This window comes from Apium graveolens, chromosome 5 (assembly GCF_009905375.1).
Source record: "Apium graveolens cultivar Ventura chromosome 5, ASM990537v1, whole genome shotgun sequence".
Taxonomy (NCBI): domain Eukaryota; kingdom Viridiplantae; phylum Streptophyta; class Magnoliopsida; order Apiales; family Apiaceae; genus Apium; species Apium graveolens.
The window spans coordinates 227641530-227713618 of NC_133651.1; the positions used below are offsets into that span (position 1 = coordinate 227641530).

Sequence of the window (72089 nt, forward strand, 5' to 3'; positions counted from 1 at the left end):
AAAAGAAGCCAAATCTAAAATACTTTCATGTATTTGGATGTAAGTGTTTTGTTCTTAAGACTCATCCTGAACAGCTGTCAAAATTTGATCTAAAAGCTGATGAAGGAATTTTTGTTGGATATCCACTTTCCACAAAAGCCTCCAGAGTCTACAATTTAAGAACAAGGGTTGTCATGGAATCTATCAATGTGTCTTTTGATGATAAGAAGATTACTGGACTTGAAGATTTCAATGATCATGATCAGCTGAGATTTGAAAATAAAGATTTAAATTCTGATTCTGTAAATTCTGATGACTTAAAATCTGATCCTGTAAGTTCTGATGGGTTAAATTCCGATGTCATTGAAACTGTGGTAACTACTCCAAGGGAAAATGCACCTGCCCAGGGGGAGCAAGCTGAAGATCCTACCACAACTCAAGGTTCACAAGAAGCATCAGAACCTGTCACTGGCTCTTCAAGTTTTGATTCATCAATTTCTGATGAGCCAAATTCTGATAATTCTGGAAACTCTGATACTTCAAATCATGAAGGATCCAACTCAAATTCTGAAGTTTCAGAGAGCATAACTACTGGGGGAGCATCAGAAAATGCTGATGGAGACAACATGGATCATGGGGGAGGATCCAGATCTAGAAATCAACTTCCATCTGCAAGGAAGTGGACCAAATCACATACACCTGACTTAATAATTGGAGATCCTGAAACAGGTGTCAGAACTAGAACTGCAACATCAAATGAATGTCTCTATCATTCTTTTCTATCTCAGACTGAACCAAAGAAAGTGGAAGAAGCTCTTCAAGATGCTGATTGGGTACAAGCAATGCATGAATGAATAAATTTGAAAGAAATAAAGTCTGGACCTAGTGCCAAGACCAAAGAACAGATCTGTTGTTGGCAAAAATGGGTGTTCAGAAACAAAACTGACAGTGATGGCATAGTTACAAGGAACAAAGCAAGGCTGGTTACTAAGGGTTACTCTTAACATGAGGGTATTGATTATGATGAAACTTTTGTACCAGTTGCTAGATTGGAAGCCATAAGAATATTTTTGGCTTATGCTGCTCACAAAAAGTTTAAAGTCTTTCAAATGGATGTAAAAAGTGCTTTTCTAAATGGAGAATTGGAAGAAGAGGTGTATGTTGAACAACCTCCAGGTTTTGTAGATTCAAAATTTCCAAATCATGTCTACAAGCTTGATAAAGCACTTTATGGCCTTAAGCAAGCTCCAAGAGCATGGTATGATACTTTAGCTCAATTCCTTCTGAAAAGTAGATTTCACAGAGGTACAATTGATAAAACACTGTTCTACCTCAACCATGTAAAGGACTTACTTTTGGTACAGATATATGTTAATAATATCATATTTGGTTCTACTAATGCCAAACTCTGTGAAAGGTTTACAAAGCTAATGTAGTCAAGATATCAAATGAGTATGATGGGAGAACTTAGTTATTTTCTGGGACTTCAAGTCAAGCAAAATGAAGAAGGTACTTTTATCTGTCAATCTAAGTACACCAGAAATTTACTGAAGAAATTTGGAACGCAAGATTGTTCAATTACATCCACTCCCATGGCCACTACAACCAAGTTAGATAAAGATACTGGTTCATCAGTAGATATTACTAACTACAGAGGTATGATTGGCTCTTTACTCTATTTAACTGCTAGTAGACCTGATATCATGTATGCTACCTATCTTTGTGCAAGATTTCAGACTGATCCAAGAGAACCTCATCTAATAGCTGTAAAAAGAATTTTCAAGTACCTCAAGGGTATAGCTGATCTAGGATTGTGGTATCCTACAGAATCAGATTTTAAGCTAATAGGTTACTCAGATGCAGATTTTGCAGGATGCAAAATAGACAGAAAAAGCACAAGTGGAAACTGCCAATTTCTTGGAGGCATATTGGTTTCTTGGTTTAGCAAGAAACAGAAATCAATTTCCACATCAACTATAGAAGCAGAATATATTGATGCAGGAAGCTGTTGTGCACAGATTCTTTGGATGAAGAATCAGTTACTGGATTATGGGTTAGAATTTTCTAAAATACCTATTTACTGTAATAATCAAAGTGCTATTTCTATGACAAGTAATCCAGTTCAACACTCAATGACAAAGCACATCAGCATTAGGTACCATTTCATAAGGGAACATGTGATGGAAGGTACAGTGGAAATGCATTTTATTCCAACAGATCAACAACTAACAGATATCTTCACAAAACCATTATGTGAAGCTACTTTTACAAGACTGGTAAATGAACTTGGAATGGTTTCAAGTTCTTTCTCTAAATCTACTTAGTTTTGTTCTCATGCATCAGACTTTATGATCAGTGTTTAAAGATTGTCCTGTCTTCATGAAATTTGTGCTTAAATTGTAATTCATTAAATGCTGATTGTTATCTGATGTGGATCTATATACTCTGATAGTAATTTGAAAGTTCTGTGACTATTCAATCCAATGAGGATTACTGTGCTAGATGTTGACCTAGTAGTCTTTAACATACTAGAAATCCCATGTTTGAATTAGTTATTTATGTGGAAACTCATTAACACAAGCAAATTCTGATTTTGAGCTTAGTCAAATTTACTTTGTGTATCTTATTATTAAGTCACAAAGTAGATTCTTGCTTCTTATCTGTCAAATTCTGATGTCAGTAAATCTTAAGGATAAACTAAATGCTGATAAGACTCACTTATCTGAAGAAAAGAAAAGAAAATTAAAGTCAGGTACTCCATTGAGATCTAGAGTAAAAATGTGGAAGGGAAGACCCAAGTGCATTGCTGGTATTAAGTAATATGCATTGGAAAAGCAAATAAATTTTTCTTGGTGACTTTTCACATTCTCTGATTACTAGAGAAATACTCTGATAATAGCATAAATTCTGATAAGCAGTTGTGACTCACTTACACTGAGAAGCCACTGTGAAAAAGAATTCTAAAAGATGCATAAAATGAGCACAAACAGTTGAGGTGGACTCATGCACAAATTTATCCTATAGTAGACTTCTTTATTAATGACATATTTTAAGCACTTTTTTTAGTTATGCCTTATTTCTAAGATATACTGAAGTATATCAGACTTTAATCTTTATCTGATATTTTGCTAAATGCACACACTATCACTCCATATTAATGATGAAAATTACTGTGGTAATTAAGTTGTTTTTGATAAACAGTTAAGTGTCATTTGCATAAATTCTGAGGATAAGTTCTGATGGAAGTTCTTATGATTAACCTCTGAAGAAACAAGTCAGTCTTTGTATGAAGAATCACAGATACAAATGTTTACTTTTTGAGTACAGAAGCCATGTTCTGATAACCGATAAAATCTGATAATAGTCAAGTTCTGATATTAAATCCTGATGGAATCTCTGATGCTTACGTGGCATTATTTTTACTTGACTTATTTGTGGTAAATACTGAAACGGTCATATTTAATCAGAATATATTTAGGTGAGATAAAAGAGTCATAATCATTTGGGTTAGTGGTAAATGTGTTTGTCTTGAAAAACTGCATGTGCACAGTAATTGTTACTTATTTCTCGTGCCCATTAACTCCTGCTTTAACTTTTTTACTGACTGTTATTATTACACATCGGTCTAGGGAGACGAGGCATCATTACTCTACACTTAATCATTAATCCGTCCTCTAGTCCCTTGATATTCCATGGGTTATTTAACTGACATTTCATCTCAGACAAATCATCTTCTATTCTCACACAAAATCATTCTCTCTCTTTTGATTCTCACCATTTTCTTCCTTCATAAAAATGGTTCTTGTAAACATGTTTATGAACTATGAAAACTTTAATGTTGAGTTCAGCTGTGGTGACTGGGAACAGGAATGACATGTCTCTACCATTCCTGATGAAAAATGGAACTTGGTTCCACAGGAGGTTCAGAAAAACCTCTTGTTCTTTTAGATGAACTATCAACTCCATCTTGATCGCTTGGAAGAAGAACGGAGAGAGGCTCTTCTTCAGCAAGAACGGATCATCCGTCTTGCAGTGATGTTTGTCAGCAGCAGGAGGAACTAATTGATAGCTTTCCTTCTTAGACCAAGGTTGTTGATGTTCACCATCTTAGACTAGGATTATCTTGTAATCATTTGCATGTAATCTACAAATTTCATAAGATGTACTCTTTGAATATTTTAATGAAATTTCTTTTGATTGCAAGATTTCGTCTTTGTTTATCTCGTATTATGTGAATGTGAATGTTCTTATTGCAACCTGTTAATCTTTACTTCATCTACTTGAACTGTATTTCTTGATGAATGTTTTGATTAAAATTGAGGTTACTAATAATTTGTGCTGATTTGACAAACAAATGTTGAATTTGAATCGACATATTCTGACCTACACTTGAAAAGGTAGAAGCAATTGAGAAAACTCAAGAGAATCAACATGCCCAAATCTCTGAGGTTCTGGAAAATCAAGCTTCTCAACAGGCTCAATTGAATGATTTTCAATCTTCAGTGGAACTTCTTCTCTCACTCCTATTATCAGATGATGCCAAAAAGGGGAAGAAGATAGTTAAGTCCAAATGCTCAAATGATCAATTACTGAAGAAGAAAGATGATAAAGCTGATGACCACAGAAATACTAGCATGGGTAGAGGTTAAGTTCAAAGTAAAGGGCAGAGCAACAAGGTTTCTTCAAGAAAACTAAGTACCGATGCAAGAAAATCTTCTACACAAAAGAAAACAAGTTCTGAAGCTGCTCAAACTCAAAATCTGATAGCAAGTACTCAAACTCAAAATCTGATATCAAGTTCTGATGAGAAAAGTCTGACAAAGCCTGATGTTCTGATACAAGGCGGAAGTCAAGATTCTCAAAAGTTCATGTAAACTCTGAAGCTCAAGGGAAAGCAGACTACAGTCTACTAGAAGGATCCCAAGATTCAGACACTTGATAAGGAAATTGCTAGAAGATTATTTCTGAAGCACAATCCATGAATGGATTTAGAAAATCTCAAGAAGGAAGAAGCTAGATTTAAAGCTGAGAAGAAAAATCTAAAGCCAAAAGCTTCTGTTGCAAAGAAACCTCCAAGGCCTAAGGAAAAAGATATTGTGATCAAGGAGAAGTCAGATACTGAGGCATCAAAGCCTAAGACTAGATCACAAACTGAGATTGATCCCAAAGATAAAGGGAAAGGAAAAGTTGATAAACCAATCAAGCCACAGGAGATGAAAATTCCTCAAATCCTGATAAAACTTGTGTGCAAAATGGTTCAAGTTATTGATGATATTCTTGCTGAAGATGCAGATGTTCAAACTCTGAAAAGAAAGAAGATTTCTGAAGAATTAAAGACAGCCTCTGACAAAGCTCAAGTTGTTCAGAGTGAAGAACTGCAAGTTATAACATAAACAACAAGTTTTGATAAAGTCATCAAGTCAACCTCTGACATTGCTCAAGTTGATTTAAATAAAATGGAAGTAGCTGATAAAAAGAAACTTCTATGGAAAAATGTCAAACCATCAGATCCAAAGAAAAGCCAATTACTGTCTACTTTCATGACTATTGGGTTAAATGCTAGAGAACCAAGAGACAGGGCTGGACTAGGTTCCGATGAAGCTAAGATCATGACATGACATGAAGTTGCTACTAGAGATCCATTTCTATTGACTGACAGACCTCTTGAAGCTGTTATCTTGATTAAGTTATATCTGTTCAAGTGGTACTGGATGCTCATAACAAGCACAATGTTAAGGAAAATCTGATTCTATTTCTTGAAGATGGAAGGGCATATCAAATGTCAGAATCAGATGTGCTGAACAAATCATTGAAAGAACTTCAATTCTTTCATTACCTTTTAGAGGTAAATTCTGATATTATCAGGAGATGGTCAAATTTCATATTGAAGATCAACTGAGATAAAGCAAGAATTTCTGGTTCAAGAGTTACATAATTCATTCCTAGTATTGTTGAAAATGATGGAAGTGAAATTCCAATGAAGAAGAATTCTGCTAAGCTTGAAGAGATACTGAAAGAGAAATGTCTGTGCTACAATGAAGATTCTTCTCATCCAAGGGTAATAAGACTGAATGATGGTTTAGAAAGAAACCATATCTCTGCTTTAAGGACTGCAATCTACTAGATTAGAAGTCAGAATGAAGAGATGAAGCAAGTAAAGACTATAATAGCTCAGGTCCTGAGGATTAAAGAAGAAAAGCTGATATCAAGCTTTGTCAAGAATCATTATGGATTCAGATTGACTCAGTGAGATTGGTAAAAGCTATAAGGACTATAAGTTATAGTTAGTTATCTAGTTAAACTCTTATTGCATTTGTACTTAAATGTTTTTGACATCATCAAATCTATTAACTTGTATATTTTGCATAATTTACAAGTTGGGGGAGATTGTTTGTAACACCCCCAAATCCGGGGTCGGGGATCCGGGTTGTCATGAGTTCCATTTCCCTTAATAACACCCACTCTTAATAAATAATCAACTACTCTGTACTGTGACCCCACAATAAACACACACACCACAAGTTATAGTCTCAGAGATGAATATACAAAAATAATCACAAGTCGTTTTATTCCACAATTATATGCCAATACACCTTAAACAGGTTTCTGAATAAATTTACATTTCTTTGCCATTATTACAATTCATAAATATACATAATCTGATACATCAAAAGTTGAAAGCCTAGCCTATTGGTAGTTCCTACCTCAGCTACAGCGACATCAATGCCTATAGGAAGCTGCGGAACGTTTCCTATCCGCTCGCGAATTGGGAGCTTGGTCCTGTTCATCTTCTCTATCTGATGTTGTGTGATGAAAGAAGAAAGCAAGGGTGAGCAGCAAGCCCACCAAAATAATATGTATAATGATTAACAATATATGAGCCTTCTCATAGTACTCATGAAGGTCTTGGTCAAAAGAAATAAACCAAGATGATATCTTAATGCGACCAAGACGCAAAATATTCAGTATATATATATATATATACTTTTCAAAATATTGGAAGTCCTCTTCCATGCATAATACACACAGAGTTCCAGTGTATAACTGTATAAAAATATCGTTGCAAGGTGATCTCATATATCTAACCTTGTCTCAACATTTTTCTGAAAATCTTTGTCATGCATAAGATAATCATTTACTAGATATAAGTTTAAAAGATGAAGTTACAAGATACTCCAATATACTTATATCTTTTCCAAATACTACTTGAACTACCACCATTCAAGTTATAATTAGTTTCCAAAGTTCATCACATAGATGAGACTACAAGACCAGATTTGAATAGATTAAATCTTTAAAATATCATCAAAATAAAATGAAGTTACGAGATGCTTCATTTGATGCAAACATCATTTTGAAAACTTGACCCTGCCAACACTCAACAATCGCCCAACCGTAGCCTTTCTATCGAAGTGCTCTGGGTAGTGTTGCAGAAATATCCAATTGGATGATGAACTCATTACGGGAGTTTGCCGCGCCAGGAAGACCACTTACGATGATCAGTCGTAGTAGTGTAACCCCACCATTTTCTACATGTAGAGGAGAACCTGTCGGATTTACTTGTCAACCGAACACTGAACTCCTAAGGAATGGACCGCCTTAGCGGAACTTCCAGGCCATTTGGGCCAATATAATAAGGCTGGGCCGGCGCCACTCGACCACTTACGCCACTCCTAGTTCAGATGAAATCCATGACTCTGAAACGTAAAGCTCGTTCCCCCTTTCCCCAAGTAGAAACTTGTTGATACGGCTCCACCAAGAAGTCGTATCTAGTTGGAAAGGAGAACTCACCGATATTTCCCAGGCGATGCCTGTTAATGGATTAACTTGTTCCAAGAATTTTACCTCCCGAGTGTTGGGTAAGTAATCGATTCATTTAACAAAACAGCAACCTTGTTGCGAATATAAAACACACCACAGAGCCGGATCCCTCAGGTTTTGAGCGAGTATTTAAATCCCCTTCGAAAGGAGGATCTTAAATATAAAAATGAGTTTTGGGATCCGCTCTAACTTTTAAAAATTATTTTGAAGACTCGCAAAACATTTTTAAGAATGTTTGGAGTGATGCTGATTTAACAAAATAAATCAGTCCCAATATATTAGAAAATATCTGAATATTATTATTTAAATAATATTTCCATAAAGAATAATCTTTATAAAAATAATTGAAGTAGAAGTTTTGAAACTTATACTTGAAATGAATATTAAATATCCAAATATATACCTATATGAAAGTACTATCTTTATTTGAATAATCAAAAGTGAGTTTGATTATCGACACCTTATTCTTTAATAAAATAAAGAATATATCTCAGCAAATAATCGGAGTCACAGATCCTCAAATGAATATTCAAATAATATTCAATAAATAAATTAAGCTGAGTCATAAGCCCTCGAATGAATATTCGAAATAATATTCAATAAATAAATAAGCTGAGTCATAAGCCCTCGAATGAATATTCGAAATAATATTCATTAAATAATAAGCTGAGTCATAATACCTCGAATGAATATTATAAATAATATTTATTAAATAAAATAAAGGAGTCATACATCCTCAAATGAATATCCAAGTCATATTCAATAAATAATATAAAGGAGTCATAAGTCCTCGAATGAATATTCAAGATAATATTCATTAATAAAATAAAGTTATCGAATAAACCTTATTCGATTAATAGTTTTGAAAACTATAACCATATATATATATAAATATATATATATATAAAATCTACTCGGGATCCTCGACTCCCGATTTTAGAAAATATTTTCACCTTTGGGTCCCTATACTAAGGGTATATGCAAATTACCGCTATTCTCTAGCATAGGTATTATCAACTGAACCAACAGATATATATGGCAAGAATAGGAAACAGGCATGCATATATATACCATATCAGCATGCTTCAATATATCGTAAAATTTGCTAATTAACCAACATGCATCTATCACAAGATAATGCATATACATATATACATCACAACAACAGTATAACGGATAGAAAACTTGCCTGAGCGACTTGGGGTGAAAAAAAAACTCGGAACGAGTCTGGTAACCTATAAACAACAAGTAAGTTGTAATTAAACCAAATTCACTTGTAAATCTATACTTTAACTAACTTAGACTCTAACGCTTGTTTTGCGCTTACTGATTTGCTTAAGTCACTCGGGTACCCTCGGCTCCACCATTTTTAATAATTTAACCTTTACGAGTTTTAAGGCGATTCCTTCGCGAGTGTCTTACCAACTGCCTAACACACTTACCATAAATGTTTCATACATTAATTAACCCTTTTTGGTCTTTAACCTATGTTTCAAAGTAAAGCGAGGGGAAAAGTTTCGTTCGCGAAACGCCGTTACTTGAAACGGTCGTTTCTCCTAAACCGTACATCGGAATCAAACGAACTACATATCAAAACGAAGCTCGTAACATGAACTATCTAAACATGGAAATGGTCAAAATCTAGCAGGGTGTTCTCGGGTCCAAATGTTATGAACAAAAGCAGTCTAAAGTAAATCGGACATTACGACGGCTATGTTTACGCGATTACCAATGTTTAAACTACTCCAATTAACCACCAACCAACTCATAACCATCAATACAACAAAACTTTACCTAAACCATACCACATCAGTCCATAATCTCCAAGGTTTTCAACTCAAACAACCACAATCAAGACCTATGAACTATAATCAAGTTTCAATTACCAAAACACTTCCAAATCAAACCAAACTACTAATAATCACAATCCATGCTTCTCATTTCACAAAACCAACCATTAAGCTTACTAACAAATAAAGTAAAGGCTAGGGTTTGAAGTTTATACCTTCCTTGGGAGGTGTTAAGTTGCTAGGAAGCCTTAGGGAGCCTCCTACAAGCTTGATCTTTCCAAAGAAATCAAGAACACAAAGTTAGGCTTTGAAGTTTCTAAAAGTCCGATTTAAAGAACTGTAAAAATGAGGATCTTACCATGATTATTTGGACGAGACTTGTGAACAAGAGTTGTAGGCCATCTCAATACCTTTCCAATGAGCTATAGAACACAATATTTGAGTGAGAAATGAAGGAGATACAGCAGTTTTAGTGTGCTGGTTCTGTTTTGGCCGAGAGCATGAAGAACAATGCCTTGGTTTCTTTTTGATTTTGATGAAAAATGATTTGCTTGGCTTGGTTGGTTTGATTTTTGTGTTTGTTTTAGTAAATTACCTAGTTGCCCTTGATTTTGTGTGGTTAAAAAGCCACCACATCTCCTTCCTTCCCATGTCATGCTTGTGTCATCCTCATTATGTCATCCTCCCCTCCTTGTCCTCTTCTCATTGGTTGGGTGATATCATCCTCTCTAATCCCTTTGATTAACTTCCTAATTATTTGCCTAATGACCGCTGATCTGTTATACAGTTCGCTTAACTTTCGTTTTCGTTTATCGTTTGAGGGATCATACCCGGGATCTTATTACTTAGGTTCCCTTAACCTTTCTCAATACATTATATTCCTTTTTATGATCCTCTATTATAATCCTTTAATTTAAATCCTTTTATCCTGTTACCTTATACTCAATTCTTTCCGTATCTATTGGATTTCCGGGAAAAATCAAAGTGTTCGGATTTGGATTCTGACGATCTTTACATACACTTATATCCCATATAAAGTACTAATAAAATCTCAGAATATCCATATCAGAACCCCTACATAGTGTGGCATGAAAAGTTTTCTCATTCAGCTAAAACACTATTCACAAGGGTTACAAAAAGTTCAAAATTTTGGGAGTTATTACAGTCTCCCCTCCTTAAAAGGATTCCGTCCCGGAATCAGATAGAAAACAGTTGGGGATGCTTTTCTAGTATTGTGCCTTCTAACTCTCTAGTCAATTTCCCACATTATGGTTCTACCACCAAACTCTGACTAGTTTGATAACCCTTCTCCTAAGCACTTGTCCCTTTTCGATCTATAACCCTTTCTGGTTGCTCCCTATAGGTTATGTCTGGTCGCATGCCTATGCGCTCATATGCCCCTATTTATCTGGCATCCGAATTACATTTTCTTAACATTGATACGTGGAACACATTATGAACTTGCTACATATTCGGGGGTAGGGCTAGCTCATATGCTATCTTCCCAATATGTCTTAATATATCCAAGGGTCCAACAATTCGTGGACTTAGCTTCCCTTTCTTTCCGAACCTCTTCCTTCCTTTCCAAGGGAATACCTATAACAATACTAGGTCCCCCACTTCCTATTCCTTGTCCTTTCGTGTCAAATCAACATACTTCATGTTCCCATCTTGGGCTACTACCAGCCGTCCTCTGATTAAAATCTATTATATCCTTGATCCTTTGGACTACTGCGGGTCCGAACATCTTACGCTCTACAACTTCATCCTAACATAAGGGAGATCGACATTGTCTTCCCTCAAGGATCTCATAAGGCGATATCTCAATACTGACATGTGATCTATTATCGTAAGAAAACTCAATCCGTGTTAAGTGATCATTCCAAATTCTTTCAAGTCTATCGCATGGAATTTTATCACAGCTTTTAGCACTATAGCTTTGGCGTCTCAATACCCATTCTTTTCCAGTTCGTAATCGCTACTACCTTCCATTCCTAATATTATACTGGTTATACTTTTGCTCGTTAGCGTTCTATAACCTTTTAATAACCACGTCAACCTTAGTATCACGAATGTATTTCCATTCCGAATACTACCACAACTTTATTACTCATTTTTCAGCTGTTTCTATTTCCCAAAGTTTGATCAATCATATAGAAGTAAATGAATTTGTTGAGAGATCACTATGATCATGAACACTTGTTATATCGCTTAGTTAGTACAGAAGGTGGCCAGCCTTTAGTACTTGATAAGCAATTTAAACAATAGATGGTATCCTACTAGGCTTCTATCACACAGATAGATAGTCATTCGGCAATACCTCCCCTTTCTGGAAGGGTTGTTCTTCTCAGCTTACATGAAATGAAAAGAAGAGAAAAGAATGAATTGAAGAGAATTGTATATATGAAAAATATACTGCCACAAAATATCTGGCTTGGAACCTACCTCTGAACTATAGAGGTTTGTCATAGGAGAACAAAACATATATGTATTTATATCAGCATCAAGTATTATAGCATCGTATTTCCCATGCCTAAATATTTCTATTCCGTCCATCATTCTATGGACCCATGCTCTTCCTCGAGCTTATACACAATCACCTTTGAAACTCCCTCGATATCGAAAATCGAATCTGGGATCTCATTCTAGACATCATCGTTACTAGAATTCTATGCTTGCACCGTAACCTTCCTCGTATAATAATATGACTCTCTATTGATAAGAAAGAATAAATATTCAATAGGTAGATACTCTACTTAATTAGTCTATCAATGTTCTATCAATGATAACTTATACACTACCATGACCCGATTAGTGGTACTCAATCTCAACACCCATTCCAATACAACTCTCACGGTTGTAATCAACTCATTACTCGCGGAATCATTACTGCATTACTATGGTCCACCACTGACCTACTGTCGTCATTCACCTTTCCATAAAATCTTAATATCTAACCATACGAAGTCCATACATGTCGTATCAAATCCTTCTAAGGAGGTAACATAATCACCATTCATGATTCATGAAGAACACTCCTGATCCTGACATACATACATGACATGAAGCAGATAAAAGTGCAGAAGAGTTTCAATCAAAGCAACGATAGCAGGTTAATACCATTCTTAATCATACGCCCTAAATAGAAGACTTAACTCAAGGGTTCATCTAGTCCTTTTTGAAACATGGTCCTGGCTTATCTCAAGATAGGACCTTCTAAGATAGATAGCCCGTTCATGGCGATTACACGAATTAAACCTTTACCAACTACTATTACGGTTGGGTATTGCACAGTCATCAGGAGGAATGTCAATCTTCCAAACCATAATACAACCTTCACAGTTTTAACCATCATCACTGTATTCTTTTGGCACAAGCGCCTATAATTATCCTCTTACCTTTAAAGTGTCGGCCACCTCTTTCGCCTTTCCTGATAGTAAAATTTCCTTACAGTCAATGTCATTTTAACCACCTCCAAATAAATTTTCTACCTTATTTCAATCACAGCTTATGTGAAAATGCTTTCCTTAAAATCTGATGAGTAAAAAAAAAAATCACCATTTTTTTTCCATAAGTTATTGCCTCAGTCTTTAGAGGTTAATCACTGTCATGACTGACTCTCAATCATAATTAGAACATCTTTTATCTTAAGTCCTAATTGCCCTGAACAATTTCGACCATTACTGGTTCGATCCATACTTTCTCGTGGTTTAACACGTGCCCCACTTGGCAACATTATAATTATGTCATATTTCCTTTATCAACATTTTTATTCTTGAGAATTTCGAATATTTCCTTTCTCCTTGTAAAACCTCTAAGGTTATCCTTTAATCGTTCCTCCTGTATTCCCTATATACAGGGCATATCAAAATACCACTTACTAATACTAGAACCATTGTCTATATACTTCTGAAGAATTTCTCCACTGATCCTTAAAGGTTATTATTACCTTAATCCTTTCCAATTCATATTGTCAAAACTCATACTATCCCTATTAAGGGTGAAATTCCAACCTTTATGCATTCCCCGAGGATTCATTTTAAGTTACCGATGTTCTATCCTTAATTCCACCTTTAAAAGGTACATGCATCCTTCCATGGATAAATCAAGTAATATATCCCTGATAAGGGTATCTTATTCAATCATTCCCACCTCGATAGTATATGCCTAATTTCACAATAACATCTGTATTCAAAATGAGGTCAATCAATATGGCCTCCAAAAGATAAGAACGGTTATCCGCTTTTCTTGCCTGATTCAGTAATGATAATAGGGATGTTCTAGAAGATGTTTGTCGTGTTCAACGTGAACCTTTTAGTTCTAACTACTCATTTACCTCTTTTATTTATCTCAACAGTCATCTCAATGTTGGGATATCTTTCATACCTGGCGTCTCCCTTTCTGGGTATCAAGCCACCGGTCTTACACTTCACATTCTTGAAGGTCACTTCCTTCATCCAATTTTCCTAATTTCTTACTTCCTTGTCTCCTCAGTCTATCCGCGTCTCATTGTTTATCCTTCGAACTATCTCAATGTTTCCTCGAATCCTCCCAACTTAAAGGGGATAAAATATATGCATCTCTTATGCCTTCAACCGTCAACTTTAACTCATGGTGAATCACCCTCATCCTGACGATCATATACTTTTCTATTTCTATTAATATGAGTCTTTAGGGTTTCCTCATACCCAACTCCCTTATCATTCCTCAAACTCTGTTGCCTTTATATTCCTTTCCACTTCAATTCCTTTTTATTTTCCTTTCTCTTATCATTATTTCATGAACCAACACAACATAAGCATTGATTTCAAATATCCCGTCATTCTGGATTCGCGTCTTCAGAACGAATCTTAACAACTTTTACAGCTTAGATTCATAATTCATCATACTCGTCTGCCTTTGTTCTGGCTCTAAGGCTTTTACACTATCTCCATAACCTTGGGAAGTACTTTCCTGAAAACAATTGACTGAACTTAAATCAGTTTATTATAATCTCTTGCTCCGTGCCTTCCTTGGCCTTTCACCAGCGGGTGGTCTCTCTCTTAGGAGGGTAAGTGACAAAAACAGTCTTTTGTGATTCGTCAATCATTCAGAATCTCAAATGATTCCTCTATTTCCTTTAGCCAGGCTCTTGCCTCGACTGGGTCAACCTGTTCCTTGGAACTCTGAGAGCTTAGAGACTTACAGGTCCTGAAAGAATTTCCTATCGCATTGTTTCCTCAAGGTGGTGGTTGGGGATAATAGTCTAAGTTCTGTCTAGACGAGGCCATGAATTGCCGTATAGGAGTACCGTCTCGGGTCTCCTTTCCTTACTCGACTTTCTGTTTCCTTAGTATGAAATGTTTCATCCTACTCCCCATAATTGGGGTCATCTTTTAATTTAAAATCCTCATTTTCCACTCCATTATGTCATGGGTTCCTTCTATCTTGATGGTGACCTCCCTGACTATCACGTTCAGGGTTTGCTCTAAATCTTATTCCTCAAACTATGGCTCTCATCTAAGTTCTCATCCTTACGCTCTTGAACTTTCGGAACCCAAATTCTATAGGAATACCTCATTATTCCCTTATCATCTTTCTCGGTATTAATCTCATATTTATTTGTTGGCTCTCTGCCTTCATTCATCACCTTTCTCTGGCACCGTATGCTCTTTTCCAATAATTCGGTCTCTATTGCAATCTCAAACAGCTTTTCGGTACCTGCTCCGGTTACCTTCACTACTATTTCCAAAATCTCTTATAAACTCTCCCAAAGACATTATCATCTTGAGTCTCTCCTTTTTACTAAGGGCATCAGCCACCACATTGGCTTTCCCCGAATGATAAAGAATCTCCCAATCATTATTCTTGATTAGCTGTAACTGCCTCCTCTGGCATATGTTGAGCTCTTTCTACGTGAAAATGTACTAGAGCACTTATGGCTTAGGTAATTCTCGCACTTCTCTCCATACAAGTAGTGCCTCCAATCTTTAGGGTAAAACTATTGCCACGAGCCTAAGCTCATGGGCGGGGATATCGAATTTCATATTACCTTAATTGTCTTGACGCGTACGCGATTACCTAGCTGTGCTGTATGAGAAGCACCCTAATTCCTTATGCGAAGCGTCACTACACTTCACAAAATCTCATTTTCCATCCGGCAACGCCAACATAGGGAACGTCACCAACCTTTGCTTCGGTTCTTAAAAGTTGTTCTCGCATTTCTCTGTCCATTCGAACTTCTCAGTCTTACGAGTAAGCCGCGTTAAAGGGGCTACTATCTTTACAAACTTGAACGAACCTCCGGTAGTGACCGGCCAATCCTACCTCTGGGAGTTGCCCTAACCTATGGTCATCAATTCATCAGTGGTCCTTTATTCATTCTTGTCAGGATCCTCCACGAGATCCTCCTCAGCAACAATCCCATCTAGGACAACATCCTCAACCGCTACATCCTCAATATCAACATCATCTGGTCCTGCATTAGGACACTCTATCAGATCCACAATCCGATCTCCAATTAGTAATAAAACATCATCGCGCTGTTGCTCCTCAACCTCAGGGTTCGGAGTCCCGCTACTCTATACGATAACGAACTACGCTTCTATCGCTACATTTATAAGGGTTCCCATAAGGGTTTTAACTGTCAGTACTACGTTAGGTAGTCCGACTATGAACTTGGCAAGAGTTCTTATTATCTTAGTGAACTTATTATCTTAACGTCCCATCATCTCTGAGGTTTATAACGCTTAGCTCTGATACCATTTCTGTAACACCCCCAAATCCGGGGTCGGGGATCCGGGTTGTCACGAGTTCCATTTCCCTTAATAACACCCACTCTTAATAAATAATCAACTACTCTGTACTGTGACCCCACAATAAACACACACACCACAAGTTATAGTCTCAGAGATGAATATCCAAAAATAATCACAAGTCGTTTTATTCCACAATTATATGCCAATACACCTTAAACAGGTTTCTGAATAAATTTACATTTCTTTGCCATTATTACAATTCATAAATATACATAATCTGATACATCAAAAGTTGAAAGCCTAGCCTATTGGTAGTTCCTACCTCAGCTACAACGACATCAATGCCTATAGGAAGCTGCGGAACGTTTCCTATCCGCTCGCGAATTGGGAGCTTGGTCCTGTTCATCTTGTCTATCTGATGTTGTGTGATGAAAGAAGAAAGCAAGGGTGAGCAGCAAGCCCACCAAAATAATATGTATAATGATTAACAATATATGAGCCTTCTCATAGTACTCATGAAGGTCTTGGTCAAAAGAAATGAACCAAGATGATATCTTAATGCGATGAAGTCGCAAAATATTCAGTATATATATACATATATACTTTTCAAAATATTGGAAGTCCTCTTCCATGCATAATACACACAGAGTTCCAGTGTATAACTGTATAAAAATATCGTTGCAAGGTGATCTCATATATCTAACCTTGTCTCAACATTTTTCTGAAAATCTTTGTCATGCATAAGATAATCATTTACTAGATATAAGTTTAAAAGATGAAGTTACAAGATACTCCAATATACTTATATCTTTTCCAAATACTACTTGAACTACCACCATTCAAGTTATAATTAGTTTCCAAAGTTCATCACATAGATGAGACTACAAGACCAGATTTGAATAGATTAAATCTTTAAAATATCATCAAAATAAAATGAAGTTACGAGATGCTTCATTTGATGCAAACATCATTTTAAAAACTTGACCCTGCCAACACTCAACAGTCGCCCAACCGTAGCCTTTCTATCGAAGTGCTCTGGGTAGTGTTGCAGAAATATCCAATTGGATGATGAACTCATTACGGGAGTTTGCCGCGCCAGGAAGACCACTTACGATGATCAGTCGTAGTAGTGCAACCCCACCATTTTCTACATGTAGAGGAGAACCTGTCGGATTTACTTGTCAACCGAACACTGAACTCCTAAGGAATGGACCGCCTTAGCGGAACTTCCAGGCCATTTGGGCCAACATAATAAGGCTGGGCCGGCGCCACTCGACCACTTACGCCACTCCTAGTTCAGATGAAATCCATGACTCTGAAACGTAAAGCTCGTTCCCCCTTTCCCCAAGTAGAAACTTGTTGATACGGCTCCACCAAGAAGTCGTATCTAGTTGGAAAGGAGAACTCACCGATATTTCCCAGGCGATGCCTGTTAATGGATTAACTTGTTCCAAGAATTTTACTTCCCGAGTGTTGGGTAAGTAATCGATTCATTTAACAAAACAGCAACCTTGTTACGAATATAAAACACACCACAGAGCCGGATCCCTCAGGTTTTGAGCGAGTATTTAAATCCCCTTCGAAAGGAGGATCTTAAATATAAAAATGAGTTTTGGGATCCGCTCTAACTTTTAAAAATCATTTTGAAGACTCGCAAAACATTTTTAAGAATGTTTGGAGTGATGCTGATTTAACAAAATAAATCAGTCCCAATATATTAGAAAATATCTGAATATTATTATTTAAATAATATTTCCATAAAGAATAATCTTTATAAAAATAATTGAAGTAGAAGTTTTGAAACTTATACTTGAAATGAATATTAAATATCCAAATATATACCTATACGAAAGTACTATCTTTATTTGAATAATCAAAAGTGAGTTTGATTATCGACACCTTATTCTTTAATAAAATAAAGAATATATCTCAGCAAATAATCGGAGTCATAGATCCTCAAATAAATATTCAAATAATATTCAATAAATAAATTAAGCTGAGTCATAAGCCCTCGAATGAATATTCGAAATAATATTCAATAAATAAATAAGCTGAGTCATAAGCCCTCGAATGAATATTCGAAATAATATTCATTAAATAATAAGCTGAGTCATAATACCTCGAATGAATATTATAAATAATATTCATTAAATAAAATAAAGGAGTCATACATCCTCAAATGAATATCCAAGTAATATTCAATAAATAATATAAAGGAGTCATAAGTCCTCGAATGAATATTCAAGATAATATTCATTAATAAAATAAAGTTATCGAATAAACCTTATTCGATTAATAGTTTTGAAAACTATAACCATATATATATATATAAATATGTATATATATAAAATCTACTCGGGATCCTCGACTCCCGGTTTTAGAAAATGTTTTCACCTTTGGGTCCCTATACTAAGGGTATATGCAAATTACCGCTATTCTCTAGCATAGGTATTATCAACTGAACCAACAGATATATATGGCAAGAATACGAAATAGGCATGCATATATATACCATATCAGCATGCTTCAATATATCGTAAAATTTGCTAACTAACCAACATGCATCTATCACAAGATAATGCATATACATATATACATCACAACAACAGTATAACGGATAGAAAACTTGCCTGAGCGACTTGGGGTAAAAAAAAAACTCGGAACGAGTCTGGTAACCTATAAACAACAAGTAAGTTGGAATTAAACCAAAGTCACTTGTAAATCTATACTTTAACTAACTTAGACTCTAACGCTTGTTTTGCGCTTTAAGTCACTCGGGTACCCTCGGCTCCACCATTTTTAATAATTTAACCTTTACGAGTTTTAAGGCGATTCCTTCGCGAGTGTCTTACCAACTGCCTAACACACTTACCATAAATGTTTCATACATTAATTAACCCTTTTTGGTCTTTAACCTATGTTTCAAAGTAAAGCGAGGGGAAAAGTTTCATTCGCGAAACGCCGTTACTTGAAACGGTCGTTTCTCCTAAACCGTACATCGGAATCAAACGAACTACATATCAAAACGAAGCTCGTAACATGAACTATCTAAATATGGTAATGGTCAAAATCTAGCAGGGTGTTCTCGGGTCCAAATGTTATGAACAAAAGCAGTCTAAAGTAAATCGGACATTACGACGGCTATGTTTACGCGATTACCAATGTTTAAACTACTCCAATTAACCACCAACCAACTCATAACCATCAATACAACAAAACTTTACCTAAACCATACCACATCAGTCCATAATCTCCAAGGTTTTCAACTCAAACAACCACAATCAAGACCTATGAACTATAATCAAGCTTCAATTACCAAAACACTTCCAAATCAAACCAAACTACTAATAATCACAATCCATGCTTCTCATTTCACAAAACCAACCATTAAGCTTACTAACAAATAAAGTAAAGGCTAGGGTTTGAAGTTTATACCTTCCTTGGGAGGTGTTAAGTTGCTAGGAAGCCTAAGGGAGCCTCCTACAAGCTTGATCTTTCCAAAGAAATCAAGAACACAAAGTTAGGCTTTGAAGTTTCTAAAAGTCCGATTTAAAGAACTGTAAAAATGAGGGTCTTACCATGATTATTTGGACGAGACTTGTGAACAAGAGTTGTAGGCCATCTCAATACCTTTCCAATGAGCTATAGAACACAATATTTGAGTGAGAAATGAAGGAGATACAGCAGTTTTAGTGTGCTGGTTCTGTTTTGGCCGAGAGCATGAAGAACAATGCCTTGGTTTCTTTTTGATTTTGATGAAAAATGATTTGCTTGGCTTGGTTGGTTTGATTTTTGTGTTTGTTTTAGTAAATTACCTAGTTGCCCTTGATTTTGTGTGGTTAAAAAGCCACCACATCTCCTTCCTTCCCATGTCATGCTTGTGTCATCCTCATGATGTCATCCTCCCCTCCTTGTCCTCTTCTCATTAGTTGGGTGACATCATCCTCTCTAATCCCTTTGATTAACTTCCTAATTGTTTGCCTAATGACCGCTGATCTGTTATACAGTTCGCTTAACTTTCGTTTTCGTTTATCGTTTGAGGGATCATACCCGGGATCTTATTACTTAGGTTCCCTTAACCTTTCTCAATACATTATATTCCTTTTTATGATCCTCTATTATAATCCTTTAATTTAAATCCTTTTATCCTGTTACCTTATACTCAATTCTTTCCGTATCTATTGGATTTCCGGGAAAAATCAAAGTGTTCGGATTTGGATTCTGACGATCTTTACATACACTTATATCCCATATAAAGTACTAATAAAATCTCAGAATATCCATATCAGAACCCCTACATAGTGTGGCATGAAAAGTTTTCTCATTCAGCTAAAACACTATTCACAAGGGTTACAAAAAGTTCAAAATTTTGGGAGTTATTACAAAGTATGACTTAGGTTACTCAACTAACACAACCCAATTAACCTTACACAATCCTAACCACTATCTCAATGCAACAACTCAACAGACCTCATCTGGTCTGAACCCAACTACCTCAGAGGAGCCTGACACGAAATGAGCTGGAACTTTGCCCTGACTACCGCACAAGATTCTTCTAGACATCTGCAATAAATATAAAATATTCTGCAAGAGTGAGCAATTGCTTGCTCAGCAGCACCACTATATGAATAACGAGTAAAAACAGTTTAAAGTAAAGCAGTTATAGGAACAGAATTCATATCTTGCCAGAAACATGTAAAACAGGTATAAACTGGATATCAAACTAGCATGCTCTGTAAAACAACAACATCAGTAGTGTGATGTGCATAAATACAAGAAAATAATTCTAGCATGCCATTTTCATTTCCAAATCCGCTATATCAACTACTCATGCCCTTACGGGAATCACACAAAACCAAATCAGACGTAACAGATATGTGAAGACAGCTGATCAGGCTATCAACACCAGACGGCTCCAACTGCCATCTCATTTATGGCTCCAACTGCCATCTTATTTACCTGTTCCGGAACTCAGAGACTAGCTAGGTCTCTGACCTGCTGGACTAATCGGTTATACAGTGCGCGCAACCGAATTAGCCTCTTACGCCACCTCAATAGGCCTACTCTGGCCCCAACGTATACCATATCTGATCATTTTAATCCAGTTTTCAGAATCATCACTTTTACCTATCTCTTTTAAAAAATCAATTTTGTCACAGCACACTATTCAAATCCTCTTTTCATTTAAATCACATTTAGAGATAGGTGTTTTCAGAAGTTACTTTTCCCCAAAATATAATTTTAAACACATTTTCAAATACAGGGGATACGTAACTTAAAATTTTTCTGTTCCATTATGAGAATAAAACATTTAGCTATTCAAACGCACTGAACCATAAAAGAATGGTCAGGGGTACTTGCCTTGCAGAGCTTTATGACCAACTCTACTGATTTTGATAGACTTGAACGTTCAGGCTCTCATGGAAAAATGACTGTCTTACTAGAAGACATCCCTGCTTCGCATCAATCTATCTCAAGATAGTATCCAGGACTCTCAGGGTTCTTCGCTTGGAAATCTCGAGGCACTTGTCGACTTACCACTAGATTATCTTAGTTCGATATCAATACTTGAGTCCTTCGACTAGAACCTACAGAGCCGAAATACTCAACGTTAGACGTCTAGGTATGCTTGACATATCCATGACTCCAATTCTACCCAACGATATACAAACCCGACTCGTAATTATATACATTATAATAACACACGCAACAATTAGGGTTCACAATCTCGAAAATCAGTTCGGTGTTCGTTTTTAGAAAATATGTATACTATTTATTTTACGAAATTAGGGTTATTGAGTTTTAACAGAACATTCACCACTGCATATTATCACGTTCCGCACAAATATATGTGTAGAGTTATTTACACTCATTCGACGTTCCGATAATTACAGGGTATGTCCCGAATTTCCGAATTTAATTTCCAAAAATTCGGACAGCACCCCCTCTGTTTACCGGCCTACCCGTCGAACAACTCGACGTCAATTCACAACCAATAACACAATCCAACAACCATCATCACAATTCAATTAACGATACAGCTTTTTAAATAATCAATTATTATTCGTATTTTTATATTTATTTATTTATTTTGTAGGACTCAGAACAACGTCATCACCGTCCACCGTTGACTCACCGAAGTTCATCGCCAACGGCGGCACAATTTATTGGCGCCCTATATAATACGGGTTCCCAAATATATCATACCGATTAATATTATTTTCATTACACCAACATAATCAATTAATTACTGCAGAAAATTAATTAAAATTAATAAATATAGTTCCCACAGAACAGTCGAACCGGAACAACCAACACAAAACAAATACGCGCCTACGCGCTGCTAAACCCGCCGGCCGCCTTGCCAGAAAACCGGCGGCAACCGCAAAATCAGACGGAAACAACAATAAAAATGCAAAGAATCTCAATCCGACTGCGCTTATACACACAAAATGTGTATGTACATACACAGCCCAGCCAATCGGAATAACAACCGTGAACAGCAAGAGGCCGGAAAAGTAACAGGCAACACTGTACTCAGTAACATACACACATATGCATATACGTATATGTATATACCATTCAATCAGAAGAAAGGAACCGAAACCACCAAGACTCGCCGGAGTTACACGGCGGCTCACCAGAAACGAGAGTCAATGAAACAGTCGCGAATCAAAGCAAAGAGAACATGAATGAAGGTGCTCCATGGGTGGAAGAGAACAAGAGCAGAGAGAGAGACCCCCACAATCGAGCCCCCCCCCCCCCTTTTCTTCCCTTTCTCCCCTGTTCTAATTACCCCCTCCTTTCTTTTTTTTTAACTGAAAGAAAATGCAATGCCTTACACGTGTATACTAAAGTATAAGGTTTTGAAATGTATCAATTAAAATTTCTGAGAATCAGACACGTAGAAATAAGGATAAGTACGAACTTTCGGCAACTTGGTTTTGTCCCGCAATTTATTTTATCGAATAAATTTGCGGGTGAAAATAACCCGAAAAATTGCAAAACTAATTTTAAATATCTCAGAATAATACAATACGAATAAAATAAAAGTTTCAAAATTTTTAAATCATTTTTGAATCGCACATCATACGCGCATTTATCAATTAACGAACCGAGCTACACATAAAAAAATCTTAGAAAATTACAAAAATAGTCTTAAAATGTTACAAATATCCCGAAGTAAATAAAAACATAAATTTCTTAATTTTAAAACAATTTTTGAAATGCAATTTATACCCGCTTTTCTCAACTAAACGAATCGACGCGCGGGTGAGACTAACTCCGAAAATTCCCAAAATAATTTTAAAATTCTCAGAATAATACGAACTTAATAAAATATAAGTTTCATAATTTTTTAAGATTTCCATAACTTTCAAGGTTTCCAGGTTTTTCCCAGCTTTACTAATGGCTAACAAGAATTCCGAGAGGGCGGCCAAGATAGCCTCGGCTTCAAAACGAGGTAAGGATATCGAGATTCGTTCTTCGTATATGTCTTTAATCGATATGATTAACACTGGGGGGGATGAATATCCCTCTACCGCGCATCTCGATTCTTTTAATCATTGTAACACTTGGCACAACATTGATTTCGATAAACTAAATGCACGTTATAACGTCCTTCCTCCTCTTAGATTAGTTCCAGTTTCTGGTGGTGACCGTACTTGCCACTGGAAACCCGACACTCTTTTTATTTATACAGATGCCCTTAATGCTGGGCTTAGGTTTCCTTTCCATCCCTTCATTCCTCATCTTCTAGCTGATTTACAAATTAATCCATGTCAGCTTCCTCCAAACGCTTGGAGGAACATTTTATGTTTTATGGTCTGCTGCCTTAGGGAAGGTTTTCCCCTTTCTGTAGCTATTTTTAGGAAGGTCTTTCAGTGCTATAACAGCTCTTCCAGTATTTGTGGTTGTGTCTATGTTAACTAAAGGCCCAAATGTAAGCATATCTTTAACAGCGCCTCCATTCCTGACAACAACCAAAATTGGAGGAATAGTTTCATCGGGTTACGTTGGGAGAATGGCGACTGGGGCACACTCTTCAGATCTTCCTTCGGGAAGGTTAGTGATGGTAGCCTCAAATCCATTCACTTAACTCCTGAGAAAACTATTATTTATAATGAGCTTACTCGGGATGATGGCACTACTACCAGCTGGACTCTCTTAGAGGAGTTCTCCCTTATTCATGTGGGACTATCCTCTATTTCTCAACAGGGTATTTTTCTTCCCTTCTCAATTTTATTTCATTTCATGCATTATTAACACCACTTATTTTGTTTTTGTCTTGTTTTGTAGCTGCTAAGGAGATCAACGAGGATAATGTACCTCCCGTTGAAGAGACTGCTAGGATGAAAAAAGCTCGCCTTGCAGGCCTGGACACTCGAGGAAAGGCCACGGAGCCTATCTTTTTGAGGAAACACAAGGAGCCCATGGGGGAGGCTTCAACTGAGGGAGCTGAGGGCCACAGTGCTCCTATTACTGCTGCTGCTCCTGCTGCTACAGGCGCCTTCCAGCCTCTCTAGGGATTTCGCCGAGGGGATTCCGTGGTGGGATCCACCAAACATGCCTGGGATTGGTCCTATCATAGTGTGACTCCCAAAGATTTCATCGACGTGGTTACCACCCCTGACCTAGAGAGGATAAAGCTCATGGGAGCTCAATCTCTGGCTTCGGTATGCCTCCCTCTCCTTTTTTTTGGACTTATCTTTCTTACTTGTAGCATTTACTTGCCTTACATTTTGTTTATTGTTTCATTTCAGTCCAACGCCTATTTTGAAGGCGCTGTGAGGCAAGCCGAGTCATGGAAGTGGGCTTCTGACAAGGCTGACAATGCCCTCAGGAAGCAGCAGAAGAAGTATGCTGCTCTAGAGAAGAAGTTCAAGCACAAAGAGGAAGAACTCGAAGAATCTAACACCGAGCTGGTGGTACTTCGGGCAGAGAAGGATAAAGCTATAGATAACTACCTGGGCTCGGAGAAGTTTGCCCAGTCCATGAGGATTAGGGATGATTCAGTCTTCCCCGGGTTTTTTAGGACTGGTTGGGACACGGCCCTTGGGACCGTGAACGAGGCTTGTCCTGATATTAACCCGGCGGACTTTGTCTGCCCTGATGACGAGGCTTTGCTACAGAGGTTTCGTACTCGAGTAGTCGTCTCGGATCACGTCCCTCAGGACCCGCTTCTTCCTCCTCCCGAGTCTTCTTCCAGACCTGCTGAGGGTGACAGCTCTTCCTCCTCCTCCGAGATGACAGAGACATCTAGCGAGAGTGGAGGGGATGATGGTATGGATGCCGAGGGCACCTCAGCCCCTTAGAGCTTTTTCAGCCCTGCGTGGCTTGTTTACTTTACCTTATTTCCGAGACTTTATTTATCAAACTCTTGTAATATTTATCTGATCTACTTTATTTATCAGATTTTAAGCTTGCATTTAACGCATTTAGTTTTCCTTGCCTTGCATTCAAACATATTTTGAAAACTTCTTGAATTTCCATAAATTGTTTGGGATTCATCCCTTACATGAGTCTTTAATAAACTTCAAAAATAAAACTAGAACATATAAATCCTAAGCAAGCAAAGCTTCAAGGTGCTTTTCAACCTACTTGTCATCTTAACAAGTGAGAATCGTATTCAATTGTTCTACACATAGTAAACCTTCAGGTTTTGTGCATGCCAAGTTCTCGAAACTTCAAAACCATCCATAGTCTCCAGCTTGTAGGTTCCTCTACCTTCAACACTTTTGACTTTGTACGGCCCTTCCCAATTCGGGGCAAGCTTCCATTTCTGTCCTATACCAGAAGCTTCTATCTTCCTCAAGACTAGGTCGCCTTGTTTGAAAAACCTTTCTTTAACCCTTAGGTTGTAGTAGAATGAAGCCTTTTTCTGATATTTTACTATCTTTGCATGTGCCTCATCTCGCACTTCATCAATTAAGTCCAGAGCCAACCTTTGTCCTTCTTCATTTTCCTCAGCATTGAAAGCTTGAATCCTGGGAGAGGAATGTGATATCTCCACGGGAACAACTACTTCTTCCCCATATGCCAACATGAAGGGAGTTGCTCCAGTCGTGACTCTACAGGTAGTCCTATAGGCCCATAATATTGGAAGTATCTCATCCACCCAATTATTTCTTAATTTCTCGATCCTCTTCTTTAGTCCATCCAGGATTATTCAATTTTCTACCTCCGCTTGCCCATTGACTTGCGGGTGAGCCACAGAGGTGAACCGTAACTCAATTTCATTTTCTTCACAGTACTTCTTGAATTCCTCGTTGTTGAATTGTGTTCCGTTGCCGGTGACTAGGATACGGGGAATTCCATACCGGCACATAATATTTTCCCACAGGAATTGTGCAACCTGCTTAGTTGTGATCTTGGCCAAGGGTTTGGCTTCAATCCACATGGTGAAATAATCAATGGCTACAATCAGAAACTTCCTTTGTGTCGTGGCCATGGGGAAAGGCCCCAGAATATCCATTCCCCACATGGCAAACGGGATGGGCGAGTTGATAGAGGTCAGTATCTCGGGGAATTGTCTAACAACCGGTGCATGTTTCTGACATCGGTCGCATTTCTTCACATATTCTTTAGCATCAGCCATCATTTCTGGCCAATAGAAGCCTAAGCGGGTTATCTTATGAGCCAAGGCCCTGCCCCCCAAGTGTTGCCCACAAATACCTTCATGTACTTCCTCAAGAGCCAAGCGTGCCTCATCGGGCCTAAGACACCTTAAGTAAGGAACCACGAAGGATCTTTTGTACAGAATCCCATCTATCAAAGAGTACCTTAGTGCCTGAACAGTTAAATTCCGTGCCTCAGTAGGATCCTTTGGCAACCAACCGGTTTGTATATGGGCCTTAGTGGGGTCTATCCATGACGTCCCCAAGCCCACAAGAGCTGCAAGCTTAACATCTATGCTCCGTGTCTTCAAAACGCGGAAGTACACACTTCCTGAACTTTCTTCTATCTCAGATGAAGCAAACTTTGATAATGCATCTGCCTTAGCATTTTCCTCCCTTGAAATGTGCTCAACATGGCATTCATTGAATTGGGTCATCACAGCCCTTACTAGACGGACATACTCAGCCATCGTATCATCCCTCGCCTCAAATTCTCCCTTTACCTGGGATATGACCAGCTTTGAGTCTCCATGGACTTTTAAGTTTTTGACTCTAAGTGTCCCTGCTAGGCCGAGGCCAGCTATGAGGGCTTCATATGCTGCCTCATTTTTTGAGGTTGGGAAGTCTAATTTCATGGCATACTCAATCAAGAACCCATTAGGGCTTTGTAAAACCAATCCTGCTCCACTTGAGTTTGTTTTTGATGCTCCATCAAAATAGAGAACCCAATATTCTTTCTCCTTATCACCCTTCTTTCTGTCCCCATTATCAACTTCCTTGTCTTGGGGTATGGTATCTTCCTGCCCCCCCGACTTCTTGGTTGGCTATGGTACATTACACCACGAAGTCAGCTAATGCCTGGGCTTTTATTGCTGTCCGTGGCTTGTACTTAATGTCGAACTCTCCCAACTCTATTGCCCACTTCATCAACCTCCCACTAGCCTTGGGACTATGAATGATATTTCTCAGGGGTTGATTTGTCAACACCTCAATCTGATGAGCCTGAAAGTAGGGACGTAACTTTCTTGAAGCCATCACCAAGGCTAGAGCATATTTCTCAATAGTTGAATAATTCAACTCAGCACCATACAGAATTTTGCTGACATAGTATATGGGTTTCTGGATTTTCAGTTCCTCCTTAACCAATACAGCGCTCAATGCACTTTCTGAAACGGCTAAGTACAAGAATAAAACTTCATTCAAAGCTGGCTTGGCCAATAACGGGGCCTGGGCCATATACTTCTTTAATTCTTCGAATGCCTTCTAGTTTTCCTCATTCCATACAAAGTCCTTAATGTTCTTTAGTGACTTGAAGAATGATAAGCACTTGTCTCCTGACTTGGAGATGAATCGTCCCAGCGCGTCAACCCTTCCTGTGAGCTTCTGAACATCCTTGACAGTTTTTGGTGGTTCCATGTCCAGGATTACCTTTATTTTATCGGGGTTAGCTTCTATCCCTCTCTTGGAGACCATCGATCCCAAAAATTTTCCAGATCCTACTCCGAAAGCACACTTTGTAGGATTTAACATCTTGCGGTACCTCAGGACCTCAAAAGCTTCCCTCAAATGGGTTATATGATCAGTCTTTACTAGACTCTTGAGTAACATGTCATCAACATAGACTTCCATAGTTTTACCAATAAGATCCTTAAAAATTTTATTTACCAACCTTTGATAGGTGGCTCCTGCATTCTTAAGACCAAATGCCATAACAAGATAACAATAAACACCAAAGTCAGTGATGAATGATACCTTTGGAATGTCATCCTTGTGCATCTTAATCTGATTGTATCCGCTAAATCCATCCATGAAGCTCATCATCTCATGCCCAGCAGTGGCATCAATCAAAGTATCAATTCTTGGCAACGGAAAACAGTCTTTAGGGCATGCATCATTCAGATCAGTGAAGTCTATACACATCCTCCACTTTCCATTGGCCTTCTTCACCATTACAGGGTTTGCTAACCATTCCGAAAATTGAATCTCCTCAATGAAACTAGCCTCTAAGAGCTTCTCTACTTCCTATTTTATAGCTTCTTGTCTTTCCGGGGCAAAGTTTCTTTTCTTTTGTTTTACTGTCCTCCGGTTTGGGTCCACATTTAGCTTGTGAATAATCAGCTCCGGGTCTATGCCTGACATATCAGCTGCTGACCATGCAAACACATCATTATTTTCTTGCAAAAATCTCACCAACTTCCCTCTAAGGGGCTCCTTTAATGTGGCTCCAATGAAAGTCATCCTCTCAGGATTCTCGGGGTCTAAAGGAATCGACACCAAGTCTTCTGCTGGCTTTCCTCTCTTCTCATCATTTTCTCGGACATCCATATCTTTAATAGGAAGAACCTGCCCCCCAACTCCATCTGCCCTCAAAGAGGCTACATAACAGCTTCTAGCCATTTTTTGGTCTCCTCTCTCTTCTCCAATCCCGTTCCGGGTGGGAAACTTCATAACTGAATGGTAGGAAGAAGGGACTGCCTTGAAGGCATGTATCCTTGTTCTTCCCATGATAGCATTATAAGTTGAACTAGCCTTTACCACCACAAAGTCCAACATCTGCGTTGTTTGCCTTGGTTCCTGGCCTATGATGGTTGGCAACTTGATTATCCCTTCCACAGGACATTCCACTCCCGCAAATCCATATATTGGCATATCGGTTGGGGTTAATTGGGAGTCGTTATACCCCATCCTTAGAAAGGCGTCATGGAGTAAGATATCCACTGAAGCACCATTATCCACAAGGACCCTCTTCACCAGGCTATTTCCTATTATCGGTGTTATGACCAGCGGGTCGTCATGAGGAAATTTCACACCCTCTAGGTCAGAATCATCAAAAGCCAATGTTACTTCTGTCCTGGCCCTCTTCGGGGGTTCTCCAACAATATGCATAACCTCTCTAGTATATGCTTTTCTGGATTTTCTGGACAATCCAGCAGCATTTGGTCCTCCAAATATTGTGTTTATCACAGGCCCTCGAGGTCGTGGCCCTCCATAAATTGTGTTTATAACCGGTCCTCTAGGCTGGGGATTCCGCCCCTGATCGTCTTAGTCCCTCCTACGATCTTCAAATTTCTTCCTTCCATTATTATTCCTATCCCCTCCTTCTCTAGTGTATTTGTTCAATCTTCCTTTTCGAATGAGGAACTCAATTTCATCTTTCAGCTGCCTACACTCATCGGTGTCATGACCAACATCTTTGTGAAATCTGTAATACTTGCTCTTGTCTAGCTTGGAAGGATCAGCCTTCATGGGCTTAGGCCAACGAATATCTCGATCTTTCTCAATTTCCATCAAGATCTAGCTTCTAGGAGCATTCAGCTTAGCATACTCGGTGAACTTTTGCCCAGATCCTCCCTTTTTGGGGGTTGAATCAGGGTTTTGCTCGGTTCTAGGATACTTGTCCTTAGCGATATACTCTAGATCAGTTTTCCGCTTCTTGCCTCCAGCGGGCTTATTACTCACTACGGTCTTCCTCATGCTTTCTTCGACTTTGATATACTTCCCTGCCCTATCCTGGAGCTGCAACATGCTTTCAGGGGGCGTTTGGCCAAGGACATCTTAAAAAACTCATCCCTAGTTCCTTGTTGCAGTGCTATCATGGCTACCTTATCATCAAGGTCTGGGACTTTTAAAGCTTCCTTTGTGAAATGATTCAGATAGTCACTCAAGGATTCCTTTGTTCCCTGCACAATGCTCATAAGAGATGCTGAACTTTTCTCATGAACTCTCTCGCTGATGAATTGCTTAATAAAAGCCTGGCTTAATTCTATGAACGACCTAATAGAATTTGGGGGCAAACGACTATACCACCTTTGAGCCATACCCGACAGGGTTTGAGGAAAGGCCCGACACTTAATAGCATCATTCACGGGCTGCAACAGCAGTGCATTAGAGAATGTTCTAACATGATTAGCGGGATCTCCTGTTCCATCATAAGCTTTGATAGTTGGCATCTTGAACTTCCTTGAGATATGGGTATTCATTATTCCTTCAGTGAAGGGTGGAGTAGGATCATCAGGATCTCCAAGGGGAAGAAGATTACTTGGATCAGCCCTGGGGACAACAGCCCTTCTCTGCACTGGACCATCCAGGTCTATGACAGGAGGAGAATTTCTCCCCTAGGAGGTACTTGGGGTCTGGTGGTCTGGTGTGCCTCTAAGTCGCGCCTCAGCCTTTGAATCTCAGCCTCATGAGCCCTGATTCTTTCCTGCACTTCTTGGGGATTCATCCCTTAGGTGCTTTGAGGACGTTGTCTTCCATCGACCATCAGCTCTTTTCCAGCACGTCTCTTCTTAGGGCTACTTCATCATCCAAAGATTTGGAGTCTCTCTCAGTGTAAGGACCAGAAAATTCCTGATCCTCAGGGATAGGAGCCAAACCTCGTATGTAGGGGGCGATCGCCCTCGTGCTTCACTCCGTCCAGCATGGGGTGAAGGGGCATTCCATAAGGGGGGTTAGTGGTCACAACAGTTGAATACTCATACCTAATGGGTCGAGAGTTTACAGGTGCATGTAGTTGTTGAACTTGGGGATTCGTATCTTGAATAGCCGGGGGAATCGTCCCTTGTGGCTGAGGTTGAGTTGCCCCTATCTGGGCTTCCCCTTGGGTAGGTGCATAAGTTGAGTGAGGAGGTATCTCCACGGTTGACGAAATCACCTGGGTTATCCCCGATGGTGTTCCTTCCTCCAGAGCTCTAATTGTTCTCCGTGTTCTCGCCATGGTTCTTGTGTCTTCCCACAGACGGCGCCAAATGTTATGGATTAAAAACTAATATATATAATTGTTGTATTTATTACTGAGGAACGTGAGCTCAAGGCCTTTAATGGCCGATCTCGTGTTTCGTAGCTTAACTCTGCCTTTACGAGATGCCTACGTATCTCTGTGAATTAGAGAATCAAGCCAAAAAATATAGTTCTGATATGTGGGGTGAGGCCCTTTATATAGATGTGGGAGTCCTTGAATTGGACTTGGTATAGGAGACTTGGTGGTCAAGTCTCTGAATTAGGATGGACTTAGGAGTCCTAGGAAGTAGGAAGCTAATTCCTTATCCTATGAGGTTCCTTGGAGGCCAATCTACAAGGATTTATATCCCCACTAGGACTTATTTTAATAGTTGTTTTTCTCCCTTATTAATTAATTACGAAATTAATAAATAATCAGGGTTTTGGGCCTTCTTTGTTCCATCAGGCCTGATCTGGTCCATCAGGCCTGATCAATATGTTAACCTTTCTAGTCTGAATATCATACATCTTCTTATTGGGCCTAGTAGCCCACACCTTGTATAATCAATGTAATATTTAATTACACAATTAGGATTTATTTATCCCTATCATTTGTGCGAATAACTGCATTTGTTGAGATGTTGCTTATTGGTTGGTTTAGTTAATCTGAGGGGATCGTTGCATTCATATAGTTTGCATTCATGTATTTTTATTTTTTGTTCCTTGAGTCCATTTATGCTTGAGGACAAGCATTGGTTCAAGTTCGGGGGTGTGTTAAGTGGTATTTATGTCTATTTATTATGCTCTATAAATGCTTGAATTGATGTTTTGTACTCGAGTTATTTGTGTATTTAATGTGTTTTTGTAGTGTTTTTGTATTTCAGGCATAAATAAAAGATCCAGGTGTGGCATTGTTTTGATGCTAATATGGTGTTAGGATGGTGTCAAGAAGATTGCTCGTGGAAAGGCTGACTCAAACAGACAAGAAAAGAAGAATTCAGGATTTTCTCCAGAGAGTCAGCGCACCCGCGCTGTGATAGCGCGCGCCCGCGCTGTGATAGCGCGCGCCCGCACCCAAAGAACAGAAACTCAGTACACCCGCGCTATTGAAGCGTGCGGCCGTGCCAGGTCGAGATAAAATAATCCTGATTCCCCTGTGATTCCGATTGAAAGACTTCTACTCTGCATGGGCTGCTATGTAAACATAACCTATGTTCGTTTTTCATAAAAAGACGTACCAAAGCTTAAGGAGAAGGTGTAAGAAGACCGTAGAGCACAATTCAACCAAGGTGAAGAGGATCTAGTTTATTCTTGTGATTCTTTATTTTAAGTTGTAACTTTGGATGCTAGTTTTCTTGCTTATGAACCTATACTCTTGTTTCGTACTTGGTTTATTATTTACTAAGTATAAAGACTACGTTTATTATACCATGCTTTCATCGGAACCCACATTGATGATGAGTCCGATTATGGGCTAATCATTATCGTGGGGTTCTAGCGGATTTATTTATGGATTTCATTAGTTAATTTGTTCTGATTCCTTAGTGTGTGATGATTATATGATATCCTAGTATTGGTTGTGCTTATTCGTCTTATGAGCGTCGCGAACTTATAAGATAGCGTGTTAATCTCTAATGGAGCGAAAGTAAATTTAGGGGTTTAGAACTTGCCATGCTAGAATAGGTTCATGTAATTGATATGCATAATTCATAGGTAATTTTAACCATCTTACTTGCCCTATGTAATCATGATAGATAACTTGTGCGTTAAACCGTTATGTTGTCAAATTCTATAGACATATAGGGTCTCAATAAAATTGGTGTCTATTCAACTTCTATCTCTTTTGTTGATGTCTGGTAGTATGGTATTTGTACAACGAAAGTTGGCATTTATCAGTTCGTGTTATCTGATTAGTGTCATCACCATTGCATGCTAATGTTAAGAACAAAAAGGCTATTGAATGAAGTACTTAATTAATTTAGAATCCCATGTTGGTGTCATATAGTATTCAACACTCCTTAATTCTTCTAGTTAATGTTCTATAGTATAATTTCTTAGTTAAGCATAGTTAAACAACTTCAATTTTTTATTCGTCTTAGCATTGGATAATAACCATACCATTGCTGCATAAGTATATTGATTAAAATTAACTTAAACCAGTCTATGTGGGAATGAACTAGAATTAATTATATATTACTTGCGATCACGTATACTTGCGTGAATATTAGCGCGTGTTCTAGCCCTAACATTTAGGAAATACTTCCTAGGCCGAGAAATCAGAGTAGTCATAGATCAACCCCTCAGGAAAATCATCCACAAGCCAGATTCATCCGGGAGACTTGTCAACTGGGCAATTCAGCTAAGACAATTTAAAATCAGGTTTGTGCCCCGAACAGCAAAAAAGCTCAAGTATTGGCAGAGTTTGTCATGAAATTCACTTTCCCCGAGTCGTCCCCCTTGACCAAGGACCTATCCATCACCGAAGATGAACCCCCACCAAAGAAGCGTGGAAATTATATGTAATATGGCTCCTTAACAGCTGAAAGATCCGAAGCCGGTATAATTTTAGTCAATCCCAAGGGTTTTACTATACAACAAGAAATCACCTTCTCCTTCAAAGCAACCAACAACCAAGCCGAATATGAAGCTCTGATATCTGGACTCCGATTAGCAAAATCCCTCAGGATAAGGAGTTAGTCATCCACAGTGACTCCTAAATCACGGTCAAACAAGCAAGTGGAGAATACGTTGCTAAGGATGAGAAGCTAGCACTATACCAAGCTATGGTAAGGAGCTTCTTGGAAGTCATCCTCGATACCACCATTTTGGAAATTAATAGAGAAGAAAATTGCAAAGCAAACGAGCTCTCCAAGTTAGTACAAAATGCCTCAGATTTAAGTACTTCGGTTTACTTCGAAGAGCTCCAAACTTCAAGCACCGAGAGGGCAGAAATCTTATGCATCAGTATCCCAGAAAACTGGATGATTCATTTCATAGCCTATTTGAAAGATGGAACTCTCCTAGAAGACAAGAACAAGACCAAGTACTTAAAGTATAAAGCTGGCCATTTCTTCTTTGAAGGTGATCAACTATACAGGAGGACCTTTTCAGCACCAACGCTGAAATGTGTAGATCCGGAGGAGACAGATTATTATCTCGGGGAGGTGCATGAAGACATTTGTTGAGATCGCTTAGCAAAAAAATCCTTGGCATACAAAGTCATCAGAAAAGGATACTATTGGCCTACAATCCACGAAGACGTAGTTGCTTATGTCAAAAATGGTAGACGATGTCAAAAGTTCAGCAACGTACCCAAATCTGAGCCCGAGCGTACCTGCATCAGTTTTGTCTCCAATCCCCTTTGCTGTCTGGGGCATAGATATCATGGGCCCTTTTCCCTGGGAAAAAGGAGATCTATGCTATGTTTTCGTAGCCACCGAATACGTGATAAAATTGGCAGAGGCAAAGGTTATGCGGACACTTAATGAACAGAATTGCATAGTTCATGGACTATATTATGATGAGGTTTGGGATCCCCATAGTCTTGGTCTCGGACAACGGACCTCAGTTCACGGGCACGGACTTCGAAGCATATCTTATAGAGCTCGGGATCAAGCACAAGAGGTCTTATGTAGCACACTTGCAGGGAAATGGGCAGGTTGAAGTGACAAATAGGACCATTCTCCGGGGGCTGGAGAAAAGGCTTGAAGAGTCCAAAAAGACCTGGCCAGAGGAGCTTCCAAAGGTGTTGTGGGAATATAGAACCACTCCCAGAATAGGAACCGGGGAAACCCCCTTCAAGCTGGCTTATGGTTCAAGGGCTAGACTCCTAGTTGAAACCGGATCCCTCTCTCACAAGGTCATTAACTTCGATGAACTATCCAATATTGAAGGCCAAAGAACCAACCAGGAACTCCTCGATGAAGTAAGAGACAGGGAAATATAGAAAATGGAAAGTGACAAAGAGAAAATAATGCACTACTTCAAGAAAAAGGCCAAGATTAGAGAATATGAAGTTGGTTATCTCATTTTTCGGGATACGGAGACCTCTGATCCAACAAATCAGGGAAATCTACAACCCAGCTGGGAGAGACCATGCAAAGTCAAGGAGGTACTATGCCCAGGGACCTACAAGCTAAGTTATCCGAATGACACTAAAGTCCCAAACACTTGGCATGGGGCTTGCCTGAGAAAGTTCTATCAGTAACCACAAGGCGCATTGTTTCTATTGCACTGGTAAAAAATACAAATCTGTACTTACTCTCCCCGAATTGTAATCAATGCAAAATTTTTAGTTGCAATATAATATAATATTTCGAGCATCCCAAGCTTAGATAAACTCATTCCTGTTCTAAATTATCTATATTATCTACACACCCAAATGCATATTCACTTTTATAATTATTATACACAAACTATGTGTACTTAGAATACTTTCTCAAATTTTCACATTCTAACCCCTTCCCGGGGAAAGGTATACAAATCATGTGTACTTAGAAAAATTTCTCAAATTTTAAATTTTAACCCCTGCCCAGGGATAGTTCACAAACAATGTGTACTTAGAAAATTTTCTCAGTTTTTAAATTTTAACCCCTGATGGGGGGGACAATTACATCAACGATGTGTACTTCGAAATTTTTCTCAATTTTTAAATTTGAACCCCTGCCCGAGGACAATTACACAAACCATGTGTACTTTAATTTTTTTTTCAATTTTTAAAATTTAACCCCTTCCCGGGGATAATTATACAAACCATGTGTACTTAGAAAATTTCCTCAATTTTATATTTTAACTCCTGCCCAGGGACATGCCTGGGGAGAATTACACAAACCAAGTGTACTTAGAAAATTTTCTCAATTTTCAAATTTTAACCCCTGCTCGAGAATAATTACACAAACCATGTGTACTTGGGGAATTTTAACGCTTTTAATTGTCAATGCCAGCCCGAGGTACAACTATGAAAATTAAAAGCAAGATTCAAGATGAAAGTAAAAAATAAATTTGCAAGACAATACGAAAAAGAAAATACATTAAACAACTGTCTAAGGTAAACCAACCCCGGAACAAATAAAACAACCAGTATTCAAAGTTAAGAAGCCAACGGGCTTAGTTCTGAAGAAAAACAACTTAAAAAGAAATTACAAGGCACGAAGGCCATTCACTTTTCACCCGGATTCTGAGGGGAGGTAGAGGAGTCTTCTCTCGTTCATTCTCGGGAGGAGAAGGTTGGGTCCCGGAGGTACCGGCTTCAGATGCCTTAGCTTCTTCGAGAAAAAGTTCCTCGGCTAGGTAGAGCTCTAAGAACCCATCCATTGCGCTTCCCGGATTCTTAGCCAGGTAATCAAATGCTCTATCCTAGCAGAGGTTCACCTTGTGGAAGATTTTATCATTAAGCTCCTTGTAGTAAGCTGGAGTACCACGGAAGGCATTGCGCACATCCTCCTCTCGGGGCCTTGCAGCAAGCTCCCGCTTCAAGTTTACAACATCCTCTTGAAGGCTCCCAACAACCCGGGTAGCCTCCCCACGAGCCTTCACCTCCCTCAGCAAGGGCCTTGTGATCCCGTGACTCCTTGTCCTTCGCCTCCCGGTAGTCGAAAAGTAAGTTTTATGCTTGCTCAACTCCTTCATCCCGGCCTTGGCATCCGCCACCTTCTTCTTATAGTTGCTGATAATAGTGGCACACACAGAAATCCGGGTGTTAGCCTGAAACAAAGAACAAAGAATAAACAATATAGATAGCATGCCAAAGTACATATAAAATCTAAGTACAAACTTATTAACCTCTGTTACATCCCAGACCAGATGATCAAGGAAGGTATCAACATCTTCCTAAGCAAAAACTTCATAATGATATGGGGAAGCATAGTTGTCTTGTTAGTGTTTGTGCCCTAGAGACAACACTATTATGTTTATATTATGAAACATTTGGATTATTAATTATGATTATATAGATTATTCTTTTATAATTTATTATATCTTTATTTTCTGCAATAAGATGTTAGAATAATATATGTCCTTGGAATATGATATGTAAATCTATATCTCTAAGTACGTGACTTAGAAATGAGATTATGAGAATAGTATTGATATTCCTAAAGGTCCCTAGTCAAGTATTATTGTTAAGGGATGATAATAAATACATTGAGACTAGTGTGTTTGTTGGCTGATGATCACATCTCATTGATCATAGGTATGGTGATACTAAAGTCAAAGCACAGGCACGTGTATTAAATACATGGTGCTGGATTGACCCGTTGTGAGATACTACATGTTTATAGTGTCATAAGTTAATCTCACAATGATAATGATGTATTGGTCCTTTGACCTGAAATCATTATATTTCTATACGAGAATTAATATACTTTGATATTATTGAAAGTTATCCTTGACCAGGTAATAATAAAAGTAGACATTGGGTACATTATGAATCGTATGAGAAATATGTATGATCTAGATGGGATTTAGCCCTCCTTTATTAAAGGAATGATATTATTGGCCTCTTGATTGAGTAAGACTATAAAATGCATGGTCGTGCTCGAATACTGATTTGTTTAATAGTTTATTCATTGATCAAGGAAAGAAGGATTGAACGTTAACAGAGGATGACACAATGCATCACCGATTTAATTATTATTATTTGGGTAACAATGATGTATTACTAGATGCCGCTCATTATTTATGATTTTAAATTAGATTTAAAATTGTTGTCAATGTAATAATAACCTAAAGGGTCGCACAAAGAATGATTGGAGGATTATTTAATTTAAATTTGTATTTAAATTAAATGTAAGTAATTCAAATTATTTGTTATTAATTAAGTGTGACTTAATTAATTAAATAAATAGGAAATTTGAATTAAATATTAAATCTGAAATTAAGTTATTGGATGATTAAATGAGACTTAATAATACAATAATTAGAATTTCGAATTTAATAATAATAACAACTCTAAAATTCAGTATAGGGTTGGAGGCCCATTTACTCTTGCGTATATAATATCTCTTTCTAATAGAATTAGGGTTACACATTTTATTTGATAAAATATAAACCCTAGCAGCTTGAAGAGAGATAGAGAGAGCAAGAAGGCGGCCTCAAGAATGTGCTAGTACACACCCATCCTTCGGGCGATCAATCATGTGGATACCTTCAAGGAGTAGATCGTTCCAGCGACGAGCTACGTGGTGATCATTCAGGACCTCCATCTTTCCATTAACGTAAAGCTTCTTAAGGTAAAATATCTATTCTCCATAATTATCCGTTCATTATACATAGATCCTGCGGTAGGGATTCGAAAATTTTATTTTTCCGTTGCATTTATATGCTCAAATCTCTAACAGTCGAACATCTCCGAACGACGATCATCAAGGGAAATCTTGGAAAGAAGCTGCTTTAAGGGTATCCACTAGCCTCTGGCTCTCCTCCTCCACCAGGTTCGGAACAGAGGTCCTCCTCCGTCACGGAGTCCCGGACCCACCTACATCAGCCTCACCAGCTTTCCTCTTGTGAGGATTCAACTCTCCAACTTCAACTTCCTCATCATCAACATCTATGTTACCAACATCCACAACGATCAGATGAGGCTTTTTCTCCGGGATAGTTTAACGCACAACGGTTCCGGAAGAACATATATCTTCCAGATGGGAACCACTGTCACCATCGCTCTTCTTCTTCCCCGAATCAAGCTGGGTGGCCCCACAAATACTCTTAAATCTACCAGCCTTGTCTTTGAATTGTTGAGACATCTCGTGATGGAACTGGTTCAAAACAGGGATGCCTGCACAAAGGTAACAAGTCAAAAATGCGTAGATTCCGGGAAACATAAATAAAGACAAGGAAAATATACAAACAGTGAAACTCCAAAAAATGTAACACTTACATCCCGCATTATACAATTTTTGGTTACACAAACATTACACGGAAACATATATATTCACACAAAAATGTATTACACGGAAACCCGGCCACCATCTAACACCCCATAAAAGACGATAAAAGTTATTCATTGTTTCAAGCTTATCCTGCCAAATCAAGGAGCCTACCCAAACACAACTCCAAGGTCTTGTAACCAACAACACCTTAGAGTTAGGGAAATCAAATCAAAGAAAAAGCAAAATTCTTCGTAAGTTACAAAAATCAAGGGGCCTACCCAAACAAAACCCCGGGGCCTTGTAACCAACACCACCACGGAGTTAAGGGCCATAAATAAAAAAAATACAGAATTCTTTATAAGTTACAAAAATCAAGGGCCTAACCAAACATAACCTTGGGGCCTTGTCACCAACAACACCCCGGAGTTAGGGGCCACAAATAAAAAATGCAAAATTCTTCCTAAGTTACAAAAATCAAGGGGTCTACCCAAACAAAACCCCGGGGCCTTGTAATTAACTATACCCCGGAGTTAGGGGCCACAAATAAAAAAAATGCAGAAATTTTTCTAGGAAATACGAATCAAGTGGCTTCCCGAAGACAACCCCGAACTTCTAAAGTACTCCCTTATCCGGGAAACCCGCATAAGGGAGTGGAAGGCAAATTATAGGCCATAATATAATTTGACCCATGAAATACTACAAAAAACCCAATGAGAAGAGATCTAAGGCCCAACTTGGGGTGGTCCTCGGACACGAGGCAACCTCACAAGATAGCAACGGTCCCATATTACGCAAAATAGCATGGCAGCATCCCAGTCATCCATGTGTCAAGACCTCAGGCTATCCCAACAATAAGGGGACAGTTGGGCCCTAGTGCCCATCTGGACCATTCAATCATCCACCAACCAAGATTCAGCAATGACTCGGATGAAAAGGTACAAACCCCCAGAACTCTATAAAAGTCCCAAAAAAGGGTTTTAGGGGATACTATTTTACTTTCCCTCTATGCACATACACACACCACTGTTATATATATTTGAATAGCTCTTCTTCTTCTTCTTCTTCTTCTTATTCTTCTCATTCAAGAAACCCTTTTCTTATTATTTTGCCGGAGTTGCCACGGGGACGCCACCCCGTCCCCCCCAGTTCTGGTTTGCAAAGCCCACCTTACAGCTTAACCGCGCACCCTCATTTCTATAAAAACGGATTTTGATCTTAGATAGGAGAGGGAGAAGAGTTTGGGGAAAAAGGGAGTTATAAGAGACCGTATAAAATTGAATGGGGCAGAGGAACTAATAACTTATTAGATGAATTTGTAGGTGGAATATCAAGTTTTAACTGCTTATATGTTATGAGCAAAAGCATGTGTATACTACATTATCAGCAACTTCTATATTCCAGGTGTCATCAATTTGTCCTACTTTACCTGGACCCGGAAATTTTGGATACAACATGATTTATATGACACGAAAATTTAGTATATGTGTTTGTCTTATCAGTACATGACACTGTTAGTCGTTAAGCACGCGCTAATAATTCACGCAAGTATACGCGATCGCAAGTAATATAGAATTATTTCTAGTTCGTTCCCACAGGGACTGATTTAGATTAACTTTGTGATTTAAGCACTTAGGCAACAATGATATGGCTATTATTCAATGCCAGGACGAATTATACTAGAAACCATTAAATAAGATATTAAAGAGAGTTGAATAATATATGACACAAACATGGGATTCTAAATTCATTAAATACTTCATTCAATAGCCTTATTGTTCTTAACCTCAGCATGCAATGGTGATGACACTAATCATATAACACGAAACTGCTAAACACCAACTTTCGTTGCACGAATAACATACTGCCAGACATCCACAAAAGAGATAGAAGCTGAATAAACACCAATTATATTGAGACCCTATATGTCTATAGAATTGGACAACATAATGGCTTAATGCACAAATTATCTATCGTGATTACATAGGGCAAGTAAGATGGTTAAAATTACCTATGAATCATGCATAACAATAACACATGAACCTATGCTAGCATGGCAAGTTCTAAATCCTTAAATTCACTGTCGCTTCATTAAAGATTAACACGCTATTTTATAAGTTTGTGACACTCATAAGACGAATAAGCACAACCAAAACTAGGTTATCATACAATCACCACATACTAAGGCATCGAAATAAATTAACTAAAGAAATCCAATAAATCTGCTAGAACCCCACGATAACGATTAGCCCATAATCGGACTCATCATCAACGAAGGTTCTGATGAAAGTATGGTATAATAAACGTAGTCTTTATACTAAATAATTAATAAACCAAGTACGAAACAAGAGTATAGGTTCACGAATAAGAAAAATAGCATCCAAAGTTACAACTTAGAACAAAGAATCACAAGTATAAACTAGGTCTTCTTCGCTTTCATTGAATTGTTCTAAAACGCTCTTTTTACGCCTTCTCCTTGTGCTCTAGTACGTCGCCTTCTGAAAAATGACCTTTATTTAGGTATATATAGCAGCCCATGCATAGTAGAATTCCTCCAATCAAAAGCCCACAAGAATTAGGATTCTAAAATCCCGACCCGGCGTGGCCGCACGCTTGATCAGCGCGGGCGCGCTATGTCTCTGTACTTTGGGCGCGGCCACACGCTATGACAGTGCAGGTGCGCCGACCTTCTGGAGAAAATTCTTATTCTCTTCTTTTCTTGCTGCAATGATTCCTTGGACACCATCCTAACACCATATTAGCATCAAATCAATACTAATTCACCTGAATTCCGGATTAATGCCTGAAATGCAAAAACACTAGAAAACACATTAAAACACTAACAACTTGAGTACAATAACACCAATTCAAAGCTTAATGGAGCGTTATAAAGTATCATAAATGCCACTCAACATACCCCCAAACTTGAATCGATGCTTTTCCTCAAGCATAACCAGACTCAAAGAATAAGAAATAAAAATGCATGAAAGCAACTAAATGAATGCAACGATCCCCATAGAATAACTAAACCAATCAACAAGCAACATCTCAACAAATACAGTTATTCGTGTACAGATCAATCAAACTTTACAAATCAACTTACAAACCAGAGACATGCGTGTGTGCAAATGCTTACAGATATAATATCACAACTAGATCAATAATCTTGACTCACTACTCATCAAAGCAATCGCAAGGTTATAAATAAACTAAAATCTAGACTCAAAATAACTCATAACACTTCAATTCTTATATTAGAGTTTTATATGGATTCATGCTTTTATTCACCACAAAACAACACAAGTATGCTTATTTGACCGTGCAATGAGTGAGGTCCACAAAAGACTTATACAATAGTACCCATATAGCGAGTGTTAGGTTAGCGGATCCCAGACTATAAAAGCCTTAGGTCACTAGGCACAAAGTCCCCTAAGAACTTAATAACTCGAGTACTAAAGAGCCCACTCATGATCAATTATACATAACACTTATTTTTCTCTTTTTCTTTTTTTTTTCCTTTTTTTTCATAAATTTCTGAACGAGTGCATTTCACTCCATCTCGTTCAACCCTAGACTACCATATAAATATGAGCGGCTACTAGCCATTTGACACCTAGCCACAACAACTAGCAGTCAAATCCAATTTCTCCAATTTTTAAAAATCTATGCTATTTAATCATTAAGAGAATATCCTAAATTCTAAATATAAAAAAGAGATTAAACTTCGACTGTAACACCCCCAGATCCGGGGTCGGGGATCCGGGTTGTCACGGTCTTTCTTTCCACAATATCACTTCACTTAATTAATAATAAATAACCTCATGTTGTGACCCCATACTAACACACACCACAACCCGTTATAGTCTCAGAGATGAAATTGAAATAAGTACAAGTCTTTGAATCCACAATTTAAAATTATTACAACCCAAAATGATTACTTGATAATTTACAGTTAATTGCCATTATCTGCCACAAGTTATAATTATACATAATTTGATTCTCAAAAGTAGAATGCCTGAACTACAATGGATCTACCTCTGCAGCTATAGCAGCTACAACATCATCGGGAAGACGCGGGACGCTTCCCACGTGCTTGCACTGGGTCTGCTGGAGTCTGGCCATCTCTCCTAACTGTTGTTGTGTGATGAAGAAATAAAGCAAGAGTGAGCCTTACAGCTCGCAAGATAATATATATAGTGATAACAATAATATAAGTATCTAAATGGATACTTAATAGAATCTCTATCATGCGTAAGATAATTACTTACTAGATATAAGTAAAAACAAGGAATGAAGTTACCAATACTTCACCACGCTTATATCATTTATAAAGCTACTTGAACTACCACCGTTCAAAGTATTATAAGTTTTAAGAAAAACATCCCATAGATGAGACCACAAGTTGAGACTTGAATAGATTCAATCTTTGAAATATTGTTGAATGAAAAAGTTATGAGATACTTTATTTAGTCCCGATATATATATATCCACATATATATATCTCTAAAACATTTCCTGGAACCTCTGTTATGTAAAGTATGAACAGAGTTTGAAACATCCAATGAATTTTGGAAAGGAAAAGAACTTTGGCATAAACCAGATATCTTGCTGATCAGGCAAAGATACCAATAAGTAACCTTTTCTACTGTAGATGGATGAATTCCTCACCGGTCATCACCCTGGCCGCATTAGGACCTCGCGCTAGACCGTTACCCGGCCCCTCACGCGTTGATGGACTGCCACCCAGCCACTTACACAATAATAGACCGTACCCCGGCCTGTCGCTTATGCCGACTCAATCAAATGGACTTACTTCCCGATCATTGGGCAAGTAATCAAATTGTTTTCTCAAAACAGCAACCTCGTTGCGAATATAAAATACACCACATAGCCGGATTCCCCAGGTTTTGAGCGAGTATTTAAATCCCCTTAAAAGGAAGATCTTAAATATAAAAAAAAGAGTTTTGGGATCCACTCTGACTTTTAAAAATCATTTTGAAGACTCGAAAACACTTTAAAGAGTGTTTGGAGTAAAGCTGATTTAATGAAGTAAATCAATCCCCAGAATATTTAGAAAATGACTGAAATTTATTATTTAAATAATATTCCCATAAAGAATAGTCTTTATAAAAATAATTCAAGTAGAAGTATTAAAATTTATACTTGAAACGAGTATTAAATAACCAAAGATATACTTATATGAAAGTATTATCTTTATTTGAATAATCGAAAATAAGTTTGATTATTTACACCTTATTCTTTAATAAAATAAAGAATATATCTCAGCAAATAATCGGAGTCATAGATCCTCAAATGAATATTCAAATAATATTCATTAAATAATATAAACTGAGTCATAAGCCCTCGAATGAATATTCAAATAATATTCAGATAAATAAATAAAAGGAGTCATAAGTCCTCGAATGAATATTCAAAATAATATTCATTTAATATAAAGGAGTCATACGCCTTCCAATAATATTCGAAATAATATTCAATAATAAAATAAAGTTAAAGTTATCGAATAAACCTTATTCGATTAATAGTTTTGAAAACTATGACCATATATATATATATAAATATATATATATATATATATCCATATCCATATATATACAAAATCTACTCGGGATCCTCGACTCCCGGTTTTAGAAAATATTTTCACCCTTGGGTCCCTATACTAAGGGTATATGCAAGATACCGCTATCCTCTACCATAGGTATTATCAACTGAACCAACAGATATATATTTCAAGAATATGAAACAGGCATGCATATATACCATATCACATGCTACAATATATCGCAAGAATTTGCTAAATAACCAACATGCATCTATCGCAAGATAATGCATATACAAGTGTATACATCACAACAACAGTATAACGGATAGAATACTTGCCTGAGCGACTTGGGGGTGAGAAAGGCTCGGGACGAGTCTGATAACCTATAAACAACAAGTAAGTTGGAATTAAACCAAAATCACTTGTAAATCTATACTTTAACTAACTTAGACTCTAATGCTTGTTTTGCGCTCACTGATTTGCTTAAGTCACTCGGGTGCCCTCGGCTCCACCATTTTTAATAATTTAACCTTTACGAGTTTTAAAGCGATTCCTTCGCGAATGTCTTACCAACTGCCTAACACACTTACCATAAATGTTTCATACATTAATTAACCCTTTTTGGTCTTTAACCTACATTTCAAAGTAAGGCGAGGGAAAAAGTTTCGTTCGCGAAACACCGTTACTTGAAACGGTCGTTTCTCCTAAACCGTGCATCGGAATCGAACGAACTACATATCAAAACGAAGCTCGTAACATGAGCTATCTAAACATGGAAGTGGTCATAATCTAGAAGGGGGTTCTCGGGTCCTAATGCTATGCACAAAAACAGTCCAAAGAAAATCGGACGTTACGACGGCTATGTTTACGCGATTTCCAAATTTTAAACCATACAAAACCAACCACAAACCATCCTCAAATCCAACATACAACCAACATCCATCCTTATCACATCATAACAACCCCAACCAATTCAATTTAATCATTCATACTTATGCTTAAACTTAACTTTAATCATACTTAAGTTCCTTTAAATCAAAACCACAACAATTACCATTCCATTTCACTACCATTCCAAATCCCAAACTCTAAATCATAACAACAAACTACAATATCAACCCACTAATCAAAATCATCTTATAATATATAAGAATCTAGGGTTTGGAGATGGTATACCTTCCTTGAAGTGGTGGGTGGAGCTAGGAAGCCTTAAGAAGCTTTGAGAAGTCTTAAGAATGCTTGGATCTTCAAGAAAAACAAGAAAAAGTTCAAGTTAAAAACTTGAAAACACTATTCATTGTCTTCTTCTTTGATTAAATGAAGAAGATTGAGAAAGAATTAATGGCTTAAACTCATGATATAGTCCTAACTAAGCATGAAGATGATTAGGGAATTATCTTACCAATTTAGGAGGCTTGGATCTTGAGTTTTGAAATTCTATGCCTTTAAAAATGCTAAAAGCCGAGAGCAAATGAAGAACTCATGCCTTGGTTGCTTTTGATTTTTGATGAGAATGATTTTTACTTGGCTTGGTTGACTTGTTTTGTATTTGATTTAGTCAATTACTTTCTTGCCCTTGAAATTGTGTGGTTACAAAGCTACCACACCTCCTTCCTTCCCATGTCATGCTTATGTCATCCTCATGATGTCATCCTCCCTTCCTTGTCCTTTTTCTATTGGTTGGATGACATCATTCCCACTAATCCCTTTGATTAACTTCCTAATCGTTTGCCTAATGACCGCTGATCTGTTACACGGTTCGCTTAACTTTCGTTCTCGTTTATCGTTTGAAGGATCATACCCGGGATCTTATTACTTAGGTTCCCTTAACCTTTCTCAATACATTATATTCCTTTTTATGATCCTCTATTATAATCCTTTAATTTAAATCCTTTTTATCCTGTTACCTTATACTCAATTCTCTCCGTATCTTGTGGATTTCCGGGAAAAACCAAAGTGTTCGGAATTGGATTCTGACGATCTTTACATACACTTATATACTTCATAGAGTACTAATAATATCCCAGAATATCCATAACAGAACCCCTACATAGTGTGGCATGAAAAGTTTTCTCATTCAGCTAAAACACTATTCACAAGGGTTACAAAAAGTTGAAAATTTTGGGGTTATTACATCGACAAACAAAAAAACTATGGTCATGATCTAGCACTCAAGCAACCTATAAGACTTAATGAAATACAAGTTTCTCTAGCATGCAAATCAATTCGATACGATTTAACATCACTAAACACGGCATCATTACACTAGAATTAATATCACAAGTCAATCAGAAAAAATCAAAGAAGGGATCATGTTGTTATGCAAATTCATGAACTATATGAGCAACTATCATAAAAACTACAAAAATAAAAGAAACTACATGGCAAAATATGCAACTATATGCACTAAACTATCATGAATATACCAACTATATACGACTCACACAAAACATATTCCTTCAACTACTACCCCTAAACTTAAAAATTTTACTGTCCTCATTGAAGGTAATAGTAAGGAATCAGGTATACCTACTCGGAATCAAGATCCTCAACCTCAACAGGTGGAGTGTCAGGCGTGTCTAGAGGTGGATACACGGAGTCCTCACCAAATACTTGCCACATAATGTCCACACCTGTGACTCTCAATGTAGTCCCTAATGCCTGGGTGAGATCCCATGCAAACCAACTATGGATGTCATGCATCGCATCCATCCTCCTCTCTAGACACCTATACTGCACCATGCTCATACCAATTCCAACATCCGCTCCTGCTTCCTTCTGCTCCTGCTATGATGGACCAGCCTCCTCACCCAACTGAGACCTCCAAGCGGCTCTGCTCGTCTGAGTAGCCCCAGCAGCTGGCCTCCCACCAGGCAGATGGTCAAAAGAATATCCAAGCCCTCTTAAATCAGGCATGCCCCCATCCCACTCTTGCATCGTCGACAAAGTGGTGCTGTCAATCGGAACACTCAGAATCTGGAGCTGCTCGTGTGCTGACCACTGAACACCTACTGCCACACACAGCTTCGTCACAACGGATGTATAGGGTATAGAACCCGTAGTACTCCCTCACAAAAATATCAGAATACCCTAGTAAATCACCATCCCAAGGTCCATATAATCACCCTGAAGAATCCCCCACAACAGCCGTGCACGCTCCACAGTTACATCATGTACCTGAGAAGATGGCATGATGTTAGCACAAATAAACGCATTCCATGCACGAGTAAATCTGTTCATGCTCGAAGCAGGGAACGTGGAATAATCAGTCGTGCCCCTCTTGAACTTCCAATGAGTCTCAGGCACACACATAGTAGCAACAATCAAATCAAAATCAAAATCCTTCAGAGTCTTATCATTTGAGGTGTCCTGACCGGGCCTCTTCGCGGGATGATCAATCACCCTCTGTGACGGCCTCAACCCCGGGGTCAGGATTTGACGTCACTAACAACAATAATAATAAATATAATATAATTCAAATTACTAATTATACATAACCACGACCCCTTTACCAAGACCTTTTCCAGGTTTACGTATGATTTAGGTTACAACTATTACAAAACTGACTTACAGCAAACCATTCTGACGCAACTAACTTACTAGAGCAACTCAACAGACCATCTTTGGTCTAACACAACTACCTCGGAGGAGCCTGACATGAAAGGAACTGGAACTCTGCACTGATTGCCACGGATGAAACTCCTAAGCGTTTGCAATATATATATAAAACATTCTGCAATGGTGAGCAATCAATTGCTCAACAGTACCACTATATGAATAACAAGTAAAACAATTTATGATAAAACAGTTATAGGAACAGAATTCATAACTTGTTAGAAAACAAGTAGAACATGTATAAACTGGATATCAAAACTCAAAATGCTCTGTAAATCAAAATCAACAGTCGTGTGATGTGTGTAAATACCAGAGTTCAATTTTAGCATGCTATTTTCATTTCCAAACCTTCCGTCCCATTACAGGAACCATAAAACCTTTTGTCCCGTTACGGGGACCCAAAACTATTTGTTCCGTTACTGGAACCTCAATCACTCGTTCTATTACTGGAACCACAAAATCACAATCAGATATGTATTGAATGTTATCTAGGGACGGCTGATTAGGCCTCCATACAAATTATTTAGGATAGTTGGCCGGGCTATCACACAAAATGTCTAGGAAAGCTGATCGGGCTTTCGCATAAAATAACCGGATCCACAGAGACTAGCTAGGTCTCTGATTAACTATGTTGGACTAATCGGTGATGACAGGGTGCGCAACCGAATTAGCCACTTACGCAACGTTATCCAATATCTGATTCGTTTTATCCAGTTTCAAATCCACTTTTACCTATCTCTTTTTAAAACAATTTTATCACAGCACACTATTCAAACTTCCTTTCATTTTAATCACATTTTTTGAGATAGGTACTTTCAAAAGTTACTTTTCCCTAAAAACACATTTAACAACATTTTAAAATACAGGGGATACGTAACTTAAAAAGTTTATGTTCCATTACGAGATTAAAACATTAGCTATTTACATATAGTGAACTATAAAAGAATGGTCAGGGGTACTTGCCTTGCAGAGCTTTACAACTATTACTGATCGACTCTGAGCCGACTCGGACGCTCAGGCTTTATCGTCTAACCACTAGATCACCTTGGATTCGACTTCAACACTCAGGTTCTTCAGTTGAAACCCTACTGAGCTCGTCGACTGCCCACTAGGTTATCCTTAGTCCAACGTCCACTTTCGGTTTTCCGACTAGAACCTACAGGGTTAAAATACTCTATGTTAGACGTCCATGTATGCTTGACATATCCTCACTAACAGACCTACCCATTCGATATCAAATCCCAACTCATACTTTTATGTACTATTATAATACATACAGCAATCAGGGTTCACATACTCAAAACTCGACTCGATGCTCATTTTCGGAAAACGCATATACTCGTCGTTTTTAGGAAACAAGTTGTCAGTTATATTTTACAAAATATTTATTTATAATTATATAACTATTTACATTCGACTGGTATTTCTGATATTTTACAGGATACACTCCCGAAAATCGGGCAACGTCTCCTTTGTTTATCGGACTACGCGTCGAATACAATAGATCATCTCAACTATCAACAACATCAATCTAAACCCATCAATTTCGCAATTACAATCACAATTCACAGTCCCATTTATTAATCCACCTCAATATATCATAACAAATTATCCATTCCGGGAAATTAGTATTACACACTAACTAGCATTTTAATAATTGCATGAATTAAATATTAAATAGCATTTTATAAATATAAGACTCAGAGTAATCATCACGGTCCACCGTCCGCTCATAAAAAATCATCGAGGACGGCGGCAAAAATTCGAGGGTGCCCGCATAAATTGGGTTTCCATCGTGAACCTTCACCGATTATTATTATAATTTCCCGCACAAAATTATTTATATCACGAACTACTCAAACCAATTTTCTGTAGAAAATAAAAATTAGAATTAGAATTACTCTACACCAAAGCAACGCGGAAATCAAACCAGACACAGGTCACGGGCGTCACACGCGCCGCCGACCACACGCACACACCCAACACAACGCAGAATACACATACTAAATTCACACACAACACACACAACTCACGTATACACACACACAAGCACAACTGGATCTATATATTTAATCTGAACAGGGATGAAATCAAGAGGATTCACCGAAATAACTGGCCGGAGACTCACCGGAAAGATGGAACTGAGCGGGGAAAATAACAGAACCTAGGAAAAGAATAAGAAAAGAAGAAAGAGGTAGGGAGACACGAGAGATAAAATGAGAGAGATAGAAGAGAAATTAGAGAGACCAAGTGAGAGAGATAAGAAGAGGTTAGAAAGACAGTGATGTGCGTACGAGAGAGAGGAAAAAATTAAAAAGAAAGAAAGAATGAGTATACACAGGACACGTAGCAAATGAAAATGCCAAACCCCTAAATTAACTGCCATGTATCTATTTCAGTAATTACAAGCTCGGTTTTTTTGTCCAGCATTTCCAAATTTAACGGATAAACGCGAGGATAATGCACGTCAAAATAAATTCCAAATTAATCTTAAAATTTCTGGAATAATTAAAAGCTAATAAAATAAAATTTTCATAATTTTTAAACTATTTTTGAAACGCAACTCGTGCCCGCATTTCATAATTAACGAACCGAGCTGTACTTGAAACAAATTCAGAAAATCACAAAAATAGTCTTAAAATGTTACAAATATCCTGAAATTTATAAAAACATAAATTTTGTAATTTTAAAAGAATTTTTGAAACACAATTTATACCCGTTTTTATCAATTAAATGAACCAACGCACGAGTGAAATTAATCCCAAAAATTTCCAAAATAATTTTAAAATTCTTGGAATATTCCAAACTTGAATAAATATGAGTTTCATAATTTTTGAAGATTTGTGGAATTAAATACAGATTTTACAAATTAATGCGATCAGAAAATCATACAGGGCTAAATAATTGATGAAATATTTGTTTCTAAATTTTATAAAATTCCACAATTAATTATTGTAATTATGAAACCATAAAAACAATTTTAGAGATAATCCACATATTTATGAAAAATAAAACTGTAATAAAATCACTTTTAAAAGAGAAACAAAATTATACAACCCAATTATTAACCACACAATTCAAATCATACACTAGTAATCACATATACATAATAACAAAGTAATAACCCGCTGATAGAACTCATATACATATTTTATTCATTTAATCTAATAATTATATATTTAAATAATGTGAAAAATATACGAGTCGTTATACCCTCCTTATCGCATCAGCACTGTACTCCACCGTCATCCCCCTAACCATAGTGAAATCGTTCTTCTCCGCCTTCACATTAGCATAAAACTCTCGAACAAAACTCATGGGCACAACAACGGGTACCTCGCAAAAAGCAACCCAACCCATCTCCAAGATCATCTCCAATAACCTACCACCCTTCCCCGATGGCAGAAAACCACGCTCTTAGGCTATAGGCTTCGAGAGGAGCTTCGTATACTGCACTTCAGCCTCGGGAGTGGAAAACCTTGGCCTTACACCACTTGCACTCGAAGAATCAGTGGTGTTGTTGCTGACTTGATTTCCTTGTCTCTTGGGTGCCATTGGAATTGAATAAGAGAGAATAAGATATAAGTATTTGAGAGAGAATTGTGTTTGAGAATTTGAGAAGTGGTGGAGAAGTTTGCGTATAAGTGTATATATATAGAAAGTGATGAGAGAATTAGATATGGAATAGAAGTGGGAATTGATTATGGGAATAGTGGGAATAATGGGTTTGATTTGGAGAAGGAAATTTGGGATGTGGAAGAGTAAAATTCAGGTAGGAATTGATTTTTAAAAGAAGTCCCCGATTTTCTCATTATTCCCACCTTTTTATTTTTTTCAGAATTGAAGAGCAGCGCGGCCGCGCGCTACCTCATTGCGGGCGCGCCGTGCTTCTGTCTTTCCAACGCGGCTGCCCCGCTAAGCCGCGCGGGTGCACTCTGTCTCTGGAGAATTGGCGCGGCCGCCCCGCTTCTTCAGCACAGGCACGCCGTGCCACTGTAGTTGGCCCCAAAAATTTTCAAATTTTTAATTTTTTTTCTCCTTTCTTTCTTCTTTGTACAACAAACTTGGGTTGCCTCCTAAGAAGCGCTTGCTTTAGTCATTAGCTTGACATAGAAATGTGAGATCAAACGGATAATAAAACGGCACTAACCACCTCGCGGTTTGCCGTGTCACCATAGTAATGCTTCAACCTCTGACCATTTACCTTGGATGTTTAGCCAGATCATTCTCAAAAATTTCCACCGCTCCATGTGGAAACACAGTTTTGACAACAAACGGCCCTGACGACCTTGACTTCAACTTTCCAGGAAAAAGATGGAGACGAGAGTTGAACAAAAGAACTTGTTACCCAAGCATAAATAATTTGAGCACTAGACCCCTATCATGCCACCTCTTGACTTTCTCCTTATACATTTTGTTGTTTTCATATGCTTGAAGTCGAAACTCGTCGATTTCATTCAATTGAAGCATCCTCTTCTTTTCAGCTGCATCCAAGTCCAGATTCAACTTCTTCAAAGCCCAATAAGCTTAATGCTCGAGCTCCACCGGTAAATGACTCCCCTTACCATAAATCATATGATACGGTGACATCCCTAACAGAGTGTTGTATGCCGTTCTATATGCCCAAACAGCTTCATCAAGCTTCAAAGACCAATCTTTTCTCGATGGACACACAACTTTCTCTAAAATGCATTTGATCTCTCTGTTAGATACCTCAGCTTGACCATTCGTCTGAGCATGATAAGACGTAGCAATGCGATGATTCACATTATATATTTGCATCAAAGCAGTGAACTTACGATTACAGAAATGCGACCCCTCATCACTGATTATGACTCTTCGAGTTCCAAATCTTGTGAATATCTGCTTATGAAGAAAATTAAGAACTACCTTTGCATCGTTCATTGGAAATGCCTTAACTTCGACCCATTTCGACACATAATCAACCGCCAACAATATATACTGATACAAGATGAGAGAAATGGCCCCATGATGGTAATTCCCCAAACATCGAAGACTTCAACCTCGAGAAGCACATTAAGAGGCATCTCATCCCTCTTGGACATATTACCTACACGTTGACATCGATCACATTTCAAAATGAATTGATGAGCATCTTTAAACAAAGTTGGCCAAAAAAACCCTGCTTGAAGAATACGAGATGTTGTCTTTTCTCCACTATAATGTCCTCCATAAACCGTTGAGTGGCAATCTTGTAAGATCCCCCCCCCCCCCGTTTCTCTATAAGGAATACATCTCCTGATGATTTCGTAAGCTCCTTGTAGAAAAATAAATGGCTCATCCCACATATACCACTTCACTTCATATAGAAACTTCTTCCTTTGTGCGTACGACAAGTCGGGAGGCATGATATTACTTACAAGGTAGTTCACAATGTCTGCAAACCACGCGTCCTCTTCTTGCACTACAAACAGCTGCTCATCGGGAAAAGACTCATTTATTAACATCTTATCCAGTGAAGTACAATTGGATTCTCTAAATGTGAGAGATGATTAACAACTTGATTTTCAGTCCCTTTTCTGTCCTTGATCTCTAATTTAAACTCTTGAATTAAAAGAACCCATCGAATCAATCTTGGCTTTGCGTCCTTCTTCGAGATGAGATATCGAATGGTAGCGTGATCAGTGAAAACTGTCACCTTCATCCCATGTAGATAAGATCGAAATTTCTCAAAATAATAGACAATAGCCAAAAGTTCTTTCTCAGTAGTGGGGTATTTCAGTTGAGCACCATCCAGAGTTTTACTAGCATAGTAGAATACCTAAAATATGTTGTTCCTTCTCTGCCCAAGAACTGCTCCAACTGCATAATCACTTGCATCGCACATCATTTCAAATGGTTCGGACCAATCAGGTGCGGTTATGACAGGTGTCGTAATCAAACTCTTCTTCAGTGTCTCAAAAGCAGCGAGACACTCATCATCAAACTTGAAAGGAACATCTTTCTCTAGAAAATTGCACAACGGCTTCGAAATCTTAGAGAAGTCCTTGATGAAATGCCTATAAAAACCCGCATGACCAAGAAAACTGTGAATTCCCTTAACAGAAATTAGTGGAGGAAGATTTTCAATAACCCCCACCTTGGCTTTGTCCATCTCAAGACCCTTACTAGAAACCTTGTGACCAAGAATGATGCCTTGCCGCACCATAAAATGACATTTCTCCCAATTGAGAACCAAATTGGTCTCAACGCACCTTTTCACCACTAACCCAAGATTGTGCAAACATTCATGATAAGAAGTTTGAAAGACCGAGAAATCGTCCATGAACACTTCTATATTATTACCAATCATATTAGAGAAGATAACCATCATACATCTCTGAAAAGTAGCTGGTGGTCCACATAGCCCAAAAGAAACTCGCTGGAATGCAAAAGTACCAAAATGACATGTGAATGTAGTCTTCTCTTGATCTTCTGGAGCGATGCAGATCTGATTAAATCCCGAATAGCCATCCCGAAGATAGTAGGAATCATGCCCAGCCAATCTATCAAGCATCTGATCAATGAAAGGAAGGGGGAAGTGATCCTTCCTTGTAGCCTTGTTTAGCTTCCTATAATCCATATAAACTCTCCACCCCATGACTGTTCATGTAGGAATAAGCTCATTCTTCTCTTAGCTACCACAGTGATACCACATTTCTTTGGCACACACTGAAATGGGCTCGCCCATGAACTGTCATAAATAGGATAGATGATCCCTGCATCTAGCCTCTTGAGGATTTCCTTCTTCACAATCTCTTTTATGATCAGATTTAGCCTTCTCTATTGCTCAACAGTAGGCTTGCTTCCTTCCTCTAGCAGAATTTTGTGCATGCAATATGAAGGGCTGATTCCGTGGATATCTGTTATAGTCCAACCAATTACTGATTTGAATTCTCTAAGAATTGTCAAAAGCTTCTCCTCGTCGCTACCTGAAAGGTCAGATGCAATAATAATAGGAAAAGTAGATGCATCACCTAAAAACGCATACCTCAAATATTCAGGTAAAGGCTTAAGCTCAAGAGTAGGAGCTTCCTCAATAGATGGCTTGAGGCACTTTGGAGAACTTTTTAGCTCCTCCAATACAAGAGATTCAAAAGTCATATCCATCTTTCGCTTCCAGGGAGAAGCATTCAAGTATTGCAAGTGCTCTTCACCTTCATCATCTTCACTATCAGAATTCCCCAACAAGGCTTTTTCTAAGGCATCGGACTTTAACAATCGATCGAGTTCAGAATCGACTATCTCCACCTTAAAACACTTCTTATTTTCCGTAGGAATTTCATGGCATTTGATAGGGAAGAAAATAAGGCCTGATTATATAGTTAATGTTGCATTAATCATATCAGAATTGGGCCAACAACGAGGCCCATTTGAGAAGGCCCAAAGCCCTGAATATTAATTAATTTCGTAATTAATTAATAAGAGATAAGTCAGCTGATAAGATGAGTCCTAGTGGAGAAATAAATCCTTGTAGATTGGTCTCCAAGGAACCTGGCGGGATAAGGAATCAGCTTCCTACCTCTTAGGACTCCAAAGTCTATTCTAATTCTGAGACTTGCCCACCAAGTCTCCTAACCCAAGTCCAATTCAAGGACTCTCAATATATATAAGGGGTCTCACCCCACAAATCAAAACTACATTTTTTGACTTGATCCTTGGCAATCAGCAAGGTACGTAGGCATCTTGTTAAGGAGGATCGAGTCACGAAACACAAGAGCAGTCAAATCAAGCCTCGAATCTCACGTTCCCTAGTAATAAATACCGCAATTATGATACCTTAGTTTTTGATCCATAACATTTGGCACCTTCTGTGGGAAAGCACAAAAATAACCATGGCGAGAACACGGAGAGGAAGTAGCGCCCTTGAAGGAGGAACACCAGCGGGGACAACCTAAGCGATTTCCTCAACCGTGGAGGTACCTCCGCATTCAACCTATGCTGCCACCCAAGGAGGAGCCCAAGAAGGGGCAACTGAACCTCAACATCAACGGACGTTTCTCTTGGTTCCTTAAGGGATGAATCCCCAACTTCAATAGCTACATACACCTGTGGATTCTTGACCCGTTGGGTATGAGTATTCAACTATTGTGACCACTAACCCCCCTTATGGGATGCCCCTTTACCCCGAGGTTGGAGGAAGTGGACATGCTGGACGAAATGAAGCACGGGGGCCAACACCCCCTTACTTACAAGGTTTGGCTCCTATCTCGGAGGATCAGGAATTTTTTGGTCCTTACACTGAGAGAGACTCTGAATCTTCAGATGATGAAGTGGCCCCAAGAAGGAGACGTGCTGGAAAAGAGCCGATGGCTGATGGTAACCAACGTCCTGGGAACACCCGAGGGATGAATCCCCGAGAAATGCAAGAGAGAATCAAGGCTCACGAGGCTGAGATTCAAAGGCTGAAGCGTGACTTGGAGGCGCACCAGGTTCCCAGACTCCCACTACCACCTAGAGGGAGAAATCCTCCTCCAATCATAGACCTGGATGGTCCATCACAAAGAAGGGCTGTAGTCCCAAGAGCTGATCCAAAAATATTCTTCCCCTTGGAGATCCTGATGATCCTACTCCACCATTCACTGAAAGAGATAATGAATGCCCATATCTCAAGGAAGTTCAAGATGCCCACTGTCAAAGCTTATGATGGCACAGGAGATCCCGCTAATCATATCAAGACATTCTCTAATGCACTGTTGTTGCAGCCCGTGAATGACGCTATTAAGTGTCGGGCCTTTCCTCTAACCCTGTCGGGTATTGATCAAATATGGTATAGTCGTTTGCCCCCGAACTCTATTGGGTCCTTCAGAGAATTAAGTCAGGCTTTTATTAAGCAGTTCATCAGCGGGAGAGTGCATGAGAAAAGTTCAGCATCCCTCATGAGCATTGTGCAGGGAGCGAAGAAATCCTTGAGAGACTACCTGAATCATTTCACAAAGGAACCTTTAAAAGTCCCGGACCTTGATGATAAGGTAGCCATGATAACACTGCAACAGGGGACTAGGGATGAGTTCTTCAAGATGTCCTTGGCCAAGCGTCCCCCTGAAAGCATGTTGCAGCTCCAAGATAGGGCCGGGAAGTACATCAAAGTGGAGGAGAGCATGAGGAAGACAATAGTAAGCAACGAGCCCACTGGAGGCAAGAAGCGAAAAACTGATATGGAATATATTGCTAAGGACAAGTATCAAAAAACTGAGCAAAACCCTGATTCAATCCCAAAGAAGGGAGGACCTGGGCAAAAGTTCACTGAATACGCTAAGCTGAATGCTCCTGGAAGCCAGATCTTGATGGAAATTGAGAAAGATCAAGATATTCGTTGGCCCAAACCCCTGAAGGCTAACCCGGCCAAGCTAGATAAGAGCAAATATTGTAGATTTCACAAAGATGTTGGTCATGACACCGATGAGTGTATGCAACTGAAAGATGAAATAGAATTCCTCATTCGGAAAGGAAGATTGAACGAGTATATTGGGGAAGGAAGAGATAGGAATAATAATGGGAGAAAGAACTTTGAAGATCGTAGGAGGGACCAAAACGATTAGGGGCGGAATCCCCAGCTTAGGGGACCAGTTATAAATGCAATCTTTGGAGGACCACAACCCCGAGGGCCTGTGATAAACACAATTTTTGGAGGACCAACTGCTGCCGGGTTATCCAGGAATTCCAAGAAAGCGTATACGAGAGAAGTTATGCATATTGTTGAGGAAGCCCCGAAGAGGGCCAGGACAGGAGTAACAATGGCATTTGATGATTCTGACCTAGAGGATGTGAAATTTCCTCATGACGACCCGCTGGTCATAACACCAATAATAGGGAACAACCCGGTGAAGAGGGTCCTTGTAGATAATGATGCTTCAGTGGATATCTTGCTCCATGACACCTTTTTAAGGATGGGTTATAATGATTCCCAATTGACCCCAACCGACATGCCAATATATGGGTTTGCGAGAGTAGAGTGCCCCGTGGAAGGGATAATCAAGTTATCAACAACCATAAGTCAGGAACCAAGGCAAGCAACACAGATGTTGGACTTTGTGGTGGTGAAGGCTAGTTCAACTTACAACACTACATGGGAAGAACGGGGATACATGCCTTCAAGGCAGTCCCTTCTTCCTAACATTCAGTAATGAAATTTCCCACCCGGAATGGGATTGGAGAAGAAAGAGGAGATCAAAAAATGGCTAGAGGTTGTTATATGGCCTCACTGAGGGCAGATTTAGGGGGCAGGTTCTGCCTATTGAAGATCTGGATATCTGAGAGAATGAGGAGAAAAGAGGGAAGCCAGCAGAAGACTTGGTTTCGGTTCCTTTAGCCCCGAGGATCCTAAGAAGGTGACTTTCGTTGGAGCCCCTTAGAGGGAAGTTGGTGAAATTTTTGCAAGAAAATGGTGATGTGTTTGCATGGTCAGCAGCTGATATGCTAGGCATAGACCCGGAACTGATTACTCACAAGTTGAATGTGGATCCGAATCAGAAGACAGTAAAGCAAAAGAAAAGAAGTTTTGCTCCAGAGAGGCAAGAAGCTATAAAATAGGAAGTAGATAAGCTCTTAGAGGCTGGTTTCATCGAGGAGATACAATTTCCAGAATGGTTAGCAAACCCTGTGATGGTAAAAAAGGCCAATGGAAAATGGAGGATGTGTGTGGACTTCACTAACCTAAATGATGCATGGCCGAAGGATTATTTCCCGTTGCCAAGGATATATACTTTAATCGATGCCACTGCTGGACATGAGATGCTGAGCTTCATGGATGGATTTAGTGGATACAATCAAATCAAGATGCACAAGGATGACATCCCAAAAGTATCATTCATCACTGATTTTGGTGTTTATTGTTATCTTGTTATGACATTTTGTCTCAAGAATGCAGGAGCCACCTATCAAAGGTTGGTAAATAAAATTTTTAAGGATCTTATTGGCAAGACCATGGAAGTTTATGTTGATGACATGTTAGTCAAGAGTCTATTAAAGATTGACCATATAACCCATTTGAGGGAAGCTTTCGAGGTCCTGAGATATCACTAGATGATGTTAAATCCTGCAAAGTGTGCTTTCGGAGTGGGATCTGGAAAGTTCTTGGGATTAATGGTCTTCAAGAGAGGAATCGAGGCCAATCCCGATAAAATAAAGGTAATCCTTGACATGGAGCCACCAAAGACTATCAAAGATATTCAAAAGCTCACTGGAAGGGTTGCTGCATTGGGGCGATTCACCTCCAAGTCCGGGGAAAAATGCTTGTCGTTCTTCAAGTCCTTGAAGAAGGTTAAGGATTTTGGATGGAGTGAGGAAAGCCAGAAGGCATTTGAAGAATTAAAGAAATATATGGCCCAGTCCTCGTTATTGGCCAAGCCAGCTCTGAATGAAGTTTTATACTTGTACCTTGCCGTAACAGAAAATGCCTTGAGTGCTGTATTGGTTAAAGAGGAACTTAAAGTCCAGAAACCCGTATACTATGTTAGCAAAATTCTGCATGGAGCTGAGTTGAATAATTCAACTATTGAGAAGTTTGCTTTAGCCTTGGTAATGGCTTCAAGAAAGTTGTGTCATTACTTTCAGGCTCATAAGATTGAAGTGCTAACAAATCATCCCTTGAGAAATATTATTCATAGTCCCAAGGCTAGTGGGAGGCTGATTAAGAGGGCAATAGAGATGGGAGAATTCGACATCAAATATAAGCCACGAATGGCAAGAAAATCCCAGGCATTGGCTGACTTCATGGTGGAATGTACCATACCCAACCAAGAAGTCGGGGGGCAGGAAGATACTATACCTCCAAACACAGAAGGTGATAAAGGGGACAAAGAGAAGGAAGTTAAGGAAAAGGAATATTGGGTCCTCTATTTTGATAAAGCATCAAAAACAAATTCAAGTGGAGCAGGTTTGGTTTTACAAAGCCCCGATGGGTTCTTAATTGAATATGCTATGAAGTTAGACTTTCCAACCACAAACAATGAGGCAGAATATGAAGCTCTAATAGCTGGCCTCGGCCTAGCAGGCACACTGAGAGTCAAGAACTTGAAGGTCTGTGGAGACTCGAAGTTGGTCATATCCTATGTGAAGGGAGAGTTTGAGGCAATGGATGATACGATGGCTAAGTACGTCCGCCTAGTAAGAGCTGTGATGACCCAATTTGATGAATGCCACGTTGAGCACATTCTAAGGGAGAAAAATGCTAAGGCAGATGCATTATCAAAGTTTGATTCATCTGAGATAGAGGAAAGTTCAGGAAGTGTATACTTCCGCGTTCTGAAAACACGGAGTATTGATGTTAAGCTTGTAGCTCTTATAGGTCTGGGGATGTCATGGATAGACCACATTAAGGCCCATATTCAAACCGGTTGGTTGCCAAATGATGCTACTGAAGCCCGAAGATTGGCTGTTCGAGCACTGATATACTCCTTGATAGATGGAATTTTGTATAAAAGATCTTATGTGGTTCCTTACTTAAGATGTCTCAGGCCGGATGAAGCATGCTTGACTCTTGAGGAAGTACATGAAGGTATCCGTGGGCAACACTTGGGGGGGAGAGCACTAGCTCATAAGATAACCCCTTTAGGCTTCTATTGGCCCGAGATGATGGCCGATGCCAAGGAATATGTGAAGAAGTGTGATCATTGTCAGAAACATGCACCTGTTGTTCGACAACCCCCCGAGATGTTGACTTCTATCAACTCTCCCATCCCCTTTGCCATATGGGGAATGGATATACTTGGACCTTTCCCTATGGCCACGACACAAAGAAAGTTCCTGATTGTAGCCATTGATTATTTTACCAAATGGATTGAAGCCAAGCCTTTGGCCAAAATCACAACTAAGCAGGTTGCACAATTCCTGTGGGAAAATATCATGTGCCGGTATGGAATTCCCCGCATCCTAGTCATTGACAATGGAATAGAGTTCAACAATTAGGAATTCAAGAATTATTGTGAGGATAATGAAATTGAATTACGATTCACCTCTGTGGCACACCCGCAAGCCAATGGGCAAGCGGAAGTGGCGAATCAAATAATCCTGGATGGACTAAAGGAAAAGGATCGAGAAGTCGAGGAATAACTGGGTGGATGAAATACTCCCAATACTATGGGACTATAGGACTACCTGTAGAGTCACGACTGGAGCAACTACCTTCATGTTAGCATATGGGGCAGAAGCGGTTATTCCTGTAGAGATATCACATTCCTCTCCCAGGATTTAAGCTTTCAATGCTGAGGAAAATGAGGAAGGGAAAAGGTTAGCCCTGGATCTAATTGATGAAGCACGAGATGAGGCACATGTGAAGATAGTGGAATATCAGAAAAAGACTTCATTCTATTACAACCTAAAGGTTAAGGAAAGGTTCTTCAAGCAAGGTGAATTAGTCCTGAGGAAGGTGGACGCTTCTGGAGTTGGGTAGAAAGGGAAACTTGTCCCAAATTGGGAAGGACCATAAAAGGTCAAAAGTGTTCAAGGTAGAGGAACTTACAAGCTTGAGACTATGGATGGTTTTAAAGTCCCGAGAACTTGGCATTCACAAAACCTGAAGATTTACTATGTGTAAAATGGTTGAGCACGATTCTCACTTGTCAAGATGACAAGTAGGTTGAAAAGCACCTTGAAGCTTTGCTTGTTTAGGATTTACATGTTTTAGTTTTATTTTGAGGTTTATCCCAACAATTTGTGAAATTTATAAAGTTTTCGAAATATGTATGAATCTTTGTGACATGGAAAATAAACTAAGTGCATGAGATGGAAGCATAAAGTTCGGTAAATAAAGTTGGTATAAATAAATAATATAAAGTCTGATAAGCAAAGTCACAAAGACAAGATAAAATAAATAAGCCACGCAGGACTAGAAAAGCTCTAAGGAGCAGAGGTGCCCTCAGCATCCATATCATCATCATCTCCGCCGCTCTCGCTGGAAGTCTCAGTAGTCCCGGAGGAGGAAGAGCTATCATCTGCAGCAGGCCTAGAAGATGACTCGGGAGGAGGAAGAAGTGGGTGCTGAGGGATACGATCCGAAACAACCACGCGGGTGCGGAACCTCTATAGTAAATCCTCGTCGTCAGGGCAGATGTGGCGCCCTCCAAACCCGGGTCAGAAGTTTGGGGTCCACACACACACACACCTTATTTATAACCTGCTTATAACAATGATATAGATAATAATAATATGCAGTGACCCTACTTACCAACTACCACGGACCGCAACAGGTTAAAGTATGTACACAAGCCACACACACACACTCATATTACAAACGCCCAAATCCAACTATTCAAACTTAAAACTGAATATAACATTATTACAAACTTTACAAACTTAAACTATCCCAAAAGCTGTCAGCTAGCTTAACTCGATCAACGTGGACCCCTAGCTCTCGCCTTGGATTGGGGATCCTCGCTACCAACCGGTTCCTTTCTAACTGGAAAAGAACATAAAAAACATCGCACAAATGAGCTGACTAGCTCAGCAAATTACATTGACAAGACTGAGAATAATGATCATCAAGTGAAAAGAGTTAAGGTATCAAGTGAACAATGAATAATGATTTAGAATTGGATATTATATTTTCATTTTAAAAACTAAGGTTAGGCTGCTGATCAGTCACGCACTAACCCCAAGCAAGGCACACAGCTCTGCTCTAATTACTGGATCCAAGGCACACATTGGCCTAACTTGACCACCAATCTGGTCTGACCACGAATCTGGTCCACAATTTTATAAAATAATCCAATTCTGACATAATAATAGAATAAACAATGTAAAGCAATAAGCAAAATCATAAGCAACATTAGATGTCCAATAATGAGATGGTTTCAATTTTCACAAAGAAACAATATGGCAATTTTAAAGAACGGCTATCGGGTGATGAAAGAATTGGATAAAAAAAGGATTAAAGTTTCAAGGTTATAAGGATTTGGTCTTTAAAAGCATAAGGTACAATGGTTTGAATATGTAAGCAATCTGATTGAGTGTTCGGTATTTAGTTTGTATGTATTTGTGGAGTAGTACCATATATATGTGGTTCGTATTCGGGTATTCAACAATCAATGGTTCGGAAAGAATAAGGTTTACGGCTCAAAGATCAATAGCTGGAATCAAGATTTAAGGTTCATTGTTGCAAAGCACTTACAATATAAAACAAGACTATCAATTATCTACAATATATCTTGAGAAGGTTCAGAACACTTGTCTGGTACTAGCTTGCTATACTTCACCAATTTCCAATCACAATCTCCTACTCCTCGACTATCTGTATCCCTTTCCTATGCCTTGCCTCTTCTGCTCACATATCATAAGTATCTATCAGTACTCAACTTATATGATTCTATTCGGTATACACTTCTATCTACCCTTAATTTTACCCAAATTCGACCGACAGATTGAAAGTTATGCTAAAAACAAGTAAACACTGATCACGTAGTTCGACAGTCAAATAAACAAGTCACATATAACACGTCAAACAATCAATGAAATTTCATTTATAAGGAAGTCTCGGGTCATAGACAGTCCTTCGGGTATTTAATATGTTTCTTAAAACATTTTTCGGAGTCAAAACAGGTCGTTGGGTCGATTTTAAAGTAATAAACAGGGTTCGGTTGTCCAAATCTGGCTTCAAAATAATTTTATAATAATTATCGAGCATTGAAAATAATTTAAAATAATATTTTAAAGCTCGAAAGTATTTTCCGGAATTTTTAAATCATTTAAATATAATTAAACCCAATTAAATAATTAATTAAAATCAATTAGTAAATAATTAAACAAATAATCAATGAATATTTAAATTAATTGATCAATTAATCAATTAATTATTAATTAAAATTCGTTAATTAGGTAATTTAGATTTATTTTTGAATTAAAAACAAATTTTAGAATTAAAATAAATGATTTTTGGAATTTTTAAAAATAAAATCAATTTTTGGAAATGAATTTATAAAAGAAATCTGCTTTTTAAAAGTTTTTGAAACAGAAATCAATTTTTTGCAAAGTTGGGAAACCTTGGGGGACTAAAGAGTAAAAACAAGAATTAGAAATTGATTTTACAGAAATTTGGATCAAAACCGGGTCAGAGACCGGGTTGCGGGGTCGGGAAGAACACCGGATGAACCCAGATTCCGGTGACCCTTCCCGGATTCCGGTGACCTCAATTAGGGTCCAAATCAACTTCGTTTGATCTGTTCTTTGATGCAAAACAATTCTAATCGCTTCCAGAAACACAATCACTCAAAATCCACCAACAACAATTGCTCAGTCAAATTTTCGGCCAAAAACCGGCCAAAACGCGAAGAACTCCGGCGAAAACTTCAAAAGACAACTCCGTGCTTATCAGGAATCGTTTGTGATATGTGAATACATGATTCGATTGCAAATTTGATAAGGAACACAAAGCACCCATCAAGATCGACTGAAAACCCCTAACAAAGATTCCCCCAAATCGAATTGAAAATATTCAAAGCAATATAAACCCTAATTCTAAATTCGAAAATCAAACTCAAAATTAAACATGTTATTGAACTCCAAATCAAGAGTATAATATACCAAAATCATCAGGAAGGCAAGCTCTATAGCATGCAAGCATCTAATCATTCAAACAATCATCCGAACAAATATTCATTTTTTTAATTTCAAGAAATTCGAATATAAACAGTTGGATAGAAAATCACCTGATATTTCTGGATTGAAATTAATGCAAGATATTGATTCTAGATTTCAGTAGCTTCATTTTGAGTATATGTACGCCAAAATCGGATATCGATAACGCCTCTGAATTTGAGTTTGATTACGAAGAACGAAATATGAATATAGTATTTTCTCTGTTGGATAAGGATTTTACTGGTTTGCAAATGATTTTCGGTACGGAAATGATTACGGTAAAGGCTATTTATAATTACGGAAAATTAGTATCCCGTTGGATCATTCCGGATATAAAATGGTACGTTTATTTATAAAAACAGATCCAAACGGTACAGGTTTTCGGGATAATTATCCAAATCAGTACAATTTGTACTGCGGTCTTGGTATCAGCGCCTGGTTAAACGTATTACGAGGTGATAATTGTAATAGTTTAATAAAAAGATATGGTTTATCGAAAATACGAATTTTATCGATTACCGAAACGAATTTTGTATCGAAAATATTATGCCGGGACCCGCACAGGACAAACCGTATGCCATATAGAAAAAATCAAAACATGGAAAATGCTCGGAATATTGCAATTAGGTTAGGAAGGAGTTCTCGGAAGAGTTTCGGGTTATAAAAACGTAAAAACAGGTGACATCAGCTGGTTCCGATTATATAAAATAGTTTATAAATATTCGGAAAAAGAATTTATAAAGTCCATAAATTTCCTATAAAAACATAAATTAACATAAAAATGAATAGGAAGATATGACAATTATCTATATTTTATTTTGACCATATAAAAATTAAAATACTCAATTTATATTATTTTTAAACATCAAAACACATATACCACTTAAAAAATAATTCACAGAATAAATACTGAACATGCATAATAAGAAGAGCGGATTTCAATATCGTTACCTCGTTTCGAAGCAGAGGAAATCTTGGCCACTCTCTCCGCACCCTTGTCAGCCATTACTGGAGGAAAAAGAAAGCCTGAAAGCTTGAAAAAGGCCGGAAAATCCCTAGAGAGGGAGGAGTCTTGAAGGCTGGAGAGAGGAGGAAAGTTTTGGAGAGTGGAAGTGAGAAATGAGAAAGTGAAGTATGAGACTTCACCTCACTCCCCTTTTTATAGCCACTGTTGTCCAGTAAATAGGCCTGTAAAAAGCCCATTTGGCCCAAATCTACACAGTTCTAGAAAGATCTAGAGGATTTTTTAAAAAAAAAAAAGAGAAATAAAAATTTGTTTTTTAAGGTTTTCCCAAGACTCTAGAACATTCTGGATTTTGGGGTAAAAATCCCATGAAATTGGGTCCAGTAAAAGGTCTAGCCTAGTTTTTAAGGCCCAACTCTAAAAAAATCTAGAAAATCTAAGTGTTTATGGGCCTAGAGAGTATAGCCAGCATGTGTTATAGGCCCAATTAAAAAGCCCAGAGCAAAAAGGGGCCCAAGAAGCCCAGTGTCAAGGCCCAAATCTAGAATTTTCTAAAGAACATCAACAAAAGGGCCCAAATATAAAAAGCTCACAAAGAGGCATAGGAATAAGTCAAAGCCCAAATATATGAAGGGCATACAAAACCAAGGCCCAAAAAAAAGCCCAGTTGAAAAAGTATGGGCCCAAAGAAGCCCAGTTGAAAAAGTATGGGCCCAAGGAAGCCCAAAATCAAGAAAAAATGGGCCAAAAATATAACGACTCGTATACTTTTATATTATATAAAAGTGTAATTATTAAATAAATAGTCAATTGAAATATGTGTATTGGTTTCGATCGCTATGTGTTGATCTCTGGGTGAATTAGGGTGTATCTGGTTATTTACGTAATTAACTATTGAGTTATATTGAATCATTTTCACTTTTAAAAGTGAATTTAGTGCAAATTTATTTGCATAAATATTTGAAATGTCTCTAAAATTGTTCTTATGGCTTTATAATCTCAATATTTATTTTTGGGATTTTATAAAACCTAGAAATCAATATTTCATCAATTATTTGGCCCTGTACGATTTTCTGATTTCATTTATTGGTAAAATTCGTACTTAATTCCAGAATTCTTCAAAAATTATGAAATTCATATTTATTTGAAGTTGGGAATATTCTGAGAATTTTAAAATTATTTTGGAAATTTTTGGAGTTAGTTTCACCCGCGCGTTGATTCGTTTAATTGCTAAAAGCGGGTATAAATTGTGTTTCAGAAATTATTTTAAAATTATAAAAATTACGTTTTTATTTACTTTGGGATATTTATAATGTTTTAAGATTATGTTGATAATTTTTTTTGTTTTATTTACCCGCTAGCTGTATCGTTAAAAAAATAAAAAATGGGGCGGAACCGAGCTGCTCAGGGGGTACATGTTAATTGTGTTGATACGTGTCAAATTTTCCAGGAATGTTGGCTTCGTGTAATACTGTGATTTGCTGTGAGTTGATAAAATTAAAAATTAGAGAGGAGATAAACACAATTGTGTTTACCCCCCTCCCCTGTCTTCGTGTATGGCAAGTTATGATTTATGTTCCTATAACTGCTTTACTTTAAACTGTTTTACTCGTTATTCATATAGTGGTGCTGCTGAGCAAGCAATTGCTCACCCTTGCAGAATATTTTATATATATTGCAGATGCCTAGGAGATTCTTGTGCGGTAGTCAGGGCAGAGTTCCAGCTCCTTTCGTGTCAGGCTCCTCTGGGATAGTTGTGCTCAGACCAGATGAGGTCTGTTGAGTGGCTGCATTAAATTAGTGGTCAGGATTGTGTAAGGTGATTTGAGTTATGTTAGTTGAGTAACCTAAGTCATACTTAAACCTGGAAAATATCTTGGAATGAGGGGTCGTATTTATATTCTATCATGGAATTGATTATATTATGTTTGTTATGGTGATTGTTAATGACGTCAACTCCTGACCCCGGGGTTGAGACCGTCACAGTTGGTATCAGAGCCACAGGTTTGAGTCCCTGATTTAGGTTAGGAATAGAGTTAAAAGAGTACAGGAGGGTTTGCATATAGATGTGAGTCAGCAACTCAATCAGAGGAGTGAGTCTATAAGTTTAGTCAAGGGTTTCGGAGACGTAACCCTGACATTTGTTGAGGATTCAGTGGAACTGCCCTAACCTAGAGTACGTTCCCTTTGTATATATGTTACTAGTAATGTTCGATAAAGATTTCCAGTTCCCTCTCGAGTATTCGAGTCTGATTGCGAGGATTCAGCTTTTGTACGGTTCTTTGGTGTGTCAGCTGAAGAAGCGCCAACGTTATTTCTAAATATCGCTTTTTCTATGTCAAGGAGTGTTATTGGCCAGATGGTGTGACCTTGGTAAGCTGGATGGAATGACAATCGTTAGCGGCTGCTATAACAGTTAAGTCTCAAAGAGAATGAGGACCAGTACGGTGGTGTATATCTTGATTTCTTATACTTCTTTCTTGAGACCTATTTTGTTCCCAGAGTAATTGTTTCCTATTTCTTAAGTTACTTATTTTCCTGTGAGGAAGTTATGAACCCGAAGTAAGCTACTTAGGGTTATGTTGATCTCATTACAAATCAGATTCACCCCCTTCCTAATTGTGAATTTCCTTTCGAACCTTGTTTCTTCTCTCGGAAATTCTATCAGTTGATTGGGGCAAACAGTGTATATGAAATGACCATTTGACTATGTGATAAAAGGGTCTGGTGGGACGCCACCAAGTTATGTATTGTGAACTGTGCGGTACTAAGACTGGCCATCTTATGTACTTGTATGGTTGCTCTCAGTCATACCTAATTTAATCGGCGAAGTTTCGCGTTGGAAACCCGGGAAATTTTGCCGCCGTCCGTAATGAATTTTGACGAGCGGACGGTGGACGGTGATGACGTTGTTCTGAGTCCTACAAATAAATAAATAAATATAAAATACGAATAATAATTGATTATTTAAAAAGTTGTATCATTAATTGAATTGTGATGGTGGTTGTTGGATTGTGTGATTGGTTGTGTATTGACGTCGATTTTGTTCGACGGGTAGTCCGATAAACAAAGGAGACGCTGCCCAAATTTTGGGAGCATATCCTGTAAATTATCGGGGGATGTCCGGCGAGTGTATATAAGTGTATACCTGTAAAAAAATGATGTACGTGCCGATCTGTATATTGTAATACTTGGTTAATAACCTTATTTCTTTGCGGAAGGTATCTGTGGGTTGTCAGAGTATATTTTATGAGTTATAACTGGCAACCCTGTTTCTTAAAGCGATAAGTATATATGATTTCTAAAAATGAATATCGAGCCAAGTTTTGAGTAGGTGAACCCGGATTGCTATATGTTTCGTATTAATATGTATAATTACGAGTCTGGTTTGAATATCGTTGGGTAGAATTGGTGTCGAGGATATGTCAAGCATACCTGGTCGTCTAACGTAGGGTATTTCGACTCTGTAGGTTCTAGTTGAAGGGCTCGAGCATTTGATATCGAACTAAGATACCCTAGTGATCAGTCAACGAGCGAAGCAAGGTTCCCTATCGAAGGACCTGGGCGTTGAAGTCGGATCCAGGATAGTCAAATAGTAAAGCGATAAAGCTGAGTGTCCCGAATCGGTTCAAGGTCAATCATAGATAATTGTATCGCTCTGCAAGGCAAGTACCCTGACCATTCTTTTATGGTTCAGTATATGTGAATAGCTAAATGTTTTATTCTCGTAATGGAACAGAAACGTTTTAAGTTATGCATCCCCTATAGTTATAAAGCACTGTTTTCAAATTGTTTTGGGGAAAATTAACTTCGAAAGGTACCTATCTCGAATGAAATGATTTGTGAAAGGGATTTTATATGTGTGCTGGTTAAATAACTGGATAAAACGGTCAGATATGGGATACATTGGGGCCAGAGTAGGCCTATTGAGGTGGCGTAAGAGGCTAATTCGGTTGCGCGCACTATAAAACCGATTAGTCCAGCAGGTCAGAGACCTAGCTAGTCTCTGAGTTCCGGAACAGGTATATAGGATGGCAGTGGGAGCTGTCCGGTGTTGATAGCCTGGTCAACTATCTTCACATATCCACTACGTATCTGATTTGGGTTTTGTGGTCTCCATAACGGAGCAAGTGGTTTAGCTAGTGGATTTGGAAATGAAGATAGCATGCTAAAATTTGACTCTGGTATTTATACACAGCACACTACTGATGTTATTGTTTTACAGAGCATGCTAGTTTTGATATCCAGTTTATATCATGTTTTACATGTTTCTGGCAAGTTATGAATTCTGTTCCTATAACTGCTTTACTTTAAACTGTTTTACTCGTTATTCATATAGTGGTGCTGCTGAGCAAGCAATTGCTCACCCTTGCAGAATATTTTATATGTATTGCAGATGCCTAGGAGATTCTTGTGCGGTAATCAGGGCAGAGTTCCAGCTCCTTTCGTGTCAGGCTCCTCTCGGATAGTTGTGCTCAGACCAGATGAGGTCTGTTGACTGGTTGCATAAAATTAGTGGTCAGGATTGTGTAAGGTAATTTAAGTTGTGTTAGTTGAGTAACCTAATTCATACTTAAACCTGGAAAATATCTTGGAATGAGGGGTCGTATTTATATTCTATCATGGAATTGATTATATTATGTTTGTTATGGTGATTGTTGATGACGTCAACTCCTGACCCAGGGGTTGAGGCCGTCACAAAAAAACATATAAAAATCCTGATCCCATTTTCGACCAGAATTTCTATAGGATTCCTGGTCAAATGATTGAGGTCAAAAATGCCTTCGACCAGGGCTTGAAAGGAGGATTAAATCGGTCAAAATCATAAAATCCTGACCAAAAGAGGTTAAAATCCTGCTCGAAAAAATATATGGGTAAAAACCTAGCCGAAATTCGACCAGGATTCCTGCTCGAACACCCCAGATCGAAAAATACTTCGACCAAGGCTAGGAAGGAGGTATAATTCGGTTAAAAATGAAGATCTTGACCGAAAAGGTTGTGATCCTGGTCGCCAAAAAATAAAAAAAATAAATAATAATAAAAAAACAGTGTAAAATCTTGATCGAAATTCGACCAGGAATTGTGGTCAAAACAGCTTCGACCTGGGCAATATGGGGGATAATTCGACCAGGATCCTGGTCGAACAGGATTCCTGGTCGAAATGTACATAAAAAAAAGAGAAAAAAAAGAAGAAGAAAAAAGGATAATAAAAATTCTTGGAAAATTGCAGAAAATGAGGAAAATCCTTAAAAATTTCTGAAAAATATTAATATTTTCAGAAAATGAGGAATAAATCCTGGAAATTAAGGAAAAATCCCAGAATTAAGGGAAAAATTCCTGAAAATTAAGGAAAAATCCCAGAATTAATGGAAAATTTCCTGAAAATTAAGGGAAAATCCAGAATTAAGGGAAAAATTCCTGAAAATTAAGGAAAAATCACAGAATTAAGGGAAAAAATTTCTGAAAATTAAGGAAAAATCCCAGTATTAAGGGAAAAATTCCTGGAAATAAAGAAAAATCCCAGAAATTAAAGGAAAATTCCTGGAAATTAAAGTAACTCATAAATAAAAGGGATAAAAGCAAATTGTTGTAAATGTGTAGGTCGCTCCATACTTTACACAAAAATGATACCCTGTACGGGAACGAATGAACTTAACTTCTGCGAAACTTAGTCACTGTTTCCCAAAAGTTGGGGGGCAAATGATAGGGAAGAAAATAAGGTCTGAGTATATAGTTAATGTTGCATTAATCATATCAGAAATGGGTCAGCAACTAGGCCCATTTGAGAAGGCCCAAAACCCTGAATATTAATAAATTTCGTAATTACTTAATAAGGGATAAGTCAGCT

General features: G+C 38.2%; 1 protein-coding gene across 1 annotated transcript; it reads left to right on the plus strand.

Moving 5' to 3' along the window:
• Window positions 1-35182: 35182 nt before the first annotated feature.
• Window positions 35183-35608, plus strand: LOC141660771 (uncharacterized). The gene has a single exon (XM_074467758.1). The coding sequence runs from the start codon at window positions 35183-35185 to the stop codon at window positions 35606-35608; it is 426 nt and encodes a 141-aa protein (XP_074323859.1).
• The last annotated feature ends 36481 nt before the right edge of the window (window positions 35609-72089 follow it).

Excerpts from the sequence above, each read along its gene's own strand:
- LOC141660771 (XM_074467758.1), top strand. The coding sequence starts at position 35,183 with ATGAGGTTTGGGATCCCCATAGTCTTGGTCTCGGACAACGGACCTCAG.